This window comes from Blennius ocellaris (genome assembly GCF_963422515.1).
Source record: "Blennius ocellaris genome assembly, chromosome: 14".
NCBI lineage: Eukaryota > Metazoa > Chordata > Actinopteri > Blenniiformes > Blenniidae > Blennius > Blennius ocellaris.
Genome location: NC_137663.1, coordinates 18,692,352 through 18,749,828, shown reverse-complemented (window position 1 = coordinate 18,749,828; position 57,477 = coordinate 18,692,352). Strand labels below are relative to the sequence as shown.

Here is a 57,477-nt window from a genome sequence, read left to right as displayed (position 1 = left end):
CACTGCAAAGGGGTGTTTTAATCATCTTAAGTAGAGGAGCTCCCTCTAGATTAGCAGAATTTAAGTGCACAGTTAAAAGATTCAAGTGGAAACAGCTGAGACAAATGAGTGCATTAGTTTGGGGAGGGGGGTTTTGGAAACACTTTGGAAAAATGGATCCATTGACAAAATTAAGCAGCAATTTTCTTAAATGTTTTTAATGTGATTCAAGGCAATCGCATCAGGTCAAATATAACTTCCATGCCCTTTTCCTCCTGATAACCTCCTTATAATCATGTACATGACTTCATATTCTATTCAGTTTTGTTTTTCCTTTGAGCTTCTGAACGATTTTGATCTGGTTTCATTGCTGCGACTTAAATCGTGACAAATCTCTACCAAAGTCACAGCATGATATGCGGCGCGTGGCATTAGCTGTGTGCAGAAGATTAGACGGCGCGCGGAGCTTAGTTGTGGCGTTGCTTAAACTCTCTCTGCCTCTTAACCGTCAGTGAACTGGGCTCCTCTGGGACTGCTGCTAATGGCTCCATGTCTGTTGACGGTGCAAGGCTGGTGATATAGTTTGATGTATAGTGTAATGTTTCTGCTCCATTCCCAGATGCTTTGCCAGTCTATTCACAGGAACTAAGTGCATCAGAAGATGAGCATCACAAGGTTAAATATGCTGCTGCTGCTGTTGTTGTCTGGGTCCTTTCAGCAAGGGATTTCTCAGCTTCCTGAGTGGACCAGAGAGCTGGAAGGTAGTGGTAAGATCTCCAATTATGAGAGTTTTATGCAGATGTTCACCTGTTCTGTAAGACGTAGTACAGGACCTGTATTGTGGGAGCTGTTTGTATGGATTATGACATAACAACAATAACATCTTCATTAATGTTGATTTGATGGACAACCTGATGATGATGATGATTGTTACTTGTGAATTTAATACCATGTTTGACTTTAGGTGAGACCGAATGGATTCCCCAACCAGATTTCATAGAGGACACATATTGGTCCGGGTCAGCACCTCTTTGTATGGGAGGCTGCAAAGCGCGGCACCAGGAGGTGAGGAGAGACCGCTGCGGAGACTCTGAGTGCTGCTGGCTCGGCTACAAGTCCCTCTGCAGAGGTCAGGTCGTTTTAGAGTTGGGGAAACCTGTCAAACGAGGTGGACTCACTTTTTCTGTGTTCTACCATTCTCAAGTCTTTCCTTTGTGCGCCAGTGAACTGCGGCAGGCCAGACGTGGACTATAACGGCGCGGCGTACGGCAACGACTGGTGGGTGGGCTCCGGGGTGAGGTACACCTGTCTCCCCGGGTTCATGCTGGTGGGAAACCCGGTCAGGTGGTGCCAGCCCAACGGCCTCTGGACACCGAAGCCCACCTGCCTTCGTGAGTACACTCCAAACACAGCCACCAAGATAGTCAGACTCCAACCTACCTGTCAGCTCTTTTCACCTGCCTTGTAGGAATGTGTCAGCTGGGGCGGATTGAAGTCAACGAGGGGGAACTTAATGGGCCGTGCAGCTCCACCTGCACAAATAAGAGCTATTTTGGCCCACCCAAACAAGGCTGCTCCCGGTTAGACAACTGTAAGAAGAAGGAGACCGGCTGGAAGCGCTTCTTTGCACACTGTGTCCCCTGCATTTGTGACTGTGCCTTAACATGCAGTGAGTACATCGTTGTAATTGTAGGGCTTTTTATTTAAAAGATGTTGCAATGTTTTCTTGGTGCAAATTCTCTTTGATTGTGGTTAAATGTCCAATTAAGTATCTTTTTATTTTGTCATCATACTGTGAGAGATTCATGCAGTAATTGTCGTTCTTTTTTTTATGTGTAGTATCTGCCGGCTGAAACGCACACAGTAAAGAAATGGACAGCGCAAAGAAGAGATACAGGCTGAATGTGAAATGTCTGTTACCTGTTGCTATCTTGTTGTTTTGGTTCTTTTTTGTTGTTGTTGCTTTGTTTGTTGCTGTTCTTGAAATGAGGCTTCCCTCAAGATGGTGTGAAAAAAGTAGAAGACAGTCAGGTAGATGTTTCACAGCTGGCCCGGGGGCCATAATTTGGCCACCTCTGATTTTACACCGTGACATATCAGTGCCTGATGTTCAAATCCGACTCGATTCAATTAGACTGACAACGTTAATTCAATTTACGTAATAAGTTATGGCGTGAAGGTCAAAGGAATGTTAGGAGATTTATACCACTGAGGTTGTATCAAACTTTAGTGAAGAAATGTGATGAAATATCTCAAATCAAAGTGCCAGGCTCTTATATGCCTATTAGTGAGCATATGATAGTTTCTCTTTGGTCAAATGATCAATTTCTGATGATTCAACATTTTATTTATTTCTTCCTTTTAACATGTCTGTGAATCGACCCATTTGTCTAGGAAAGATGAAGGTCAATATCAAAAGACAGGAAAGGGAAGTAATGCTATTAAGATTAGCATCTCAATGTCCCTCCTCCTCTCGGTCCATCTGTCGTGGAAGGAGCTGAAACCTTAATCTTGTTTCCAGAGGGCAAAGCATTCATCAGGGGTTAACACGAATCCAACACTAAACCTCACACCATGGGTGTTTTGTTTTTGTTTGTTTGTTTTTTTTGCCAGATTTGACAAGAAATAGAGTATTTTCTGTAATTTAAAAGATCTTTATTTTCATATATTGCATATTCATTGTATTGAAAATTTTATTTTGGTGCATTTAAGAAGAATAAAGCATCTCATGTCAACATTTAAATAGTTACGGATGATGTTTCTTTAAGCCGTCAGTGACAGGTATACACTTTTATTAGATCTGTTTTGTGAGGATAGACATTTTGATGGACTCCTGTGATCATGTATTCACTCTCCTCACACAATTCTAGTCAATCAAACTTTAATTACCAAGGAAATTCTTTTTTTTTTTTTTCCCCATACCCCTCACATGACTGACACTAATCACAAGTGAATCGCACTGGATGAAGTGATACAGAAGATGGATGAAGAAATGGACGATTCACTTCATTTTCTGTTAGTACTGAGGAGATGATATTGCTACTTAAAACCACTAGGTGCTGCTGTTTTGTTTATTCTTTATTTCCACTACACTGTTGTAGCTGATCCACAGACAACCATCACATTGAAAATGACACAGAAAATATTGGTTTCATTTTACAGAGTCAGAGCGTCACAGTTGTCACTCTTTGGCTTTCCAGGTGCTGAACCTCAGGATGATGTGTTCATCGGCTTTGGGTTTATAGCAGCCAACCCCTGTGGAGAGGGAACATTATTCAATTTACAAATAATGTGCCTATCTGTGGTCAATGTGTTATTAACTACAAGATAAGTTCAGCATATCTGTCAGAAAACTGAAGACATACAGGTCTAATTTTCATAAAACTTCTGTGATGATTGAGCAGACTCTCCTACGTCTTGTGTAAAAACACTTGTCAATTAATATTATGACAGAACAATTCTATAATATTCACAATAAAGGGAATCCTGAAGTGGTAAGTGAAAGAACAGCCAATTCTCCAGTGTCATTACAGCTCATTATGTCCTTCTCAGATGTGCTGCTCTTAAGCTCCAGGGAGGACACTCACCCACATCCAGCCTGCTGTGCACTCCGGAGGCTTCCGACAGGATCTCCCAGTACGTTTGCGCTTGTTTATTTCCAGCTACTCCGTTCACACTCTCGATCAACAGGCCAAAATCTGGATCCTCCGTCACTGTGAACCTGCCAGCATAGAGAGTCCGGACACATCTCTACAGGAGTTTTTTTTTTCTTTTTTAATGTATATATATATATATATATGTATATAAAATTCTTTTTTGTCAAATGCAAAACCAGGTCACCATCGACTTAAGAGAAAAACAGCTGGGTCACTTTTTAAGAGTGATATGATAGGGAGAGATAGTGAGCGGGGAGCTGTAGGTGGTCTTACTTAAAGCCTCGCTGCATTTCCTGGAGTCTCCTCAGAGCTCCGAGCAGCACACCTCCCTCCACCGCTGAGGCGTAGTAAGACTCGGGGGTCATGTTAGACAGGCCGTTCTCCACAGACAGCCGGATCGGAACATATGCTCCATCTACAAGCAAAGTCTTATTCACGAGAGATGCAGTGAATCACCAAGTACAAGTGAGAGGTCATGTTCTTCTACAGTACCTCTGTCTGTGGGAGCTCCTCGTGTCAACACCAGAAGAAAGCCCACAGAGAGCAGGGCAGCTGTCCTCGTTGCCATCCTGGTTGATCTTTTTCCCCTCACATGCCTAACATCACATCACCTCAGTACTTATAGTAGGCCTAACCCACATTTGCAAGCACGGCCCAGACTCAGAATAGTTGAGTTTAAATATTCACAGAAACGGCCTCTTATGTCCACAAACTCCACAGTCAATCACTGTCAATGTGACATGAAAGATAGAAAAAAAATGTAATCTCTAAAGTTATATAAATAGATCTTTAGTTGATTGATGATATGCCTTGTAGTTGTGGTTTTCTTTTTTCCAGAATGGAGGCATTTGAAAGGTTTGATGTTTTTTCTTCTTCTTCTGTGTAATTAATGTATGTACATGTGAATATATCCCTACAGAGAAAGTATTAAAGGTCACATCTCTTCTCTCATGACAAATACATTATGCAACCAGGACTTGGCCTTTGAAGTGGAATAGTAAATGGAAGGAACTACAAATGTATCCTTAACCTATCAGTGAAGCATGAAAAAGATTGTACCCCCCTTAAAAAAGGATTTTAATTTAAAATGGTCTTCAGAGACCATATTGTTTTTTTTAAAGTGATTTAACTATTTATTTTATTTTTAAGAGAAAAAAAATACATTTTCAGAATTGAATTAGCTGTAAGTGTGATGCTATGTGTAGAAAATAAGTCAAGGATGGCAAGGATCATCCTCCTACTGTTTATATGCCACAGGTCCAAACTGACTTGTCTTCATGACACCGAAAGAGTACGTGATTTATCTTAAACACGGTGTGATGAATTATTAACTTTTTTTTTTCTTTCTTTCTTTTTTTTGTGTGCATGAGTCTCAGATTCCAGCCTTGGGTGATAATATTAGCCACAATCAGGAGGTAAGTCACACACAGAGAGAGCGAGAGAGATGGGCTCTGGTGAGACTGTTCACCGGAGAGCTCGTTTTAAAACCGGGTCTGATTAAAGCGGAAGGTGCGATTGGCTAAAAGTGGTTTTGATTCCCTCTCAGGGGGTGATGTAAGCCGTGTAGGTCCCGCTTGAACGCGAGTAACCCTGGCTGTTTTACCGAAAATAACCCGGGCACTGCAGCATCAGCACCGGGCAGCTGCGCAGGTGCGGCCTTTAAAGAGACAGAGGAGCCCACATCTTCAAATCTCACCCAAACCTCCCCTCGGGTTTACTCCCACTGTCAGCAGCGGGGAGAACACACACATCAAACCAATTTATCAACCCAACACAGTCTGACAGGAAGGGATATTTGATCAATAATAGAGACTGGGTTTCACTGCACAGCTTTACTCCCTCGTCCTTTATTATGCAAGAACTAAAAGTAGAAAAAAAAACCCAACGAAATGCGAAGCTTTTAATAAATCAGTCTTAATTGTATCAATATATTTACCTCTGAAGTCCCTCCCAACTCTTAGCATAGCGTCACAGCATTAAATCACCACAACACCACAAAATGTCCCGACAGGAAGTTGAACTGACACGAGTCCAATATTAATGATCACTCGAGAAAACACTCTCTATTTTTTTTTTTGTTCTCTTTATGTTAGGTTTTTTGGGGAGATGGTGGCGGGCCTGAGAGAGAAATGTGTGAATCTAAACAGTGTTTCCTCCACAGCATCCTCTCAGCAACGCCCTGCATCCCGGACCGGCGTGCGCACGGTGCGCAGCGCAGAGACGCACGAGCCGGTGAGAGGATGACGGCGGCTGCTCCATCGAGCTGCAGCTGATGCTGCCCAAGCATCTGCACCACTGTTTTTTTTGGAGCCTTTTCAGTCCCCTGTTCGATTCCAGATGTCGTGGGGAGTGAGGATTGCCATCAGCACGTCCTGCGGAGGGGGATGCACGTGAGCGGGCGAGATCGGACGGATTCCATGAAGGGAAGAATAACAGTAATAACCGTGGCGAGGGAAAACATGACAGGTCCCCTGACGATTCTCCGAGATGCAGTCATAGTCTGAGGCCGGACATGATTCTAATCTCAGGGGTTGCTGTAGTGGATGCGGGATGATGTGCGCCGCACCCCAAGAGATATCGATAAGAAGAACACAGCTCGTTCCCTCAATGCCCCACAGCCCATCCGGATTTTTCTGAGACTGTGGTGCACAGTGAGCATCTTAATTTTTGTGAGTGTGTTTGTTTTGTTTGTCTTATTATTTCCTGGCTGGGACTGTTTGAAAGAGCATCTCATGTGGACGGATTGGGCTGTTTTGTCTGAGGGGATCAACTGAGCACTGTTGCTCTCGTCCAGAAGTGGAAAACCAGGGGTGAGCTGCTCACCTCCATCATACAACATACAATAATAAGTATGTCCAATTGTTTGCCTGCATGCGTGCTCAGTGTGCATGTGTAATTATGTGACATACTGGGACTGATCGGTGAATTCCCCACAAATATGTCTTCCTATATCAGACTTGTGTGTGACTCACCTGCATTAAAAACTCACTTCCTACTGTTGCTGTTTTTCCAGGTCAAAATTGTGTTTTCATCAGTTTACTGTTTACAGGTGCTTTTTGAAGAGCACCCTCCCATATCCCTCTAAAGTCTGTGTAGGACACAGAATGACCACGTCAATGCAAAGCTATACAGATATATTTAATAACCATATGTCATCCATCAAGAGGAGACTTTTACTATCCCTGGCTGTGTGTGCTCACGTGTCCTGTCTTTGGGGCGGCACATGACGGGACATGGAGGCCTTCCTCTGACTGAGAGGCCATTAAAGTCTCTCAGTGTTTTACATGGCTTATATGCAGCCTGGTAATGGAAATTCACTAATGGCTGCGATCAATAGAAGCCATGGTCAATTTTCATCGCCGGACCACTTCACGTGAAGATATTTTATTACACGTACAGTAGGTCATGGATAGTAGACAGTTGGTGGAGTGTACTACAAGGCTGCAGGGTATTGTATGGCAGCCATACATGCTTGTTATCAGTAGTCACGTTTACAGCTCCGATGTCTTTGAGTCTCTTTGAGGGTTCCCATGCTTTTCTTGTAGGAGTTTTGACTCTGGCATCCTTTGAAAGATGATATTATGAGGATTAATGCTCTTAAACTGATCAAAGTTTGGATAGGACGTCGAGGATGATCGACTCATTTGTCATCATGTGCTGTTTGGGCTTTTTTCAAATTCATCCAGAAGGGAGCTATTTGCATTGTGGTGTTGTGGATTATAATTAGCAGCAATTTCCAGCCTGCTTAATCACATTCATTTTCATATAATACATTAGAAATAATGACCCCCACTGTTGGGAAATAGCCTTGTTTTCACTGCTGTTTGGTTTGTTTGTTGTGTTGCATAATCAGAGATGTACATTGGATGGCAACATGTAGGAAAGCTAAATAATTATTCTCAAAATACATGAAAATAAATCTAATAAGCAGCAGGTTTGGTTGGTTTGCACTTGATATGTTGTTACTGGGTTGGTGATGTAAATTGCTCAGCATGTTAAGTTTAATGGGTCCTTTTAAAATAGGTACATACTCAAAAACGTTTTTGTTTTTTTGTTTGTTTTGGGAGGGGGGGGTTCTTTAGTGTACACATTTCTATAAATATCCAGTAAATTCAATAGATTTACTAATGCAGCCGACAAAGAATAGAACCTCAGAGCACATGCTTTTGCGGAAATTGGGTTACGAATCTGAGGTCCATCTTTTTGTTACAATTGTTTCTGCTTTTACAAACAGTCATGAATTAATATCTTCTACATTTTTCATATTTTTTTTTCGTTTTTACATTAAAATACTCTCAATCATGAATTATTAGCAGTCAGACACACACATAATCTGTTTCTGAGTTACAATTATTGAATAATTACACAGCTATATGTTTATTGTTTATAATAATGTTATCATTACCAGGGCTACAAAGATAACTTTAGATCTTTCAGATATTAACGTGTCACCCAATCAATGAGGTCATATTTACAAGATTCTGATTGTTTCTTTCCGTTTCAACTCACTTTAGCTTTTCAGTTTGCACTTCAGACAGGCCGCCTCGTCGAGGAGGAAATTCATGTGAATCAGCAGTCCTGTAAGCATGCTGCAGGACTGAAACCAGATCCCAGCTCCTCACACTCTGAATCTCATTGCCTCGAAGCAGCCAGTCCATAGAAAACAATCCTAATCAGATCAATGTCCAGAACCTTGTTTTAAGATGACGTGTGCAGGAATCCTAAAATCGTTCATGGAGCACACCTCTGTGTCCACTTGTTTGCAGAGGTGATAAATTCCTGTGCAGCAGTTAGATCTTAAGAAAACAATCCAAGTCAATAAAATGTCTAAGTCTTTATTGCAGCATCAGTCATGAGTCGTCAATGATTTAGAAATTAATGTATACACTTCAACATGTATCAGATCAAAGTAGAATCATGATGCAGGGGGGCACTATCTTTTCTTTTTTTTTGTTTGTTTTTTAATCTTGCACTGATACAGGATGTCTGCTCGTCTTTGCAGCTTTTCAGCATGGCAGAAAAGACAATGGAGCCGGGCTCCGTCAGCATCCCCATGGAGGAGACCAAGCTCCCCGGCGGAGCCCCTCAGGAGGCTCCCCTGCTCACCCACCTGAAGAAAGTGGAGAACCACATCACTGAGGCTCAGCGCTTCTCCCACCTGCCACGCCGCTCCGCCGTGGACCTGGAGTTCATTGAGCTGTCGTACACCATCCGGGAGGGTCCCTGGTGGAGGAGGCGAGGTACTGTCAGCCCCGTTCACATAGTAACCGTGATGGATGGGCAGAGCAAACTCCACCCTTGGCGATCGATAACTGGCGCGCTGGAATTTCACGGGAGGCCTTTAAAAGCCTGTACCTGACATTTGAGAAAAATATTTTTCCTCTGTTGTCTTTGTTGTCTCGCTCCGTTTTCTTCCTGCCACATGCGGCTCAAGTCCAGTAGTTACCCATGAACACTTAGGCCTTCAATCTCTCGCCCTGCTGTATCAGCCTGTGGGCCTGTAAGCTTTGCTGCACTCAGCAGAGTTTAGACAGTAAATAATTTACACTTGCAGGTTGGCACAGCGCTCAGCTGTCTTCTTCCTGTGTTGTGTGACGACAGGCGGTGACAGAGAGTCAGGCCCACGATCTGTTGGTGAAATATGACATTTTTCAACTCACTGCCCTTATTACTGATGCAACCTTTGGTTATCTCTGTCCGTCAAACAAAACCTCCTTATGCAAACTGTTTACAATTCGCTGCCCGGGTCTCGCCCTGTGTGTTCAGCAAGGTGGGAAGTGGATGCTTTTGATAGTTTCTTTCTTTACGTTGTCCACGTCGTATCCTTGGGAGGGCTTTCCAATGAAGTATTGCAGGTTGTGTTATTTTAAGTCTTGTGTAATATTGATACGAAAGTCTGGCAGAGGCGTGCCAGCCATTCTATTGTGAGGCGTCTGCATGTGTACAGCATTAAAAAAGGACTGAATAAAAGCTGTCGGGGGTCTCGTAGGAGGAAATCAGTAACTTTCGGCTGTGCTTTGATTGCCATGTTTTCCTTCAGTGGTCTACTCACGAGCAACCTGTGGTTTGTTGTTTTTATTTGCGTTGGCTCCTCGGGGTGCCTGCTTGAGCTCATCGGGCTGACGATGTGTGACTCGAAAGTCTTCTTCTCCAAGCTGCACAAATTGGACAAAGGCATTGTGTACTCGGTGTCGAATCCAGCTGAGATTTGCGTCACCTTTCGCAGTGAACCTTTAAACGCACACTGCCACTCTTGCAAAACATTAGCCTTCACTCAACTTTATTAATAGAGCCGTTGTCTATTTCTGACATATGTTGTAGTTCACACTGTGGGGCTTGTCACAGTTTGTGTCTTATTTAACAAGCTAAGCTCAGAGCTGCTCATTTTTCTCTCTGTGATCAAAGCTGGAAAACAAGCATAAACACATTAAGCTTAGAACTGTTGTGCAGCTCCCTCCTTTCATTGTCAGTAAATATATTTATTTATTTTTATCTTGGTCCTTTTTGCTGAATTATATGTACACAGCTGTTGGTGAGGAAATAGGAGAAAGTGTATGACGTGTAGCCTCGGCCCTATGATGCCCATGATGTCATTTGTGTTTTAATGTGTTTTAGTCTTTGAATCACATTACTTGTGAGTCATCTCGTGAAATGCCCTTGTTAATACAGGAAAAGATCAGTAGAAGGAAGCTCTTGCAAGTGCAGTGAATGTAGACTCACTGCTTTTATTGTTCAGGAGGGTCGGCTGATGTATGAGCTGCCCTCTGCTGCATTTGTTATCGTAGGTTACTCTTGTTGAGGCCAACCATTTATCGGTGCTAGGATGAAGCCAGCGTGACCCGCTTTCATGTTGACGGTATTCTCCTCCCGCGGGAGATCGATGGTGAAACACTTGCCCAGCCTTGGAAGGGGAAGGACGAGCAGTGGGAGTGCGAGCAGGAAATGTTTACATGCCTTAAGGTGATTTATTGTGTGCTGCCTTTCTGCACCTGCACTACTCATCTCCGTATGTTAGGAGGGGGAAATTAGGGTTGTTCTTATGCAGAGACTTTAATTGCTCTGTGGATCTACACCAGTGCTCTTTTTAAAATGCATTGCCATGCACATGATATCTCTAATATATGGGAGCAGTTCCTTCCTCGGCATTAAAATGTTGAAACTGTGGGAGGAGGAGACGACTCACAAGTAATCAACGACACATCTCATTGCTTCATTTGGGTTCTTACATTTGTTCATTTCCATTTTATCCTGTGTATAATTTCACAGCTTGGACAAATTAATTGAATAATGTCCTCTATGCTTTATTAGGTTTGCTTCTCGGACGAGAATTACTCATTATGCTGTGTATGGGCATCATGTTTGAAAGGAGTGAACTTATGAGAATTGTGTAGCTCCGTCCACATCTCTTGTGGAGAAGAGCAGCCACTTTTATAGCACATCTCAGATCTGCGACTGAACTGTGGGTGGTAAAGTTGCATTGTGGGTAAAGTAGATAGCTGACTTTGACAAATAACAAACGCATGGACTGAAATGTGTGTATTACTCTGCAGCTTTAAGAATGTTGTTTAACCATGACTTCATACATCAGCAGCACATCACATCATTCGTATTTTATATAGAATTAAGTTTGTTACGATTATTATCTCTTTTGTCCTTGATTGGAGGTCTCACTGTGTTGTGCGTGTAATACTTGTGATTTCTTTTGTTACGGTCCTCAGTTTGAGTCGTGCTCCGACCACACCCCATAGATCTGACTCCACTGTGAGATCACCTGTGAGATCAGGCTGGACTCACTGAGACGACACTGTCATCTGCTGTTTATATGTTTGTGCGTCTCTGGGGGCGTCGGGGTCGGACAGCGAAGCCCTCGTGAGCCAGCACGCCCTCACAGATGAGACCATTATCATGCGCGACCTACAGCAGTGGTTAGATCATCAGTATGCACCACATGCCAGGGCATGGCTGCTTCACCGACAGCAGGCAGCTTCGCTGTCTGAGTGGAGGCTGTCTGATGTAATAACTGTGTGAAGGGGAGGAGGGTATGCTGCCATCAGGTGCTTTACTCAAGGAAGGTTTAAGGTGGCTGGTAGGCGGCTCTGCTGAGACCCTAATTACACAGCTCAAGACAGGAACAAGTGCTCGTATGGACCCTGGAGAGATGAGTAAGGCGAGGGAGTCAAAGGTGACAGCAAGCAGGATGCTTACAGCCCCTTTTAACTTTCCATTTCTTGAGGCTTTGACAATCTATGTCAGCTGTCAGGCTGGTTGTTTTACTGTCCCTGCTGTGCTTCAGGAACCACTGAGGTTAGGAAATGCATCATAACATCCTTAGTCTTCTTCATTGGCAGGCCACACCACAGCAACCATTTTTAAAACTGCTGTAAGGAAACTAACGCTGTGCTTCTGTTGGTGCTGGTGAATACATCCCAATCTTAAATATTCTATAATGTGATGTACTTTTCCTTTGTCACCCAGCTCCGCTTTGCTTTTCACCTGATGCTCAGCCCTCCTACCATGCAGTGTTTTGTTTTGGTTCCGTCTTTGCTGCAAACTTCACCTTGAATATTGTCTTTTCTTGAGTCACAGACAGCTGCATATACACTTGTCGTCTCTTCATGACAGTTCTTGGTATTCAGATTCGACAGACCGTGATTAGCTCTGATAGAGTAAAATTATTCTTGCAATCTTCAAAAATCATGATGAAGTACTTAAAACCTCAAAGTGCACCGACTTTCAGAGTGCCACACGGCTCAAGATATTAGACCAAAGCAGAGCAGCTGCTAATCTTTTCGACTGCCACGAGGTTAAAAGGATGTTTAAAAACGAGCAGACACGTAACTGAACAAGTGGGCTGTCCATGACCTCATATCATGGGGTAAAGATAACTGAATACTGGAAAGTAATCTCATTTGGCCTCATTTTTTTTTAACATCGAGTGGCGGCTGGCCAATGGAGGGTGAGTGCAAAACATTGAAAATGTAGGTTCCTGATATTCCTTTTGCTTTTCCTAAACTCACTAACTAATCTAAAAAAAAAAAAAAGGGATGATTTGCTGAAGTGGGCTGATAATATAAGTAAGAAATTTATCACCAGCTGCCACTGTCAGTCATTCTTACAACCTGCAATTGTCTTCACATCATATTTTCCACATGAGTACAGTTTAGATGGGTTTTTTTTAGTATTTGTGTGAAATTTGTAGCCTCACTAGCAGAGGCCATTTGGTGCAATTTAAATAAAAAAAAACCTGAAAGTTTGGTGGATGATGATGCAGTAGTTAGCACTCTCGTCTCTCAGCGAGAACATCTCTGACTCACATGTTTTCTTTGTACGTGCTTGGGGTTTCACAGGGCAGTGTGGCATCTCTAATTCTTAACACCATGGACATGGTTTGTTCTAATCGTGGACATGATTAGAACAAAGAACATAAGACCAATGGCAAACCATTTAAAGATACATCCGTATTTCTTCTCCCCTCTTTATCAGGTTACAAAGCCCTCCTTAAGTGTTTGTCCGGAAGATTTAGCAACAGAGAGCTGATCGGCATCATGGGGCCTTCTGGTGCCGGGAAATCCACTTTGATGAATATTCTGGCAGGGTACAGGTGAGATCTGCAGCCGTGGAGGCCTTTGTCATGGAATGCAATGTGCATGATCAGGTCTATTTAAAGCTTAATAAATGTCTCTCTGTAAACAGGGAGACTGGGATGAAAGGCACCATCATGGTGAACGGCCGGCCGAGAGACTTAAGGACATTCAGAAAGATGTCCTGCTACATAATGCAGGACGACATGCTGCTGCCACACCTCACTGCGAGGGAGGCCATGATGGTGAGGTTCATTGACTAATTGCAAGACCGCTTGTGTTGAGAAGAGAAACTCTGAAATCAAGTCTGTCTTTCAGGTTTCAGCCAATCTGAAACTGAATGAGAGCATGCAGGTCAAAACAGAACTGGTGAGTTTGAATATATGGATGCTGGTGCATTTATGCATGTAGAGAGCAGGAGAAGGCAAGAGAATGGGAATGTGTCTCATTTTGGAAATTTGTTTTCGTTTCACCTTTCTCAAAGTTTCTGCTTATTGTTGTTAAAATTGTTTATAGTATGAAAGCTAACTTTTAATGAGATTTTTTTTTTATCTTATATAATTTGAAATTTATCACATGAGCCCCGCAAAAACTCCAAAATATCTGGAGTTGCGTCACAAAAACAGAACAACGCTGGCCATAGTAAATGACAACCATTGTCCTTGCCTTCAGCCACTTCTTTCTACAGCCCTTTACAACATGCATTGATATTAATTAGCGTTTAAGGTCACATTTGCCGTTAAAGAAGATTTATTACCCACAAACCTTTTTGACTATGTGTGTGAATGTGCTCCATCATTTGTTTGGGTCGAAGGTGGATGAAATCCTGACAGCTCTGGGCCTCCAGGAGTGCGCTCAGACACGCACCAACGCTCTCTCCGGTGGTCAGTGTAAAAGACTTGCCATTGCTTTGGAGCTGGTCAACAACCCACCCGTCATGTTCTTTGACGAACCCACCAGGTATCTGCGAAAACATTATCAAAATCCCACATGAATCATGATTTTATGTCTTCATTTTTTTTTCTAAATGGGAAATGTTTCATACTACAATCCTGACATAGCATCTTAAACACAATTAAGTGTTATTATCTGTTATCTTTAATAAACGGACATAACCCACACAAAAAAATCCTGTTTATTTTATAACGAGAAATCGAAAACAGAAGCCTCTTTTTTTTGTTTTTTTGTTTTTCAGATATAGCTCAACTATTGTATCACATATTTTGTGTTTGTCTTAAACTTAGACTTGTTTAGAGTATTTGTGGAAGTTGTCCAAAAATAGTAACTTGCCCAGTGAATTATTAAATCTGTGTCATTCATTGTTGTGATGCCACACCCAAAAATGTATTATAAGAATATTGTGAAGCTTTAAAGTCAGCGTGATTCATCATTATGTGCCATTTACTGACAATGGCTCAGCAATTCCATTTCAAATTCAATTTCTTTCTGAAAACATTTAAACTCTGAATATGTTTCTGACAAGTACTATATGCCATAGTGGATCGTTGTCTATATGTCTTTTATCAAGATGTAATGTATAATTTGCAAAGAAAAAATTTTTTTTCAATACTTTTCTGAAGGTGAAGATACTTTTACAGAAAGCAAAATACACTATAAGCAGCGTAACATAACAATGTAATAACCATGTGATATTTTACTTTTGTCAAGCAGTTGAAAAGAAACAGGGGAACATGAAGAAGTTGCTAAATATGGTCACTTTCCCAATATATGTTAAAAGGCCGTGCATCTCTCTCTGTTCATCTCCTTTTCGAATGCCAGTGGCCTGGACAGCGCGTCGTGCTTCCAGGTAGTTTCCCTCATGAAGTCTCTGGCTCAGGGAGGGAGGACGATAATCTGCACTATCCACCAACCAAGTGCCAAGCTCTTTGAGATGTTTGATAAGGTAACTGAAGTGCTTTGACTGCTTTGACCCGTCTAGCTTTCCATTATCTGCTGCTCAGACGGGTTTGTAGTGCCACATTATGTAATAATGTGGCACAAAATAAATGTTGCAACAGTTACTACAAAATGTGGGTTAAATGATTAAATACACTCAGTGCTGCTTACAATCTGGTTTCATTTACTTGTTGAAAAACAATAAATGGCTGGTGGAAATACTTGTTAGCTTGTAACGTTAAAAATCTACCAGCCACAATGGCAGTTGATATAAAAAGTTAAACCTGATTCAGAGCCCTGCATTCTACCATGGCAAGACATGAGCAGACTGACATATAATGCTAGTCCAAATAGGGGATTTAAATTTTTTCTAATGATTAAACATAGAACCATGTATGCAGAGAAAGGACAAAGTATATTACATAGTAAATCAAATTATTACGTTTTCTTAAAAAAAAAAGAGGAACACCCACATTTTGTAATAACTGTTGCTAAATGAAACAAATTATTACAAAATGCAGCGAAGTTTATTACGAAATGCTTTCAAGACTTTTATTAGAGAATGTGGCGTTTTCACATAATGAGGTAAAAATATTTTCCATTATTACATAGTGCACCATTATTACATAATGCGGCTCTACAGGGTCACCGCAGGTTAGAATGATTCACTTTATGCACCCGAAGCAGCCCAGCAGTCGATATCCAGTCCTGTTGTTTTGCAAGTTCTTGATGTATTATTCAGCGAGTCAGTGTCTTGTAAGCGATGTTCATCACTCTGGAATCCTTGTCCATCCACCAGCTGTACATCCTCAGCCAGGGTCAGTGCATATACAAGGGTACCGTACCTTACCTCATCCCTTATCTGAAGAATCTGGGTCTTCACTGCCCCACGTACCACAATCCTGCTGATTTCAGTAAGTCAGCCACTACAAATACATGCATGTCATTTTCCACAGTTTATTTTGTTGTTGTTGTTGTTGTTCTTACTGGCTTGTCCTCTCTTTGCCCAGTCATCGAGGTGGCGTCAGGAGAATATGGAGATCTGAATCAAGTGCTGTTTCAGGCGGTCCAGGGTGGGCTGTGCTCAGAGGAGGGCAAGAAGAACTCCAGGGACAAAAGTGACTCGTCCTGCCCGTCTCAGTGTCACAGTGTAAGTGAGGCAGCCCTTTCACAGGCCACATGCCAAAGCAAAATAAGACATGCAAACCTTTCAATGCTGAATTCACTCATGAAACAATAGATGATGCAATGAGTTATATAAAAGAAGGGATGGGTAACACATTTCAAACCTGGAAATTCTAAATATGCATACTGAAACAAAAAATGTTTCTGCATTTCTTAGCCTTGTGTTACATTTTATTTGATATTATCAGTTCAAGCTGCATATATAAACCACCCAGAGCTGCTCTGCGTCATCTTTCCTGATCCATAATGCATGTTTTTTTTGTTTTGATTTTTTGTTTCTATTCCTCAGATATATTTCCACATTCATTTTTTGTTGTGGAAAGACTGAAAAGACTGGTACCTCTCTTGTATAACACATTTTTCCCCTCTCTCTCATTGTGCTATTTTAAACACAATTGGGGGGGGGGGGGGGGCACACTTATACATTCTTGTTTTTGTTTTTACATTTAATCGTTGGCTTAAGTCCAGAATTTCACACATTGAGTGTCCTTTGTCATCTTGTTCTACTTGATGACACAAAGCGAATCTGAGCAGTGTTTTTGCTGCTGACAGGAAATAGGAGCCAATGCTGTGTTCCCCTCATATATCATTAAAAATCTGTGGTTTTTAAAGTGTGGGGCTGATGTAATGTCAGGAAGCTGGAGCTTCAACAGAGAGCATGCTTTTTATAATTATGATGTTTTTCCTTTTCATTTTAATATTAGTTGGAAGGGATATGAGGTGGTGGGGTAGAACTGTGGAGGACAGTGCAGCACCCCCTGTCAGATGTTAGAAAACCTGCATATCTACAGTTAAAACTATTTAAAACACTATATTAGACTATTCCTTTTAGGAAAAATATTATAAAAATGAGCATTCATTGTGTGAATCTGGCTCTTCAGCAGTCTTACTTTACAACATACAATTGCTGTACACATTAGTTTATTCATGGTTGATAGTTGTAGAATTTCTTCTTGGTGTTTCATGTTTCATTGACTGTTTGTTCTCATCATCTATTATTCCATAGGACACGGGGACCCTGGAGAAGCATAGCTTTGCCACCAGTACATTCACACAATTCTGTATCCTCTTCAAAAGGACTTTTGTTACAATATGCAGGGACACGGTAAAAGAAATGCATTTGCACATTTTGCACTTCTTTTTATCGCTTGGCATAAAAACATTGGGATGTGTGTGTGGTGTCAATATTTTGGCTGTTTTCATTCCAGGTGCTTACTCACCTCAGGGTGACGTCCCATCTGGCAATTGGAGTGCTGATTGGTCTGCTCTACCTGAAAATTGGAAATGATGCCAGCAAGGTTTTCAACAACACTGGCTTCCTCTTCTTCTCCATGCTGTTCCTCATGTTTGCTGCACTGATGCCAACAGTACTGACCTGTAAGACACTAAGTTTAGCGCCTGGAAACTCGGTCTTGTGTGTGTTTTGAGAGGCTGAAGTGGAAAGTGTCTTAACACTGCTGTTTTTATACAGTTCCTCTGGAGATGTCAGTGTTTATGAGGGAACATCTCAACTACTGGTACAGCCTGAAAGCCTACTATTTGGCTAAAACCATGGCTGACATACCGTTCCAGGTAACCTTTCTGTTGTCCCATATTCATTTATTTACGTGTCGAGCCCAGTTTAGACCAAATGTCTCTAAAAATGACTTTCCACAGGTGATTTGTCCGATCATGTACTGCAGTATAGTCTACTGGATGACCGAACAGCCTCCAGAAGCCGGCCGCTATCTGCTTTTCGTAGCCTTGTCCACTTCCACAGCCCTGGTAGCCCAGTCACTGGGCCTTCTGATCGGAGCTGCATCCACATCCCTGCAGGTAAGCAGACTCCACTGTCAAAACATCTTTTTACTCAGGAAAATTACAAAAGTAGTGTCAAATCTCTCCAGCTGTGCTCTTGTTGCAATGTTAATGGGGTCATATTATACAGATTCACTCTTTCACTCTATTTTTTTTAATATTTCATGCAGAACATTGACAAAACAATAAATAAATGAACAATAAACAACCAAATATAACAATAAAGAAATTAAGCCTGTAGGATAGAACTAACAGTGATACAAAAAAAGTATCATGAACAGTATTTGCTTTATAATTCATTGTGGCCATAGATTGGCTGCCATATTTAACAATCAGATTAAAATTGGTTAAAATCATTTGAATGACTTCCTGATGACAAACTCAACTCCACTGAACAGATGTAGGAATGAATGTCACATCACTCAACAATTAATGGCGTTGTTACAAAATGACGGTAGGTGACTCTCCAAAATCCTATTTATAGTGTGCTAATTAGCATCCATTAGCTGTATTAAGATCAATGAATGAGTGATGGAGGGTTATGACCTTTAGTTGAATGCAAGTACATTTTTTATCAGATGATTTCAATGTTTTTAAATGGAGGTTTTATGCTTTCCGTTGTGTTTAACAGGTGGCAACATTCGTGGGTCCAGTCACAGCCATACCCGTCCTCCTATTCTCCGGCTTCTTTGTCAATTTTGACACCATTCCCAAATACCTGCAGTGGAGCTCCTATGTGTCCTATGTCAGGTATCGTTTTTCACTGAACCTTCTGGTCAGGAATTGATGTAGAATATTATTCATTTGAAATAAGCGTGTTCTCGTGTTTTCCTTTGCTTTTGATGTTTCAGGTATGGTTTTGAGGGGGTGATTCTCTCTATCTACGGGATGAACCGGTCTGAACTGGAGTGTCCAGAGTCCACCTGCAAGTTTCAGAAGCCAGAGGAGGTCCTGCAGCTGCTGGATGTGGAGGATGCGAAGCTTTATGTGGACTTCATGGTGCTGGGGGTTTTCTTCGTCGTCCTCAGACTGGCCACGTATTTGGTTCTGCGCTACAAAGTCAAGTCAGAGCGCTAAGGTTTCCCAACGCAGCCACTGATGGATTTGGATGCTCGTGCATATCCCGACAGTGTGAGATAGTAAGAAACCATATAGTCTCTCTTCCTCTGTCTCGACCACATATACAAAGACAAATCCAGCTCATATCATCATCAGAAATCTGTGCTGCATCATTACCCTAACTGTACAGTGTAACACAGACAGAAATTATTTGCTGTTCAAGAAAAATAATATTTATAGTTGTTCTATCCTCCTGCCCATTACGAGTTGACCACAAGGCAACATCATTTCTCAAAAGATTAAAAGAAAATATTATACCGTTGTGTATCTGCACCATAAATTACCAGAACAGCCAACAAAGAACCAGACAGCATGTTTGGGTTTGTCATTTCCGATAAAAATGAGTCACGAGCCAAAGCCCGGACTCTGAAGTGGAGCCATATAATGAATGCGTCTTGGTGCAGGAGTGTCCAGTAAACTGTAGCTTGTCAATCCAGTGCCTGAGAACGAGTCCGAGGTCAACATCCGAACCCAGCGAGTCGGTACGTGATTGGTCCAAACACAACAAAACGATCCAGGAACAAGATTTCCCCTCTTCTACATGGATGCCCTCCTTGCCTAACGGCGGCTTATCTCGCTCTCCTGCACGATGGTCTCATGCGATATCTTTGCCAAGAACCCGATAACTTGTCTCCGCGGAGTGCGATGTAAAGAAACCGACTGCCAGTGGACGACCTTCTCTGCTTTCCTCTTCCGGTGTGGATTATTTTTGCAGCATTTCCCCTCCCGTCGCTGACAGTGGTCGAACATTTTGACAAAGGGGGATGAAGTGCTTGTGAAACTTTGGAGCAGATATGAACTAATATGGACCCCCCCCCCCCCCCCTCCATGGCCATACCTGCAAGCAAGACAGTTTCTTACTGAAGTTTGTTTCTGCTATAAACAAGTGTTCGGCAAAAACCTGGAGCAAAATGTGAAAGCAGGCGAACAGCTGTCGAACAGATCCGGCACGCTGTCTTGATCGCAGAGGGAACTGGTGTGTGAGTGAAGTGCAATAGCAAACAGTATACTGTACTACAGTTTAAAAAAAAGAAAAAGAAAAAAAAAGAAAATGTGATGTTTCTCTAATCAGTGTCACTGTTTTGACACAACTCTTTGAAATGCTTGTTTCCACTAATATGACTCTAGCTGCCTCCTCCCCGAGCTGCGACCGAAAGTACCCCAAATCTTCCTCCCTCTTCCTTTTCTGCTTTGCTGATGTCTGACAGACATGTGTTGTCCAAAAACAATGCTAGATACTTGAAATGCTGGCCGGGCAGGTTTTTGTGCCTCTGAACTAGAATGATTTGAGTTTTCCTCTGCTTTATTTGTTTGCACACACACCTCATGTCTACCTACAGTACATGTATGCTGGGACACACACACACACACACACACACACACACACACACACACACACACACACACACACACACACACACACACACACACACACACACACACACCTCAGCAATGTTAGAAAAGCCTCTCCTAGTCACAAGGCAATGCAAATATTTTCAAATAGACTTGCTATGAAATATTTCTTACTCAAACTATGCTACTTAGTAATCCTTATTATAATGCATAAAATAATGTGAGTATATAACCAATGATTGTACAGTGAATATGTCATGCTGTAAACAAATGTACATTTGCACTTTTCAGTGTATGTTTTTTTTTCTCCCATTTATTTATTTGTATTTAATTTTATTTTTATATATCCATGAGACAAGCGCTGCTTCAAAGTATAACACGAAAACAGCAACCGACTGTTGCATGTTCAATCTAGGAATGACATTTGTGAAATATAAAATTTCAGAGTATATCATCATGATTTTAGTTCCCAGCCCAAATGTAAATATCCTGCCATGTCTGAGGAGGTACAAATCCTCTTCTTTCCAACGAATATTTTTAGAAACAATGGACTCGGTGGACTTTTTTAGCCACTGCTGTGGCTAAAAAAAGAACGAAAGATAATAACAATAAGATAAAAGTGTATGAAATGTGCCCGATGGTGTAAAGTGAGCTGATATAACAGTCAACCAGGAGTATCATTGTGTACGTAAAGTGAGCGGCAGTCTTCTTAAGGAAGCAGCTGGATCAGTTTGCAGATCAGTAATTAATGATCAGCTTCACTGTTCGACACGACAGACAGAAGTTTCGATCCTGTCATTGATAGCAATAGTCCACATTGTGAAGTTTAATTGTCATACCTCTCAGTGCTCTTCCATCCATCGTGGCTCATTTGTTTCTGTTCTATACTTCCTATGTGCAATAACCATCCAAAGTTATTTTAACTCTCAAGGAGGGAACAAAGAAGTGTGACACTGCAATCAGAAGTTTTGAATTTTTCTTTTGTTGTCTTTGTGACATATTCTGATTTTAGAGTTGTAAATTGTCCAAGTAGTTTGATCTGAGGGACACATGCACCATGACAAGAAATGAAATGAAAGAGTGCCATTTGAGCTTGTGCTACTGGACAGATGTCGTACATTTTAACATCAGACCTTGCCAAGATAATTGGATCTCAAGCCGGTGCCAGAAAAGGTGTAGCATGGGGAGGGGGGTCAGTTCAATTCAGTTCTTAGAGATATAACTCTTTCCTTAAATTCTTTCAGAGGCAATAATAGAAGACCTTTGATTATGACATTACTGCATGAACAGAAACAGTCCAGCTCAAGAACAGAGCCGAGATAATTAGCGGTAGCATTGTGCAGTCTGCGGGACTCTGTCCAAACGCTCAAGGCCTGTAGAACAAAAGGATATAATTATTGTCCTTCTTCTGACCTGGACTGGGAATGATTTTTTTTTTCAGGCTTCTCGTGAAGAAAGTGCTAAAAAAAAAAAAAAAAACATGGATGTTTATCATCCACTGTCTTTGATCTTTTTAATTTTAGTATTATCAAGCTAAATCAAGCTTTATCAAACAGTTTCTAAAGGTAAGCCTCATGCAGCTGATGAGTACATGTTCATACCAAAATCTCCCACAGTCTCTTTGACATTTATTTATTTTTTATATATCCTTTTCACAGCTGTATCAGTTCTTTATAAGTAGCCACCAGACCTTTGTGCACACTATCATGCATGGTAAATAATGAAATGCAAACTATCACCACAGAAAGCTTTTATTTTCAAACTCATCCTGAGTGATGGACAATGGAAACTGGTTCACACTGATAGTTGTTTTATTTTGGTTGATTTCTTTTTTCTTTTATATATATATCATTTTCTGTTCAATTTATGGTTTCTCAACTCAACAAATGCAACTTCTGTATACTGAACGCTGTTTCAAGGATTATAATAAAGAAAATTTATAACCTTTGTCATTGCTAATTGAGATGATTTGCTCACGTAATTTAGTGATTAATTTATGCCACAAAGTTTAAAAGAACTACAATGTTTCATCACTGAGGACTGTCAATCTAAAAAAAAATAGGTGAGATTGTGGTAATGTGGTTTATAAACACATCGTAATGTAATGAAGAGCCCCATCTAAGAAATGTATCACCAGCCGCCACTGCCTGTACTCTTTTTTTTTATTCTTAAGTCATCACGTCTAATTTATCAGACAGATCTTTTTCTGTTCGGCTTGGTAAAGCTTCCTTCTCTTGTGCTGCCCTTTGTTGTGGAGTCCCACAGGGATCTGATTAATGATGATGGCTTCAAACTATGGAATGACAAAAGAATCACTGTACTGTGCACACTTATCCAGAGCAAAACATTTAAAAGCTTTGAAGAATTTAGGGAGGAATTTAAACTAGAAAATGAAGACTTCATCAGATATTTACAAATTAGATATTACTCTAGGGGGGTAAATATCAGTGGAGTGCAATGCAGTGATTAAAAATGTGGCTGAAGTCTATCAATGAAAAGTGCAAGAAAAACTGTTTCTATACTGTACCAGAGCCTCTATAAACTGAAAGGTAAATAACATTAAATAAACTAAAACAAAATGGGGAAAGGAATCAACCATAGAAATTACACAGGAGAATTGCTGTTCAATGTGGAAAACACAACACTCATCCACTAACTTATTTGGCTGGAAGAAATAGATCCGTTTCTTCATTACACCTCAAATTAAACATGAGCAAATTCAAACACGAAAGCAATGCTGGAGACGGATTGGACAGCTGAACGCCAATCGATCCCATATTTTCTTTACATGACCTAAAATCCATTTTGTTGTGACAGTTGTCCACAGCAGTTTTATTTTGTTCAGGGTGGAAAGTATTCATAAGCCCACTAGGTGGTATTGTTGCTCCAGTGATGATCCAAACCTTGCTGAGCGACTGTGAAGCGTTGGTGTGAATCAGAAGGCCTTATGTGGATTCTGTATAATGTGCCTGTAGCTTGTAGCCTTTATTGGGTCTAGATTTCCAAAGCTTTGGGTGGACAAAGGAGTAATAATTAGTTAAGTGTGTTGGATTCTATTTCTTAAATCCGTTGTATCCGTTGTCATAATTATTAGGAGTAAATTCTGAATCGTATGCACACCACTGTAACATTTTATGAATGGTCTTCAAGATTACAAAGCTTGATGGACTTATTCCAAACTGAAAGCATCACGTGTGATATGTGCTTGTCTGGGAAGCCAACTTGGTCTCACAGCTTGGAATCAACAACCAGGGCTCTAATTGGAATCCCTTGAATTGTTGTCCCTTTTATATCTTTCCATCAAGTTGGCATAAACAGGAGAGCACAAGGACATCAATGATCTCAACTGGACAGCATAATTATAATTTCTTTGACATGGAAGGTTCATTCCCCCTATATCTTTCTTTTATTGAAAAGTTTTGCAATGGAATCTATCTGAGAATGCAAATCTAGAAAATATATAATGTTCCACCTTTGCATGTCAGATTACATTTTTGCATTTAGTAGCCAGTAGTCTTTGTAAGGTGTTTGTGTATAATAACTCCAAGGTACTTGATACTGTCTGCGTCCCACTTCCATTGCTAGCAAGTTGTTCTTTTTTACAGTAAGTTTTATGTTGAATGCTGAAGCGCATGTTGGACACTGGAGTAGATGTTTCTATAACTTTTTTTTTTCATGTCCTGAGAAGAATGAAAACACTTAAGGAAGAAAAAAATCAAGGCTTTCATTATTCATGCATCAGAGGATTACACTTAAACTGACTTTCAACTCAAACCCTAACCCTATAAAACTGCAGGGTGAACACAAATGCTGTGCATCCTCCACTTGACCCATCTTCAATTCAGAAACCTGCAGATGAAAAGAATGCAATTCGAGCTCATGTATTAATGAACATGTTAAAAATAATAATAATAATAATTAAACAGCAGCTGTATTGGCACCCATGCCACGAGAAATAGATAATGGTGAATAAACGTGTGCAAATAAGATTTTAAAAAAAATGGGGCGGGTACATTATTCTGAGACCATCTGTCTTCTGCTGTAATGTATAAACTACTAATGGACTGTTGAATTTCATATTCAAGGTGTAATAAGAAAGCTGAGGAAAACACAACAGTTTTTTCCTGACCTGAAGGCCATGTGTTCAAGCAGTTTCACGTCAAATGAATCCACTGTTTTGACCCCCAATGCGACAACAGAGCTGAGGCAAGCGCAGGAATAACAAAGTGTGATTCTGAAGCAGAATAAATAAACCATAAGAAGGTCATAAAAGATTTGTTAAACTGAATATTTTATCTTCCAGATTACTACTGTAATGACAGAATGAAACAAAATGAAATGTCTTGTCTGCAATAATAATTGTTGTGTTTCCATATTGTTGTATTACGATGTGTTTCGACTTCTTTGATAAAAATGTTTATGGATAGGGAGATAACCGAGTCTATCGCACAAAATGGTGCTTGTTAGATGATAAGATTAATTGATTTCATATTCCCCCTAAAGTGAAATCAACGTCGGTTAATTGACATTGTTAAATAAGAAAACCTCCCTTCTTCCTGGTTGGTTTTACGACGTTGGTTTGTTTCGACGAACTCATCTTGACTTTCGTATCGTCTTTGTCGCGGACCGGCATTTTCCCACAACACCCCGCTCCTGCTCTCACAGATGACGAAAATGGCGGACAACTCATCATCGGTACGTTTTCCAAATATATTACGTTATTTTACGGACACTGGTTGGTTTTGTGGCTAACATGAACGCGTTGTTTTGTACAGGTCGAGATCGTCGAGGGCTGTCGCCTTCCCGTTCTTCGCAAAAACCAAGAACACGAAGACGAGTGGCGTGAGTGTTGTCCGTTTTTTTTTCTCTCCCCCTTTCCCGATGCTAAGCTAACGTTAGCAACGCGCCTCAGCTGTTGTTAGGGAGCCGCGGCCTCTCGTGAGGAGCTGTAAACACTCCGAGGACACGCGCACTGCCTCCCAGCTTTCACCCTCGACTCTGATCGAGACACTTTTATTCACTCGCATATCTTGCCAGACAGCCCTCAGTGACATGATCTTAAAAGCCCCAATTTATTATCACGAAGGAGGCGAGAACCATGTGACACCAGGCTGATGTTTACAAATCCATCACATCTGTTATCAGTATAAATTCAACCTTTTCTGCCTCCAAAAACAGAGTTTCTTCTATTAGACCGGCCGTATCGCTTTAGTTCAAGCCAGGCTCATATACGTTATCATTTTCAGGCATACTATTTTAAAACTTCAAATTTGCCTATTACGTAGACGTTATTACAATAAACGTCAATTATAATCATTTGGACTTTCAGGCTTTATACATGAGGAATTTTTTCACAGCTTGTCACAACTAATTCTTGTCACACGAGACACTTTAATTTTGGAGGTCCGAGAAGGTAAACACAAACATCAAGGATGTTTTATCGTCTCCGTGGGACAAGTTGTCTCGCTGCAATAAACAAATGGGGCAATAAACACATGCTATTGTGATCCACACAGCCCAGTGTGCTTCTGTAGTGTTGACATGAAAATAATATACAAAGTTTTTGCTCATGTTCTGCTTTTTCACAGCTTTGGCAGAAATTCTCAGCGTGAAGGAAGTGTCCTCAAGAAAGCTCTTCTATGTTCACTACATCGACTGTAAGTAAAGTTTGTGTTTTTTTTCTTGCTTTTGATTTTTCTCTCTCTTATCACCCGAGATAGGAATTATGATTTACCTTATTGGTCTGAACATGAGACAACTCTTATCATGAGAAAACATTAAATTACCCCCTTTTTTTTTTTTTTTTTTTTTACAAGGTTTATGTTCAGAAAAATAGTTTTGTGGACCAAGTGTTGTTTTTATGAATGAGAGTGATATTTTCAGGGAATAAAGACAACAAAACACACTTTCAGAACGCTGGGAATGAGACGCAACACACCAGTGCTACCTGGCTGTTATGTACACTTGTATTGCTCTCAGTCTGTAGCTCACACTGATCTCCTGCTTCGCTGGTTTCGCTCCAGCCATGGCTTATTAACAAGAGTGTGCAGTACTGCGTGGAGCTGGTCTTGTCCCCCCCCCCCAAGTTCATTCCCACCTCATAACTGAGTGGCTCAGCCTGTTGTCCATGAATCATATTCAGCATGTTCCTCTTGTGTCTGTTCATATGCAGAAATATGCGTTACACCACGAGTTGATTGTTAGACCTATTAGGATTGGTTTGAAAACTACAGAGACAACCCCTTTCTGTCGCCGTTCCCCTTCTGCTTGTTGTCAAGGTGGAATTAAGGCAATAAAGCTCTTCGTGTTTTAGAAATGAAGTATAATAACAGCAATTTTGGAATTGATTTATTCTCCATCCACTCATTACCTACTGTCAGTTTGAATGAATGAATTGCATCAGACAAACGTCACAACGGTGTAAAATGTCTTCTGTCTAAAGTCAACAAGCGCCTGGACGAATGGGTCACATCGGACCGGCTGGACATGAAGAAGCTTCAGTTTCCTAAGAAAGAAGCTAAAACGCCAACCAAGAACGGTCTTCCAGGTTCCCGTCCCAGCTCTCCAGAGCGAGAAGTGGTGGTGAGTGTTAAATATTTCAGATATTTTTTATCAGAATAAGCAGCTTTTGCGTTGTTGGTGTATATTATTAGGAGGTTTACCAACAGTTTGATTCAAGTTTGTTGGCAGATGCAAAAGCAACTATGTAATAATAAAAGTTAATGTGGCTGTGATCAGTGGATTAAAGGAGGGAGATTTGGTAAATAGTCCTTTTGTGTTGGTGCAAAAATTGATCACGTGTACAGTGTAATTCAGTGATAACATTGATAATGATTGAAGATTTAACATGTTAGTATATGTGATTACTGTTCATTAATACAACCATCTGAGCTCAGCCTCTTAACAAGATATTTGACAAACGTTATGCTGATTACATGATTGTTTTGTATTACCTGCTCCGTTCAAGTCTCCCAACAGGAAATGCAGTTTTTGCACTTCAAATCACGATATTTTAGAAAGATAACTCGGCAAAACATTTTAAAGTTAAAACATCTTCAATCAGTCTACTACTAACCATCTATTGAAATGACACCCACACACCTTTTTTTTTTCCAGTATCCATATCAGGTGTCGATCAGTACTGGAGTCACTAATTGAGTTGTGTGTATGTGTGCGTGTGTACAGTGTGTAGCTGAGTTACAGCCTGAGGGTTAACGTGAATGTCGGTTAATCCTCTCCCTTCTCTTCCTTTCTGTTCGATTCAGAGGAAGAGTCTCGATCTCAACCTACAAACTGCCACAGCTCCTTCCAGAGGCAAAACCCTGCCCACGCCGGTACAAGTTGAATTTACCCATTCCAGACACGACCCAAGACCTCTTTTAAACCACGGTGTTAAAATCTGTCCGACGTGATCGCTGTGGGCTGAAACTGCACAGAACTGCAGATAGATGGAGCCCCGATGTGGATCCAGTTGTGTGGATGACGTATGTTACGTTTGCACTGGAACATATCTCAGCTCGATGGCACAACAGGACGTGTAGATTCGCCTGTAAGCAACATTAAAGTAAACAAGTGCAGAAGGTAAATCAGCCTCCTGAAGTCTGGCCTGTGCTCATCACATCTTAATACCAGGTTTAAAAGGGGTTTACTTCACATTGGACAAAAAAACCATTTCAATTTGATTTGCTGTGGCTATTCAACACAGTTTTGGCTCCCGTCAGTGTAAAAACGAATGATATAACAAGACACTTGTACATGAGGCAAAACTGGCGCTCCCAGCTTTCATTCATGACTTTTTTTTTGTGTTGTTGGGTTTAAAAAAAAATAAAAAATCAATAAGATGCCTCCGGTCAGGCCAAACAACCGAGACAAATGTGTGATTCAGTGTTTGGTATATGTCCGCTGGTCGAGGGCCACGTGTCTGACCATATGTGTTTGCCACAGAAGAGGAAAGTGGAGCCCGCCCCCGTGCCAGCTCAGGTATCCCCCGCCGCCCCCGTGACCACCCTGTCAACTCCAGCTGAAGCCCCTCAGGCGGCTGTTTTCCCCGCGGTGAGAGAGACGACCCCCTACAAGTCCCGCGACCAAGACCATGACCAGCTCTCCTCGCTCACAACGGTAAAAAGAACGTCCCTCCTCTCCTCTCGTGTCTGAGCTCTTTGTCCTTTGCTCGCTAAACGACTTTCTAACGGCAGAACGGCAACGCCAGACGAATCATCCCCGCTCAGCCCGGGAGGAAACGGAAGGCGAACTGTGGGGGAAATGATGAGGTGAGTGACACTTGTATTTGAACTACTTTGTTAGATCCATGTTTTTATAGTTTTTATTAGGAACACTTAAACACAAATACAAGGATGGAGTTACAGGATCATTGTTCTGTGGATTGCGGGACTAAATCATTTACATTTTAACACAGCAGCTGCACAAAGAAAACACTGTTGTCCTTTTAATTTTCTCTTAATAAAAGACGAGTGCTTCTCTTGTATTTACACTCAGGAGTTTCAAGCCGAGTATTAAAAATAATTTCTTCGAAAACATTTCCTTTGCACGTCCTGATTGTCAGTTTAAAGTCGGACATCGCTGTTTTTATCTTCATGTTGGTTGTCATTTTACAATTAACATTATGGGAAGTGCAAAACTTTCCTCATCTCTTTTTTGTTTCGTTTTTTTTTTTGCAGGTTCTATTTTTGTGCATTTTAAAAATGTATTTATCTTGGCCTCTCGTTTCAGTTCTCGTCAATATTCAGTGTTCATTCAGTTTTGTCCCAGAACAGACATACTGGTTTCACACAGGAGACATGTTTACTCCTAATGTGAGGATATATTTTATTATTATTTTTTTTAGGGTTAGGGTCATGAATTCCATGTTTGTATTTGCAGTCCCTTCTATTCCTCAACCCTGATCTAACATCTACTGCCTCCAGTTGCCACGAAAAAAAAATGCGAATGTTGCTTCCAAGCGCTCCTTCCAAGCACTTTATTCCCCTTGTCAGTTTCTAAAAGCCGGGGTTTTTGTGTGTTTTCTGCCAGATGATAAAGGTTCTGCAGTACAACAACCCACAGAGTGCCAGCGTCTTTCTACCACCGCCAGAGGTTCGTTTTATTTCTTGTTGTTGCCCATTGATTGTGTGTCGCTTTCCAGATTCAGCTGAGCCTCAGTGGGGTCCAATAACACAGCGGTTACTTTTACATATCACAATGTATTTTAAAAGGGGGGGGGGGGGGAATCCTACAATGCATATAATCAAGGGGATTTTAGCTCAATTTGAATGATTAATGGACAACTTTAGAAAGAAATGTGTAAATGTGATGGTTTTCCTCCAGGACTCGCAGGACAGTTCGGACGGCATCCCGACGGCACCCCGCATGACGGGCAGTCTGGTGTCCGACCGCAGCCACGACGACATCGTCACGCGCATGAAGAACATCGAGTGCATAGAGCTCGGACGGCACCGCCTCAAGCCCTGGTACTTCTCGCCGTACCCGCAGGAACTCACCGCCCTGCCTATCCTCTACCTCTGTGAATTCTGTCTCAAGTATCTCAAAAGCCTCAAATGTCTGCAGAGACATTTGGTAAGAAACTCTTTGGATCAACACGCTGTAAGAAGTATTTCTTTTATTATTTGTAATTTTTTCTGGCGATTTATGAGCGTTTCAGATATCTGTAAGTCTGTCGTATGGTTTTCCGCAGACCAAATGTAATCTAAGACATCCTCCCGGCAACGAGATCTACCGCAAAGGCACCATCTCATTCTTTGAGATTGACGGCAGGAAAAACAAAGTCAGTAACGGCGCCTTTTATCTCCTCCCAGTATTTCTGCTGTTGATCTATTTAAGATTGACTAATATCGCTTTTGTTTTGTTTTTTGCTTCCTCCAGAATTATTCCCAGAACCTGTGTTTACTTGCAAAGTGTTTCCTGGACCACAAAACTTTGTATTACGACACAGACCCTTTCCTTTTCTATGTAATGACGGAGTACGACTCCAAAGGGTTTCACATAGTGGGCTACTTCTCTAAGGTACTAATAGTTTGCAACTGATTCTGGGTGAATTGTGCACATTTAGTCTTTTCGTCGCCTCTTGGAACCCGTCCTCAGTCTAACCAGGAGTCACTTTTGATTCCCTTGTGCAGGAAAAAGAATCAACCGAAGATTATAACGTTGCCTGCATCCTCACGTTGCCTCCTTACCAGCGAAGAGGTTACGGCAAACTGCTCATCGAGTTCAGTAAGTTCAAGTTCATTTTTTCTAGAATTGATCGTTGAAATGCTTTTGGGGTTTTTTTTTATCACAAATTGTATTCTGATCCGGTTCCGTATTCCAGGTTACGAGCTTTCCAAGGTAGAAGGGAAGACGGGCACTCCGGAGAAGCCGCTCTCTGACCTCGGCCTCTTGTCGTATCGCTCCTACTGGTCTCAGACCATCTTGGAAATCCTCATGGACCTGAAGCCTGACAACGGAGAAAGGCCACAAATCACCATCAAGTATGACACTTTCTTGTTTTTTTCCCCGTTCTTCTTATTCTTCTTTCCCTGTTTTCAGAGAATCACTAAACGAAAATGCTCATTTGTTTTTTTTCCCTTCCTGTGCAGCGAGATCAGTGAGATCACAAGCGTAAAGAAAGAAGATGTTATTTCAACACTTCAGTACCTCAACTTAATCAACTATTACAAGGTGAGAGTCCAGTGTGCAGTGGAACAGTTCAGACACCCACTTCTGTTGAATATGAAAATCACTCTGAGGACAAATTCGATTTCTAGAAACCGTGATGACAAATTATCTATCTTTTTTTTGTGTGTGTGTTGGAAATTCAGCATTTTCTAGTCATTGGTCATGTGTCAGGATGTTGAGGTCATACGTAAGAGTAAATAACTTGTAATCCTACAATTCGAGCCAGTCGCCCAGCATGTAAAGGGAGAACATGTCGACTCCGCCTCCAAACCTGGAATCAACCCGGTGCTCTTCTCACTGTGAGAACTTCCTCGGAGAAAATGCAGAAATTATCAAAAACTCGGATTTAAGCTCGATTTTTTTTTTTCTTTCAATTGCATGTCGGTTTCAGGATATTCTTGTAAAATTCGCAATACAAAGTAAAAATTATTTCACGGTATTTAGATGACACTTATCGCCTCTATTTAGCTCGAGTTCAAATGATTATGGAAGGTTGTGGTTCGTAACGGAATGTTAAACTGCCTTCGATGATCAAATTTAGAAGATTTGAGTTTAACTTGCGCTGATAATGAAGCAGCAGATTGATTGCAACCCGCCGACCGTGTCGTCCCTTGGATTTAGGGTCAGTACATCCTGACGCTCTCAGAGGACATTGTTGACGGCCACGAGAAGGCGATGAAGAAGAGGCACCTGCGCATTGACCCCAAATGCCTTCACTTCACGCCGAAGGACTGGAGCAAGCGGGGCAAGTGGTAGAGTCCGGGTCCCCGCCTGCACGCTCACTCTTCTCAAAGCCAACAGCGCGAACAACAGTGGATCACATCAAGGTTTTGCTGAACTGTCTTTTTTTCTTTTTCTTTTTTTTTTTCCAATGGGACTTTTCTTCAGATAAGAAATGATAAAGAAAAAAGATTGACATGCTTTGAGATGATTGATTGTGAATCTGTCAAACCTGAGAACAAAGGAGAGGCTGGGAACAATAATACCAGTTGGGGGGGGGAGAGAAAGAAAAAAACAAAACATTTGTGTTGTGAAAAGATCCTGTTGACGACCAAAACAGTGCTTTAAAAGTGACAAAAGGTGTCTCTTTGATATTGTAAAAACTGATTGCCTAAATTTGCAAAGCGTGAACAAGGTCATGCTGATTTGATCACTGGATTTTAGTCGACATTGATTCGCTTCGTCGTCTTGACATTTTGTAAAATTCACAGGCGTCCTTTTCCTTTCGTTTTGAGACGCAGGCGAATACAGTTCTGTCTCCTGCCTCTGAGAAGTTACAAGGTTGTAATTATAATTATTTATGTAGCCCCGACAGGTGTGATTGTAGAAGACGTCAAGCGAAGCGCGCCGCGCGGCGTTCCAGAACCGTCACTGTAGGTTTTCAGTGGGAGGGCCGTGACGTCGGGATCCAGGACCACCTATTGGCAGAATATAGTCTTAATATATATTGTTTTCTTTCTCGTAGAATCAAAGACGACTCGAGTTTTATCATCACGTCGATCTCTTCACGAGTTGACCCTTGATATTTTGCACAGCCACATTTTTACAGTTGATCAGAAGAAACAAAGCGGCGCTTCGGGCTTGTTTTGAGCGCCGCGGCCTCGGGTGTCTTGTCAGTTTGAAGAAATCGTGAGATTCACAGGAGTTTGAAATTTTTAAATGCCGCCAAACACTAAAACCTCCACAGACGTCGCCTTTTACGATAACTTATGTCCTTTTTTTTTTTTTTTGTGGAAAAAGTAGTCCTATAATTCTCTGAGCGGTCGTCTAGCTTCTGCCCGGTCAGCACTCCAGAAGTTTATTTTATTTCCGTGAGAGATTCTTTAATTCAGAGTTGTGGGTAATTTTTCCTTCTGCGCGGCCGCCTGTAGTTGTTTTCACACTCCCATTACTTAGAATTGATTCCGAGTGTGTCGACGGGGACGATGCTGAATAAATCACTGTCACTCGTGTCTTTGGAAATACGATACCTGCTCATTCAAATCACTTCTCAGCACATTGATATTGTAGAGATCCTCTTCCAGTGCCTGAATTTTTAGCATCATTCATCCAACAGCACAAAGGCTTGTGTCGTTTAAATACATGCATTTTGAATTAGTTTGTCTCACTCTCGCAAATTATGTCTATTTGAATATACAATGAAAATCGCTTGAAGAAAGAAAATTAAAAAAAACAGCCTTTTATGTCGTTGCTTAAGAACCAGCTTGGTCGATTTCAGGTTTATTTTTCACCAAATGGAATCCTTTTCTCGTTTTCTTGTTTGAACTGGTGAGAAATGGAGACGCAGTTGGTTTGTGATGATTACGGTGTGTCGTCTCTTACTTTCAGATATTCCCCCTCGTCAAGATCAATGCGACGAATCGTGTTTCCTTTGTTGAACGTCTGTTCCCTGTGACTGTACATACTAAAGACTGAAGCCATGTTGAACTGTTAGAGGAATGTAAATTTCGTGTACAGGTGTTTTTATTTTGTTTTGCTTTTTTTAACTTGGTGTTTATCAAACAGGCTGCACAATATTACCAGGAACAGACCTAAAAGTGATATCTGACTTTGTGTTTTTCTGTTTACATGTCTAAAAGGATGGTCAATTTTCTTTGTTGAAATTATTTAGTATATCTTTCTGTGAAACACAGTTGAGACTATCATTTGAGCGTTTGATATGAAAAAAACAACAACAACCCTGTTGAATTGATAAAAAAAAAAAAAAAAGTCTTAAAATCCTCATTGTCTTTCAAGCTTTCTCTCCCACACCCACCTTCCCACAGGCATCTGTCGATGAGCTGGTAAATAAGTTTGATTCCAAACATTATGCAACAGTGAATACACTCATTGGGAAGAAAACAAATCTCAAGACTATTTAAAAAGAATAAAGCTGAACATTTGAGACAGAAAACTACATTTATGACACGTGCAAGATGCACCTTCTCACTGAAACCAGCAATAATGCAGGTGTAGCATTTTGCAGACTTGATAAATAATTGAAAGGAAAATTATCGGACATAACTGAGCCACTTAGAATCAGACTTTGGAGAATTCCTCATCTTGAACCATGAACTGAGCTTGAATCTCTCAAGATTCAAGCCCTTTAGATTGCAGCTGCAGTCAGATTTCCCAGGGGAGCGTGGTATGGATGATCAGACGGACTCTGTAAAGCAAATACACTTTTTACTTACACTTCACTAGGAAATTTGCCAGAATTTGACAATACAGATGATCCTTGATAAAAAACATGAACAGAGGGAACACTTCCCACCATCGAGCTGCACTGCCAAACCACGAGGATCCCACAGCAGCGAACAGGTTGCCGACAGAGAAAATGGAGGTTGTACCAATAAAAAAAAGATTCAATAAGCTCAGTTTCTTCAGATCCTGCCTTTCACTCTGCGGTGGAGAGTCTGTCAAAGACTCATCTGTGCATCATGTGTCAGTATTGACTTTAATGTAGAGGTCAAAGTAGATTTAGAGAAAAAAAAGAAAAAAAAACTCCAGATCTTCCCCAATGCAAAGTAATGTCATGAACATTGTTCGGATGCCCACGAGGAGGCGCTGCTGTAAACCTCCTTGCGAACACGTTGGCCTTAGCAAAGTTCAAACCGCAGGATATAGAAGCTCAAAGCAAAATGCATGCAACCTGACCACGTGTATTTAGTTACAACCTACACGGACTGTATCCGAGCGACAAATGGTCTCCACTGGATCCAGTTTGGTAACCAAAGATACAAGATTCAATTTAAAGAAAGAAAGAAAGAAAAAAAAACCTCTTAAGCTTAAGTAGCCTTGTGTTAAAAACTTTGTAGTTTCTCTTAAGTGTAATCATATATGAACAGTTGGACATTATGATTGAGGGCAGCTCAGTAAAAATAGCTTTGTGTGGTTTCTTGTTTGCAGGTTGCACCACACACTGAACAGTGTTTCTTAAACAGGTGAGTCATCTGCTTTATATTAAGCCAGCATGTTGGTGATGCACACACACACACTGCAGTCTGCTCAAGGCCTGCATGTTGGATCTCTGCTTCAGCCTCTCCCAACACCACAACTCATCACACCCAGTGGCTCTCTTGCACCTGGCCGGGCAACATCAGGCCTCAGGAGAACTGAGAGGAATTTCACACTCCTCATATCTGCCCTGCATCACACCTTTCTTCATCCTGATCTAAGACTGGTTAGGATTTTGTTTGTAAATACATTTAAAACAAATGTCCCGCGGGTCTAATCCGGCCCTCTGTGACGTGTTTGTGTAGTGTAAGATTACAAAGAAGACAATAAATGCATTTTTTTTTTTTTTTTAATTTAAGTATTGAGTTTTATTTTGAATCATTAAATGTATAAAAAGAGAACAGGTCAGCAAAGTGGCAGCGCCTCATTACAGCGCTCTGACCAAGCCACTGCTTTGCAAAGTCACATTGTCAACCAAAAGTCTTCAGCATTGAGTCCAAGTCGTAAACTTTCACATTCAAGTCCTGGATAATTCATATATATCCATCTCCTGAAAAATCAATGCATTTTTAACAGTTTTTTTTAAATATAATAAATATACTTATTTAATCGATCAGTCCTGTTAAAATATGTGCAACCCAGCACATTACTAATATAAAGGTAGAGTTGATATTGCAAGTTTTCGTACTATTAACCAGAAAAATTCACTGAAGCCTGCAGACATTTCATAGGATGTAAAGTAATCAATAATTAGTCTGAAGAAGATTTCAGATAGCACTTTAAAAAAATAAAATACAGTTCACATTGCAACTGTTCGATTTTGTAAAAAATACATAAATTATTAATTTTAAAAATGTTTGGCTATACACACACAAACAAACAAAAACACAGCACACTTTATTGATGAAAATCGGATCAGGCTGAAGCCAGTAGCTTATGTATGTGTAATCCTATAGATTATTTGGATTATCCCTGTAATATGTGCAATATACAGAAAACACTCTAAACAACATAAACAATATTTGTTTCATCATCAGTCTGAACTGTCACAATTTATTTATTTTTTGGAAGTTTACAGTGAGCGGCTATGCTGATTTTCATCGCTGAGAGCGTTCCACAGTGTAACTCTCAGAATTGAAACACATCGACACTGCTCACTCGTTCTCACTTAAACTTGAAGTTGGATAAAGTTTTTAGTAAAGGCCGAAAATGCGAGACACCGAACAAATATGATAGTGATATAACTCTAAATAAGAAGTACCAGCCTCTTTAAAAAAAAAACGCTGTCATCTCTCTTAAAATAAGAATATGTTGTCACATCGCTGAACGTGAAATACATTTTGGAGTTTAGTGAGTATCAAGCAGAGCAGCATCAGATTCACTCGCCACCATATTTTTTTTAAACAGGCTGTGAAGACCTGCTTGTGTAATGTTGTGTAATTTTGCCATATCTGAAGTTTCTCTCCAAGAACTTCAAGGAATTTCTGACACAGAAAGTCCACATGGTGTCACTGCAGCACTGACCGAGGCTATTTCTCAAACTCACTTCATCCCTCAGTCACCAAACTTTAACAACTTAAATGTGTTTTCTAGTCGTTGACGTACGACTTCTCATAGACTTTGACGTAGTGCGGGATGTTAAACCGGACATGTTAACCCTCATAGCACCAGTTACTTTAAACCTTTACATTGTTGCATAGAAACGATGCATTGCTGGATTCTTCTGATGTTTTATCGTTTACCTGATGTGTAAAATAACCACACATCTTTTTGACTTATTGTTGTATATTTAGTCCCGAACAGGCACTAAAGGGAGGCAGGCAAATCCCAAACCGCCTCCCGATGAGCACACGGAGAGGTTTGTTTGTGTCTTGGGGAAGAAAAAAAAAAACAGTTTGGACCGCTATCACCTCTCGCCTTTGCTTATATTTTCCTTATCTCAACAAGACACTCTCTACCAACAACGCAGGCCTCCCCTCTCCCCCTCCCTTCCCTTATACCCACCCCCAAACCCCAGACCAGAGACTATGACCTCGCAACACACACACAACACACACACACACACACACATGCGCACGCACGCACACACACGCACACAGCCATATGGTACAGCCGGGACGAAACTCTGCGCAGTAATTAGGGGGATGGTGCCGGCCACTCGGCTCTGCTGCAGTATAGGTTAAGCAACATGATTCATCTTCTCTGCTCCCGATCGTCACTAATTGGGTGTTCACAGGTATGTGTTTTTTTTTTTGTGTGTGAAGATGGTGCAATGGCTGATGGGTAAGGAAAATCCAGGTCGGGCTGTTGCACTCCTGCACTGTCACTGCCCGTAAGCAGCTTGATTGTTTGTTATGACCTCGACCCACACTGGCTACGTTTGTGGAGTACACAGAGGTCTCTTCAACTAAACACACACACACACACACACACACACACACACACACACACACACACACACACACACACACACACACACACACACACGCACGTTGGCATTTTCACCTCTCGCCCCAAGCTTTTGTGTCTTTATCTGTCTCGTGCAGAAGTGTCCGTTTTGGCACCAAAGAAGCAGACTTGAAATGAATGTGTTTGATGTTGCGAGCGCCTGTTCCCATCAGAGACAGAACGGTGGAGAAACCTGGAGGAGGTGGCTGTCTTGATACCGGGTTGCATCATCCTCTAATCTGCCACATTTCTGGTTGCATGTGTCATGTCGCTGCACGGGGGATTTTGTTTAAGCAAATGTTGAAATTCCCACCCGCGGCCGCTGAGGTCTGGTTCGCGGCGAGCCGGCTCGTCTCGGTCGCTGCTGTCCGTCCGCCGCTGCCTCAACCTCTCTGACAAGGAGATGAGGAGGGGGGAGGAGAGAGAGGCCGGGTGAAGCTGTGTGTGAGAGGGAGAGAGAGGAGGAGGAGGAGGAGGAGGAGGAGGAGGAGAAAGAGGGGGTTGGCTTTAGTGTGATGTGAATGGAATAGAATCAGCGCGAGAGGGAGAAACAGGGAGGAGGACGGCACAAATCAACCTGCCTCTTGACTTTAACAACAGAATAGAGGAGCCGGCAGACGCGGGGATCGAGGAAGTGCGCGCACGCCTTGGGTTTTATTTTTATTTGCAGGGGGAGGAAGAGAGCATCAGAAAGGAGGAACTGAAGAAGGAGGAGGAGAAAGAGCCTCACCGTTGGAGATAGATAGCAGAAAAATGCTGTCATGGGGAGACAAGGGGAGGGAGTCGGCAGAGAGGAACAGGATGAAACAAGGCAGGGTCGAGCAGAACTGAAATGTGGAGGTAAGCCTTTTCTTTCTGCCCTGAGAAATCGCATTCCAGCCTCTTTCGGATGGTAATGAATTCAGATGGACGACCCTGCACGCCGTGTGTGTGCCTGTTAGCTCTGTGCAGGCATGCATCTGCTGGTGTAGTCATACAATCCACTCAGAGACAATGTGTGAGAGCGACAGAGGGTCTGAAATAATGGCTTGGCATTATCATATCATGCAGTTTGTCCCCCCCTCTGCCTCTGGACTCATTGTGCCGCTGTCACCCTCTACAATTGCATTTTATTCGGTGGACTAAGGCGCCCAGTGCATACCATTCACACGCGACATTGTACATTTGAAACCAACTCGCAACCTTTGTCGCATTTCATCCCAGGCCTGCCCTCCTTCCCTCCTCCTCCTCCTCTTCCTCATCACCCGACTGTAACCCCCCCCCCCCATTTTTCCTGTCTCTCTCCATTGTGCTCTCTGCAATGAGGCGAGATTGTTCTTAAAAACAGTGTTATGACATTGTCAGGAAGGCACTGCGAAACCTTGCTGTAGAGCGCTTGTGGCTGCAGGACTCAGCGATGAGGGCAAGGTGGCGGGAGGAGGGGAGGGGAGGGGAGGAGAGGAGAGGGCTGGATGGAGGGACACTCAGGGTATGAAAGAAAGAAGATACAGGAACAAAAAAAAAAAAAAGAGGATCAGGCTTTATTCTGGATGCATGATTTTTAAGGATAAAAGGAAGCCATCAGTCTGCGGTGTGCTGTGGATTTGCGTGGATAAAGAGGATTGTTGCACTACTGCATGTGATGTGCTCAGACAATGATGGAATGGAGATCCACAACCTGAATTGGGGTGTTGTTTTCAAGGTGGCAGTGAAAAAGGAGGGGGGGGTGCTTTAGTCCTGCACCCCCGTCTCCTCCTCAACCTCCACACCACCCTGTCTAGTGTAAGACGGGGCGACGTATTTATGAGACGTTTGGGGCCGGATAGGCTGCTGTAAGGAAAGAAAAGCAGGGATGAAGAGCTGATGGGGGGGAAGACGAGCAGCAGCAGCAGCTTACATAAGCCAATGCACTCAAAGGACGGGGCATTTAATTTCCATTGAGCGGCACGGTTCCCTATCCGATGTGGTATTGACTGTGGTTGATACTAGCATTTTAACTGATAAATATACTGGATGGAGGAAAGATGTCTAATATTTCAATGTAACTTCGCTTCGGTGTGTGTGTGTGTGTGTGTGTGTGTAGTCCTGGTTAGGCTGACAGGAAGGTGGGCTCGCTGTCCGTCAGGGTTAACACTGACCAGACATTTACCTTGTGTATTGGAAACCACCCTGCCTCCTCAGCCTATAGTTATTCATTATACAGAACGATAAGTACGTCTGCATAAAGTGCACCGGGGACATCAGGGAGCTCGCTGTGTGCGGCCTGACCGTCCACGCTGACCATCAGCTGCTCACCTGACCATCAGCTGTTCACCTGCCGTCCCTCCAAACTCCATGTACAGTGTGCCATAAGTGAAAATCACAAAATCCTCAGGCTTATGCCACTGAACAAATCACATTACTGACAAAGAGCAAAAAAAATAACTCTTGTTGTCTGATATCTTTTTATATCTGTTTCCACAAAATAGCCTTTAATCGCAATTTTCCAAACAAAACTGTCTTATCCATTGTTTTCTCAGTCAACCTGATGAAATCCTCTCTGCTGTTGTAGAACTGTAGCATTAGGAGGCAGCTGGTTTTCCATTATTTCCTCTAATCAAATCACCTCAGTTACACGTCAGCCTGCTATTACTTTGGAGTTGGAGTTAGTACGTTGGTGATAATGAAAGATGAGAGGTGTATGGATTAGTTATACCACTTATGGTTGTTTTCATCATTGATTAGGTGTTGGATGAGTTCCTAATTTTTTTTTGTAGTGTTAGACTACTGAGTAAATAAATAATTAAATAAATCTTCAGTAATCAAGTTTTTTTTTTTTTTCTTCCAACAAAATTAACAAATAATTAGTTTACTTCTTCAAAATGGAAAATTAGTAAATTGGGGTGTTTGCTGCCTGATTAATAGACTCACTCCTGGCTCTAGTTTGGATACATCCACATTTGGGATATTAACACAATTTGAAGTCAGAGCAGGTCTTTGAAGAATACTTGTAAACTTGTTTTGTACTTCTGGATTTGATATGTTTTCAACCTATGAGTGTCTATTCCCCGTGAGAAACCTAATTTGTTGGACTTTTCTAGGTTGAGTATGAGAAAAGGGAGAATCGCAAGGAGCCCTTTTAATCGATCGCCCCAGTTTTGCTTGCCGCACCACACACGAGCCAAGGAAGCTTGCCTGTGTACATGTGACTGTCATGTGGGCTCAGATTTAGTTGTCAGTTCTCATTGTTTTTTATTGGCACGGACATAAATAATCCTCCGCTCCCGAGACCACTGTTCATGCCAGCCGTAGCCTCTGACATCAAAAAAACTGCAAAGCCAGTCGATCCAAACCGTGATGCTGTTCATCTGCCAGTTTTCAACTTTGGTTGCCCGTTTTGGTCCGGAGGGAAACTGAGACTCCTGTACACTTTAAAATCAGAGCTCACTTGCGTATATAAGCTAAACTACAGAATCACTGTTCCCAGTGAAGCTACCCTTGTGAGTGGATTCAGACACAAAGTTGTCCAAAATGCTGCATAGAGTCACGCAAAGTGACTTTGATCAAGGTTTGCGCTCAGAGATTCAGAGATTCAGATAGGGTTACTAGGCAGATTCTGTTTTGGGCTGAGTCAGCAGCACGGTATCATCCCTCTCGTTTGGAGCCATTTTGCATGGCTACTCCCCGGGCAGGCTCCCTGCGGGGGCTCAGCGAGGGAGGCAGTTGGGCAGGCGGAGCCTCCCCGCCGTGGTGGATCTTCTTAGCCTCTGCTCTCTGTTGTCACCTGTGCCCGCTTTGCCAGTGATCTTAATTGCAGATCTGGCCTCGGTCGTTCGCCGCCCTTGCGTAACCATCCAGTAGTGCTTTGCATAAATAGAAAGCGGCATGAAATATTCAGAAATGTCAAAGAATGACTCATGGTTCAGGGCTGATGCAATTGCGTCGCATCATTTAGACAAACATTCAATGAGATTTCTATCATCGGAGGAGTCGACTCTCGCTTGTACGGATTTACTTTTGTCTCTGTGCTGTGGCTTTTAAAAACTTGAGCCATTAACTGTTTCTGTGTGGATTTTCTACGCCCACGGTGTGCACAAGACAATTCAGTTAAATAGACAAAATGATAAAAAGCTATGATAGTCATCATTATCACTTTCGACACCCCTTCTCAAAATCCATCAGATAATTCAACGTGAAATGGAGAATGAAACCAGAAATACGAATAAAAATATTTGATGTTCTGTTTGTTTTGGTGACAATTTTATCTTTTGCGAACAGAGTGAGAAGTGGTGACTAACAGGCACAGCTGAACGATAACTTGACGTTTATAGTCCTAAAGCATTCGGCTGGTTTGGTCATTATGAAACATATTTATGTAAGCATCTGTTGTGCAAAAAAAACAAAAAAACCCTCAACTTATTCTACGATGTGAAGTTGCCCCTTTCAGAAATATATTCAAGCATATTGTCCTTAATCACAAAGCCTGACTGGGTTATGTCATACATACATTAAACCATTAGGCAGTGCAGTGGCTCTTTCTCATTGTTCTCGCTGCTATTACTGGAGGAGTGCACTCAAGGGTATTCAGCGCCATTGAAAGCTGACCGGGCTCAACCATTCATGCTCTTCGCGCCACGTCACTTCATCACCATGCTTGGTCGATAGAGATCAAAAAGCCGGCAAACATCTCGCCGCTGATGGCAGTGCAAAAAAAAACACCCCCGACGAATTTTCTTTTCTTGGGAATAACGCGACAATTACTGGACGTTTTCACTCTATTTATTCCAGGCCGAAGAAACTCTTTGTTCCGTCACTACTTTGACGGGGAAGTTGTAGCCTCAGTTGTCGCCTACATGTTCAAGGCGTCACGAATAAAGAAGTGAGAGCAGATTATGTTTCGGTACTGCTTTGTCTGTCTCCTCTTTTGGGGCCAAACTACGATCGTACACAAGGAAACTAACCAATGGATGTGAGCTGAGTGGCGTCAGAAGGAAGCGGGTCAGTGAGGTGTCTCGCGTTTGTTTCGACTATCCTTTCGACCACTCTTCCTCTTATTCTCATTTAATGTGTTTATTAATTTGGTAGAAATATGTGCCATGCAGTCATAGATGTCATGCGTCAATTTTACACCTTATTGAAGAAGGAATTAATAGGTGCATTAAATTTGCTGGCTCCAGGCAGGCACTGATAAGCTTTACATTGGAGCAGGCTGTGTCTGTAATTACTCAGTGAATCAAGAGCATTAACACACTCAAAGCTTTCAAAAGAATTGTGAGCAAACCTCCTTATAATATACACAGTGTGTTTTCATTCACAACTGTGAGGCGACAGATGTACAGAACCCGCTCTCACTCTTGGGACTACTATCTATACACATAGCATCTCGGAATAAAGTCTGCGAAAGCCTCCGTTTGTGTCTCTGTCGTTAACATATTGCTGCTCGTTTTTATGTAGGTCAGAAGGTGCAGAGCTGCTGGTGTGACACAAGGCCACCAGGCAGAAGAGAGGCTACGAGCTGCAACAAAGGCTCGTCTATAATGTGGATATATGCAGTGAACAACCCCCCTCCTGTTAGCTGGAAGTTCATCTCACATATTTATGCAGATGATTGTTTTCACTTCATTTGTAACTGCTTCAGCCAAAACATGTCACTCTGAGGCATTGGATTTAGAGCTTGCTGGGGGGCTACGCCATTAAGCACAATTCCTCTGTAACCTTTGGCATTATTATTATTATTATTATGATTTATTTTTAAAATAAATCCTAAATAAGAAAGAAAAAAACGTGTTGCCGTTAATAAAAAGAATACAAAACACAGTCATGGTAGAGGTGGTTAATGGTTAGTACATTTACTTCACAGAAATGTCTGGATTCTCCTATAGAGCTGAAAGAGCCACACGTGGAGTTTGCATGTTCTCCCTGTGCTGATGTGTGGTTGTTGTTGTATTTGTTTCAAGACTTCCTCCTACAATCCAAAGACGTGCTTGTCAGCATCATCGATAGCTGCACATTGCTGGTAGATGTGAGTGTCAGCATGCATCAGTAATTGTCTCTTTGTGTTTGCTCCGTGATGGACTTGGTGTCTCCTGCTCTTTGCCCATTGTCAGCTGGCCTTGGCTGCAGGCGCGACAGCCCAAACCTCGAATAAAACAGGTATTGAGATGGATGCAAGAAACTCTATATGCAAGTCTACACTTGTACTTAACCCTTTTCTAGTGATTTATCGTGATATGCTTGATCTCTGCCTTCATTTGTTGTAAAGTTCGTGCATGTGGGAAGAGGCAGCAGAGCGCCAACATCCAAAAGTCAGCCTTGACCTCCAAAAGAAGATATTTCACTGGTTTTAAGTAACCAACATCATTACATTCTTGAATCTCCTAGACAGGCTGTTTCATTTTTTTTGTCTTGAAGCTTCACTGTGACCCTTTTAATTGGCTCATCCATACGAGTGTTTATTTCAGTGGCTGTGGCCAACCTCAGCTTGACTTGAGTCCCGCCTGCTCCGTGACAGTGTGTTCTTCCACATGAAAGGCTGGAGAGGCTGGGTGGGCGATGTGACATGGTGTGCATGTTTGTAAAATAAAATAAGTAATAAAACACTCAATGACTTGTTGGCGGGGAAAAATTGTGTAACTACTGGCTCTTTGTATTTTGATACTTCATGATGTATCTCGGCTTGTTTTATAATAGAAAAAAAAAGAAGAGAGAATTCAAAAAATATTTCTGCATTATATGACCTTTACTGGTGTGTGGGTTTTCTAGAAATGTAGAAATAATCACCTGGTTGGAGGCTTTCGAAGGTCTTTGCTGTGATGTCGGCATATTGGTCTATTTTTCTCCAATAATGACGCATATTGTTTTCACTGAGCTCATAACGGACATTAAGAGAACAAGCGTGGCTTGTAAGCTTGATGGCAGTCATTCCGAAGTGGCCTTTCCCGCTGATGAGCGTCAGCAACACTTACTAAGAGTAAGTGTAAACAGCTTTTTGGTTGGATTTTTTTTTTCTCCCACGACGAAAAGGTTTTCAGTTGAGAAATGTGGGTGACCTTGGATTGTGTCGGCGTCGCAGCCATTTCATAGGCACTTGGCTACATGTCAGCGAACAACAGGGACAGTGAGGAAGCGGAGAAGGTCAGCGTCTCTTCCTCTGAAAGTAGACAAGGTAGAGCCGAGTCCTATTAAAGCAATATTGAGCAATCTCTCTTCCTCTGCCCTCAGAGCCGGTCGCGCAGATGACAGAGGCTCAGAGGCTCCACAGTGAACCGTTGAGCTCAACATAATAGATACAGTCATGAAGCTGAGGGTCAGTTCCTTTCACACACACGCACACACACACACACGCACACACACACACACACACACACACACGCAGGCAGTCACAGAGGGCCAGCTGCTCTTCCTGTCACTGTGTGGACAGTGGGCCACATGTGTACATCTTGGACACAATTTTATAGAGTCAGCAAAGACAGAAATGCTTTCACACCATCTCCCACAGCCAAATAATCTTCGTGCCGAGGCCCTGTAGTCACACTCATGGTCTGCCTTAAGGTGTATTTTCAGATACACAGGAAGTAGCGGTGCTCTGAAAGCACGTAGCGTTGATGTCACGGTTCACATGTCAAACAATAGCAGCAGTTGGTACCTTCATTTGACTGTATCAAAACAGCCTCGTAGGGCCTGATTGACACAATAGCATTGAAAGTTGTATTGTATTGGTCGTGCCGAAGCGTAAAGATCAGACTATTTATTACAAGAGGAAGCCAGGTTTTTAATATGGACAATACTACAGAAGGAGCTTTTTTGAGCACACTTCCTCTTTGCATGTACTAAAGAGGGCGGTTGACTGTGTAAAAATAATACGAGCCAGTATGTAAACTGGATAAGTTATTCTTTTGGCGTGGACTCCATCTTAAAATTTTGGACTCCTCTATGTTTCTGCAGCTTAACTTTTTTTGGTAAAACCTCCCATTTTTGCTAAAAAGGCAACCAAAACTGAACTGAAACTGGACCAGATACCACTGAAGTCATATGTGAGATGACCTTAAAGCATGCGAGTTTACTGTAAGCCAAGAGGAACGCACGCACAGGGAAGTCAGACATAGATATAAGCCATAACAAGTCAATTCCAGAGTCTGCATGTGCATCCTCAGTGGTATGAGACTGGACCAGGGAGCAACCAAACAAATGAATAATTAACAACATTGTAACCCTCGCCCCCATTTTGCCCAGCCTTATTTATAATTCATCTGTTGGAAGACTTATTTTTCAATTTTTGAAGGACATATTGGAAGAATTGGCAGTTCAATGAAGTTGAGATATTTGGTTGTGCAGAGAGCCTTGAGGGAGTCTTGACCTCCACATAGGACCGTAACAACAGTGCCATACAGCACTCTGCGCAGACAAAGGCCGCATTTTACATACTCTGTTTCCTGATTGGTCTTTTCGCTGGAAAAGGCATTTAGAATTATCTTGGCTATATTTTCCGCTGCAGATTTCTTGGAGCGAATGTCATCGCTCTTTGACACAAGACATGAACGTAATTAAAGTGGATATTTAGGCAGCATTATTAAGCTGTACCATGCCTGACATAATGAAGGATGAAGGAAGACAGGTGTAGCAAATGCTCCATGTATTTTTATACCGGGCGCTGTGACTCTTTAACTGTCATACTTGAAGAGTATAATCACAAAAAAAACCGAAAAAACTTAAACAAATGAATTAAACACTCTTCTGGAGGCTGTCAGCACCATATGTGTGATAAAAACATCATTACAGTGAGAAAAAAGGAGGAATGAAAAAAAGAGTAAAATATGTATAGAGAGAGATGCTTGCTTGAAATAATATAACTGGCAGGGTAAAATGGGTGTTTAAACCCTGTTGACTTGACAAATAGAGTCAGTCTCTGTAAAATGCCACTCACAGTAATGGCAGATTGTTTGAGGTTCTTCACAAATCTGTTTTTCTCTTTTCACCTTGACATTGTCTTTTTTTTTTTGTTTTCTTGTTAAGCTTAGTTGTTTTCTGTGGTGTTTGCATCAGCCCAATTGAACACCAGGTGTCAAGGAGATACATGTTTATGTGTCTTTGGGGAACAATACCTCAGACTGACATTCGCAAAACTGTTTGAATTAAAAAGAGATAAAAACACTTTGGAAAAAAAGAGAGAGAGGGAGAGAGAGAGAGAGAGAGAGAGAGCGAGCGAGAGAGTGCAGCAGAAGCATCCACTTAAAAGCCTCTGGACTTGGCCCAATTCGCTGTCCGCAGTGTGGTGGCGGTGGTGGGAGGGGAGATTGTGGATGCCTTGGAGCAAGCGTTGGGCATCAGAATGGACTCGTTTTCTGAATCGGATCCAGCCACATTAATACACGTTTACTCTCTTAAAAGCATTGCAGCTGCTTCAGCGCAGAGGGTCACATTTTCAAGAGAGAGAGAGAGAGAGAAAGAGGAACGCAACCTGATCTCAAATATGTCAGCGTTGTGCACGATCAATACTGAGAGTGAGGCTGAGCCCGGCTTTGAATTCCCCAAAATCAATCACTGTTAGGAGTTAATTTAGACCTTGTGGTTGAGAGTCGGCAATGTTGGCTTTTAACTACAGGCAGAGACAGTGACACTGACCTGGCGACTGAAGTAGGACATTAACAGGATTTTAATCACTCAGTCAGCCAAACAAAGAACAAACAATGGAAAAAAAGGATTTCCCTAACATTTTTAAGCATACAAATTTGAATAACCAAACTCCCTCAAGACTTAAATCTACATTCCCTTGTGTACGGCAGCTTCTACTCCTCGAGTTGTACTCCTTATTAGCATACTTTAGAAAACGATCTCGACTCATTCAAACCAAAATTCGAGTCCATGAACTCAATGCAGACTAAGATCTTCTCATAGTACGTTTCAAAGTTGTGATCAGACTTTATATAGTTTATGATTTCATGCATGATGGAGCATTTACTATTTTTTACGAGTTACACCTTTGCCACATTCGTGGGTTTGGTTACTCACAAAACATACATTTGAATATGCTGGTGGAAAATGCCATTTGCTGCTTATGTAGAGTTTTTATTCAAGAAAACGTTGCCACAACTTGATCACCGTTTTTAATGCTTGTGTCTACGAGAACATACATTATACAGCTATTAGAATCAGTGTGTTTCTTCATCTTCGCATGTAATTTTTACGTCATTTACCAAAGCAGCTTGCCGTGTTGAAGGACTTCCGTCATATGCACGGGCAGTTGGTGTGTTTTGCAATTCCAGGCTGCAGTTCCTCGGACAGAAAACAAGTTGCAACTCTGCACAACAAGCAGTTCAACCCGATGTGATGGATTTGATAAGCCTGCCGTAGGAGCGCAACTTTTGTCACTGATCAGATCTAATTGCTGCTAAGCTGTTAAGCCGATTGCTGCAGCTCCACCTGAAGGGAAAACAGATCAAATCTCTGTCGTCTGGATAAGGACGCTATCTTTCCTTTTTACGGTTAAAGTCTTCAAGTGACTGCGGCGATTGTGATAAAAGCGCACGGGCTGAACGTTTCGTTGTGTCCGTGGGACGTCTGTTCATTGGTTCTGCAGCGAGGCAGCCGGGCTGTAGGTGTGGAAGAAAAGTGTTGAGCAGAAACGATGACGAAACTCATCCTCTCAGAGTTCAAAAGTCAGTCGACTCTTCCTGTTTCACAGGACGCAGACTTGCATGTGTGGGTGCAGAATAAGGCAGGCGGCCGTAACTTCCCCAAATCAGTGTGTTTAATACGCCTCTCTTCTGACTTCCGCTTGTGTCCTGACGTTAGACACACAGGGCCCATTAACCTCGTCCTGGAATTAACACGGCAGTACGACTTGCACGACGTCATCATTTAAACCAAAATCTCAAACCTGGACTGTCAATTCAGTGAGTTGATGCAAGGACATGTTCAAGCAGCAGTGTGCAAAGATTTCCTCCAGGTATGTCTGTGAGCAAGTATTATTTAAAAAAATTTTGCATGCTAAACAATAATATTCTGAAAACAGAAGTCTCTCCATCTTCAGCGTAGGTCTGTGTCCACTGCAGGTTTTCAGAGACCGGCTTCAACTTGTAGATAATCATGAATAATAATACAAAAAACAACTTTTTACAGAATCTATTATGAGCAAACTAAGAAATCCTCTTGGCACAGTGGTGGTGGTAAACCTCTGCTGGGTATCATGATGTCTGTCATGTTTTCAGCACCTCTCCTGGCTTCAACGCTAACCCAGTTTCACCGACAAAGACGAGGAGTGGCTTCTACTTTCATTTAAAAGTTGTGAGGGCAGAAGGTTGTTTTGATTAACTTTTAATCTTTGATGGTGTGGCTCCGTCAAGAGCCCTTGTGCAGTGAGCACAATATCAAGATCACCATCACCATCCACAGGCTGAGTTTTAGGTTCAGAGAAGCAGGATTAAACACCACTGTCTACATGCATTATTGAGTTTCTCAGGGATAGAGACTGGCTCTTGTGCCACGAGGGATTTTGTGGAGGGCAGCAGCAGGCTACATTCCTGTCGTCTTTGTGGATGCTCTATGTTAAAAAATAAATAAATAAAAAATCCTGAAGAGCATAGGCTGCAGCTTTGGAATTAATTTGTAGCCACAGTTGGTGAATTTTTATTTTCTTAGAATCCAAATTCAACTGATCTGATTACATTCCTGTCGGAATGTCAGATATGCAGAGTGTTTGGTCGACGTTCTCTAGATTACTCTAAAACACATATTGCATGTAAATAATCCACAGATTATGGTAAAACAGACAAAGGAAGACTTTAAGGCATTGCACATTTTCCAGATCAGACAGAGAGCAGTGCCTCGCTGAAGCTATTTAATGTGTTAAAGGGTCAAGTTGTTGGTGGTGTGGTGGTGGGGTGGTGAGGTTGTGGTTCAAGGAGGCATCTGGGGTCAAACCAAACCTCCATCAACGGCTACTCTGAGTGACAAGCGGAGATGCCTGTACAGTATAGAGTGCATACATCGACTACTGCAGCTGTGGAGCACGCTCTTCTCCTCACAGGAGCCAATTCGTGCTGCTTTCAGGTCATTTGTGTCGACAACAACGCTGTTGCATGTGCAGGTGATTTGTTGATATTGTGTTTAAAAATTATGCAACTGTACTGTGCATTTTGTAATTCTTTTATTGCTCCTTTCATCGTAAAATCATCCATTTTAGATCGTCTCATGCAGGCCAAACTGGTTTTGCCTCACAGGATTGTTAAGCTAAAAAAGACATGGGGTGGGGGGGTAAGCAAGTTAATAATATTTTGTGGGTTTTTTCTCGCTATCATGGATCAAAACGCAGCTGTTCAAATCACAAAACTTGGCTGATTTCATATTGGCAGGATGTACCGTACAGTGACTCTTAAACCATGAGAATAACGTGCGCAGAAGGAAATAGAAACAATGAAGGGCCAAATAAATTGAGCTGAAACTTGAAGGGGGCAGGGACACAACACTTCAGTTCCTCTTCACTGTGTTCGTCGGTGAGGTACATCACACACTTCTCTATAGTGGTTACTCAGTGGACTGTTGGTGTTGAGTGAGAGTTCACCAGTGGAGGCAAGTTGCTCGTGTGTAATTTGAACATTCGTTCGCGCCGTTGAAGACCCGATCCAAGACGTTGCATTTCATGAATGGTAAGAAAACAACTGACTTGCATTTTGAACGTTTCACCTCTTTGCGTGATTGAGACTATTTTTGTTTCTTATAGGATAAAGTGTTTACATTACATACAAAACACCCTTAACACTGGTTCCTGGAAAGATGCTGAAGCACTTGAGAGATTACACAGAAAGACATCATGCAAATGAATTGATCCGAAGTCTATGTGGTTCCTGTTCAATGCTGCTCACCATTTAGTCCAAACCGATTAGGGACATAATTAGAAAATGGAGAACATGAAGACATGCGTTTCGAGCAGTTTCCTTTTTAAAGAGCCACAAAAACTAACGAGCAACTAATCTTTAAAACAAATATTTACATGCATGATATGAAGCTTTGGATGCAGCCGGTGAATATCACCAGTGTCCTTTCAGTGATGAACAAAGGCACAACCTGCTCTGTTGGATGGGCTCTGGCATCAGTGTGCTCCTTGGCACAGGCGTATACACTGACTGTCTAAAACATTAGCGACACTTGCTCAACAGCATGTGAGCATAAATATCTAATCAACCCATCCCATGACAGTGGGATTGCATTGGGAAATGTGTACACAGAGATCAAACTGAGCATCAGCACCACTGAGAAAAGTGACTTTAAAACATGGTCTTGCTGTTGTAATCAGATGAGCTGAAAAATCACAGAGTTGCTCAGATTTTTACACTGAATTTCTTGATGATGTACCGTGAGCAGCTGTTCTCAGGTTGAATAAGCACATTGTTGATTAAAACTTTTTGGAAATGACCTAAAAGCCGCAATAATTGAAACGACCAATGCAGAGCAATGAATGTTGTTTGGGCTCAAAGCAGACGGGCTACTCTATTTAAATACATCATCGGTTGACACTGGTGTCCGCTCAGAACTGTGTTAAATACCAGTTTACCATCATTTGAACTGGAGCTTAACTGAGCGGTGTTGAACATTGCGGTTCCTTTATCAAACATCTCAAGCAGCAACACGTCGATCAGCTCACTGGACTCCGTCTCCAATCAACATCTCTGACATGAGGTTCTCCCTCTGCAAATCTCCTGTCACGTCAACATGGAGCAAAATGTTTGAGAAATGTCTCCCAACGCTTTTGAGAATGAAGGCAGTTCTTAAGGTCGTACCTTGTACCTGAGGTTGAGTGTATGTGTGAGAGTGAGTTATAAAAACCATAAAAAAATGATTGATTAACAAGGCACTGCATGATTTGCTGAAACATGCAATCATGTTTTTGCACATTTTGACATCATAAGTTAGTGTACTAACTAAATAAATCAAATTAAGCTTATTGGCAGAGCTGCTTTTGAACCCTTTTCTCACAGTTTTCCTTTAAAAAAAAGATGTTTAAAACAAACTTCCAGCTGAAATGTGAATCGTGCAGTTGTGTTTTATTTTTGTACAAATTATGTGACATTAATATTTCCCAACCCAATAAATAAAAATCGATTTATACATGCAGCCTACATACTGCTAAGGCCAAAACAACTTTGTTTCCAGTATTGTTTGTACTTGTTGTTTGATGAAAGAACAAGGTCACTGATACAAACATCATCAGTCAAGGGCTTGTTTGGATAAATTTCAGTCAGATAAACTGGGTTGTTCACTTGAAGCTACGATGGACTGAATACCACAAAGAGAGGGTGGGCACTGGACAGGTTGCTATGGAAACAAGGACTGATTCATGAATTGGGGAGGGGTCTTAAGAGACCCAGGAACATGTGATTTTTTTTATTTTTACAACAGCAGTGAGTGATAAGTGTCCAAGTTCAACGCCTGCGCTGTCGGTGGAGAACAGGAGTGTTTCTGGCCAAGCCTGGAAGTTCACTCTGATGCTGGAACAACATGAAGGAAATCTGTGCTTTTGTTAAAAAAAAAAAGAAGAAGAAAAGAAAAAAAACAGCTGCCAATATTCTGCACTCCTACTTTTAGGCACAGTGGATATAAAGAGCATTGCTCACACTTTTTCACGGCATTGTGAAGCATCCAGAGGATGATGTCGTACCGAATGACACAGATAGACGCTTGTTTCATGGGTGACAACGCTTGAGATCATCTGAGAGTTCCCAGAAAGAAACATGAGCAGGTTTTCAATGTCAGAAACCTTGGCATGGTGCAGACGCTGCACAGAGGCGGCTCTATGTGACCCGGGGCTCATGTGTCAGGTGGCTGGAAAGGTCTTCTTGGACCCTCTGGGGAGGGGGGAGTCTGGATCATTATGAAGGGCTTCAAGACACTGAGGAACCTCTTTTTATTTTGAATGTGATTCTTTATGAAACCGCGTGTGAAATAATCAATCTCACTGGCAGATATGCAGCAGATTTGTAAGCCAGTGTTACTTCTGTGTGATAGGTCAGAGGTCTGCAACTTTCTAAACCAAAGAACTGTTTGCGTCCACTTTCCATCAAATAAAATCCATCACGGCTTAGGAATCTGTGCTGTTTACCCAAAGTGTTTTACTCTTTACTCATTTCTCTGTCCACAGCATCATTAGCAGTGAAAGAGAATCAGTCGGTCTACGTCAAATGCATACACACAAATGGCTGAGGACTCCAAAGTTGTGTCCTTTATTTTATTCTGGGGGGAAAAAAATAAGGAACTATATGACAGAGGGACACATTTACATCCTACAATAATGTATGTGGCGATTACTTTAAGGCTGAATTATGTCTTCAGCCTACTTGTTCTTTAAAGCAGAGCCACTCGACCTAAGTCAAATATATATGATTGTTGATATGAATAATTTAAACCAGTACATCATGATCTTCAAAGCTTTATTTACGTAGCACTCATGTAGCACAAGGAGCTTTACAAAGTGCTTTGGCAATCTAAGCATCAGAAACGCAGCGCAGAAAAGGTACTAGTCAAAGAATTGACAATATAACCAGACAGATTGGAATAAGATACAAAAAAAAAAAAAAAAATACGGAAGAGTAAGATTCAGTACACAGAATCAGGTCCTCCTGTTAGAAACAAATCATTTTCATGTGTGACACACAAATCAACCACAAACAGGTTGACGCTGGTGATTTCCATCAAATAGCTCCAAAACAAATGATACATGCAAACAAAATCAATCATAATGAGATTGTAAAACACACTGACAAAGCCGACAGTGATCACTTGCTGACTCATTTTGTGCAAAACAATAGCAGACGAGTCTATTACGAGCTCCGTTTCCTCTTTTTAAGAAGCAGACACAATCCACTTAACCAATTCTTTCTGCTGACTGATAGCACTGACTGTCAACAAGTGTGCGCTGATCTAATCGGCACACAAGCTTGGTTTTTACTGATAATCTCTGATTCAGCTTATAGTTAGTGGACTTTTATATTCTCAAAAAAACCACACACAAAAAACCCAAACAAAAAACATCTGCTTATTCACTGGGGCACTGTGAGAAAATAAAGGCGTGGAATGAATGCAACTTCCTCACTTTATGGCATTTATCGTGTGGTGTGTGTGTGTGTGTGTGTGTGTGCGTGCGTGTGAGCACGCGCGTGTGCACGTGATGATGAACTTTCAGGTAGCAAGTTCTGGTTGCTGTACATCAGCAGGAAATGAGTGTAAGTCAGAAGTGATGGAAACATCTGTGTGAGTGTGTGTCGGAGTGGCTTTTTCTGGCAGCTGCTCTGCACCACTGCACCTGCTCTTTAGGCTGCGAGCGCAAGAGAGGAGATGCATGTGAAAAAGCTTGACAGGAAGACGCTGCGTACCTCACTGAGACGAACAGGTTTCAGCTTGAGTTGATTGTCGTCAGTCTGGTCGAAGAAGGGACGTGAGCGACAAATGATGACAGAAAGAGGGTGATCTGTAGCTGACACTGAATTTACTTTGGAGGGTAAGTTGAGCTGCAAACCTCCAACAAAAACTGGGGTCAGTTTTCAATAGAAAACTCTATAAATGTAATATTTTTCTATCCTCTAGATGTCAGTTTACCTCTTAAGGAACACCTATTTTGAGTTTATATTCTGTGATTATACATACCCAAATGCTAAAGCTATAGTACGAGATGGACAATATGTTGTGATATTCTGATTTAGTGGATTATTACGAACGGAATGAGCAGAAGAAGCCCTACATTGGATTTGTATTGGGTCCACAGAAATGGCAAATAAAGTTAGAAAATGCTAGATTACTGATTAACCTTTTACACAGCATCATTGCTTATTACTTCAGGGGTTGTATTTTTTGTATTATCATAAAATGAACATTTTGTAGAGAAAGCAAGTTTTGAAACAAGATATAGTATGAATATAGTAAAATAGCAAAAATGCAATACAAACCCTTCAGATTGGGGAGGATGGTCCTTAAGGGGTTAAAATAATAGTGGCCGTCCAAAAGAAAAAACAAGTATATCTCTGGTTTTGACTGTTTCCTTTGAGACAACTTATATAGTGCTTTAAATACTATATAAAGGAGTACACTATAGGACCGTCTGTTCCTCTATAAACGTATGTTAGGTTGAGAGACAGACGCCTCCACTTATTTCTCTTGTAAGCCGCAACATTTTCAGTAAGCCAGGAAGGCCCCCTCCCCTCTGTTAATACTGTCTATTGTGAGCGTGTGCAGGGTGGATGTGGTGAGTATTAAGTTTGCTATGGAACTATTTTGGGAAACTTTGGGACGGAAAGTGTCCAAAGGAAAGGATAATAGAGAGAGAAAACAGAGGTACAAAGTATTAGTGAACAATAAAACACACGTCAGACCTGCTTGTTTTATTGTTAGCATTTGTTTATCAAAGCGTTTCTCCTCCACACTGTGTTTCAGAGGACGAGCAGCTATGGGCTGAATATAAAACTGCTGATTAAAATTAGAGCAGTGTGGGTGGAACCGGAAGAAAGTAAGGTTAAGAACTCTTTTTTTTTTGTTCTTCTTCTTCTTGTCTGTGCAGGTGGACAGTGGGTGAGACCAACAGGCAGACTGCAGGCGCCAAAGAGTGCACACAGATGGATTCCATGTTAGACGGGTTGATACAGACAGAGCCTCTCCCACACAGAGGACAGAGGCTCCAGTGATGATTGTCTCACCTTCACTCCACAGGAAGGAGCACCCCGGAACTGGATTGCCACACAAACGCCACACATCTGCACACCTGGATGGACCGCCACAGCGAACAGTGGCTGCATTTTCTCCTCCGTCTTCATCATTCACACCCGAGAACTCTTTGACAAAGCGTGGCATCTCTCCGAGGGATCCACGAGAGCCAGAGGGTTGAGAGGGTTCAGCCGTTTTAAGTGGTGTGAATGAGAACTACATTTGTTGCTTTCACTCAGTGGGATTTTTCCATCCTGGTGCACGCTGTTTCCATTTCTCACCAGCACCTCAGAGACCACCGCTGAGATTTGACTGGGATAGCACGAGGCACCGGACCGGAGAGAAGACATCGTCACTTTGATCAGTTTCTCAGGCACCATGCAGTCAGACGACCTCTTCATACGCAAGTTCCGCCGTCAGAATGTGCGACCGCCGATCGCCACCGTCAACTACGAGCCCAAGCCCGAGGCGGGCGTGGTGGAGTGGCCGCCCAGGAGGGACGGCGACGGAGCCGACGCGGACAGCCTCACGCCGAGCCGCGTGGGCCTGACCCTGCGGTCCGTGGGCCGGGGCCACATCATGCAGCGAAGCAACAGCGACGTGACCTTAGGGGACTTGGACTCCTCCGGGAAGGCCGGTGGGAAAGCGGCTCGGGTGGCCGGAGAGAAGGTGGGCCCGGGGGCTCAAGGGGACTCGGGTGTGTTGCTGCACAGGGAGTATGGCAGCCTGTCATCACTGGAGAGGCAGACTCAAATCCAGGAGGCGAACAGAGATGACCAGGGCCCTCTGAGCCCGAATGCCCTCCGCTTTAAAGACCCTTTCCTACTTTTAGGCCTTCAGGGCACCCCTCCGGAGCCTGACGGATTCTTCCGGGGTCTGTCGACTTCTACCGGGGAGTCCCCGAAGCCTGCTAAGCCACCGAAGCCTGAAGGTCTGAGTAAAAAGTCCAAAACCGTTCCTCCTCAAATCCCTCAACCAGGTCCATATGACAACCTCGGGGGCGGGGCCTGGGTGAGGAACTTTGCCCACTACGATGTTCAGAGTATCCTGTTTGACCTCACTGAGGCGGCCACAAACAGAGACAGCATTGGACGAAAAAAGAACATCACCTCGGGGGCTTCAGCTGCCTCCCAGCTGCGCCCCCTCTGCCAGTCCACCCCGTCCTCACCGGCACAGGGCGGAGGAGGCAACGGGGGAAACCCAGATGACCCCGAGCAGTCGCTGCTGCTGGACGAAGGCGACGGCAACGACAACGAGCTCCTCCTCAGCTGCCCCCACTTTCGCAACGAGACGGGGGGAGAGGAGCAGGTGGGCCTGGGGCGATCCCAGGGCAGGAGGGGACTCTGGTCCAGTCTGCGAACCCCCAACGATGCAGTGTCAGTCCTGGAGGAGCCCAGAGAGAGTCACGTCCAGCAGCAGGGCAAGAGCAACTACTTCATTGAGCACGCCGACCTGGGAGCTCATTACTATCGCAAATATTTCTACATGAAAGGTTTGGATCATGATGATAATTAATTGACATTTTTGTTTGATTGATTATGTGTTTGTATCATATCTTGCCCTTTCAGCTTCTCTATAAGTCTAAATAAAAGACTTCCGGGAGAATGTTCCTCACGTATACAACCTAATAATTATCTTACAGTCCCTCAGCGCCTCTTATTATCTTACTGTCACAGTTAATTTTTCTCAATTATAGTAGCGCACATCACAGTGATTATATGGATGTAATTTAATCACAGAACACCAGAATTTCTTTGGAATGGACGATCGTCTCGGTCCCGTGGCCATCAGCTTCCGTCGAGATGAGAAAGAAGGATCGAGCGGAGCTCAGTACAACTACAGAGTCATCTTTCGCACCACCGAGGTAAGGCGCCGCTTCTCTCTCCTCGAGGCCCACTTTGGGTTCAGTGCGTGAAATTCGAGCCGACGTGAATCCTCCTCTCAGATGAAGACGCTGCGAGGATCCATCCTGGAGGAGTCGGTGCCCTCGGCGGCTCGCCACACGACCCCGAGAGGCTTGTCTCCCAAGAGGCTGCTGGAGTTCATCATGCCTGAGCTGAACCTGCACTGCCTCCGCTTGGCCTCAAACTCACCGAAAGTGCGGGATACTCTCCTCAAACTGGATGAACAGGGGGTGAGTGACTCTGCGCCTGTGATTTTAAAGACTTCACAGTACACTGACATTGACAAGTAGAATCCTCTTCCTGGTGTCA

General features: G+C 42.2%; 2 protein-coding genes across 5 annotated transcripts; both read left to right on the top strand.

Moving 5' to 3' along the window:
* Window positions 1–6,178: 6,178 nt before the first annotated feature.
* Window positions 6,179–19,171, top strand: abcg4a (ATP-binding cassette, sub-family G (WHITE), member 4a; the record flags this gene model as incomplete). 3 transcript variants are annotated; one of them, XM_080509420.1, is made up of 15 exons in its annotated part: window positions 6,179–6,286; window positions 8,638–8,875; window positions 13,119–13,236; window positions 13,329–13,461; window positions 13,535–13,585; window positions 14,031–14,176; window positions 14,996–15,119; window positions 15,912–16,026; window positions 16,123–16,262; window positions 17,304–17,402; window positions 17,506–17,674; window positions 17,769–17,869; window positions 17,954–18,112; window positions 18,726–18,844; window positions 18,946–19,171. In XM_080509420.1, the coding sequence occupies 15 exons, from the start codon at window positions 6,179–6,181 to the stop codon at window positions 19,169–19,171; spliced, it is 2,046 nt and encodes a 681-aa protein (XP_080365546.1). The 3 variants fall into 3 exon arrangements, with proteins under 3 accessions (XP_080365546.1, XP_080365548.1, XP_080365547.1); XM_080509422.1 differs by lacking the exon at window positions 6,179–6,286 and having other exon boundaries at window positions 8,647–8,875; window positions 13,086–13,236; XM_080509421.1 differs by lacking the exon at window positions 6,179–6,286 and having other exon boundaries at window positions 8,647–8,875; window positions 13,056–13,236.
* Window positions 19,172–25,231: 6,060 nt separating this feature from the next.
* LOC308139102 (histone acetyltransferase KAT5-like) lies at window positions 25,232–55,629 on the top strand (the record flags this gene model as incomplete). 2 transcript variants are annotated; one of them, XM_080508443.1, is made up of 17 exons in its annotated part: window positions 25,232–25,261; window positions 25,342–25,408; window positions 26,155–26,223; window positions 27,009–27,148; window positions 27,832–27,900; window positions 28,511–28,684; window positions 28,762–28,836; window positions 29,597–29,659; window positions 29,891–30,139; window positions 30,258–30,347; window positions 30,446–30,586; window positions 30,700–30,793; window positions 30,891–31,050; window positions 31,159–31,240; window positions 31,859–32,064; window positions 35,126–35,160; window positions 55,122–55,629. In XM_080508443.1, the coding sequence occupies 15 exons, from the start codon at window positions 25,232–25,234 to the stop codon at window positions 31,991–31,993; spliced, it is 1,638 nt and encodes a 545-aa protein (XP_080364569.1). In that variant the 3' UTR covers window positions 31,994–32,064; window positions 35,126–35,160; window positions 55,122–55,629. The 2 variants fall into 2 exon arrangements, with proteins under 2 accessions (XP_080364569.1, XP_080364568.1); XM_080508442.1 differs by having other exon boundaries at window positions 29,891–30,166.
* Window positions 55,630–57,477: the final 1,848 nt, after the last annotated feature.